Source organism: Macrobrachium rosenbergii, chromosome 56 (genome assembly GCF_040412425.1).
Source record: "Macrobrachium rosenbergii isolate ZJJX-2024 chromosome 56, ASM4041242v1, whole genome shotgun sequence".
Classification (NCBI taxonomy): Eukaryota; Metazoa; Arthropoda; class Malacostraca; order Decapoda; family Palaemonidae; genus Macrobrachium; species Macrobrachium rosenbergii.
The window spans coordinates 57,981,914-58,045,640 of record NC_089796.1 but is presented as its reverse complement, the minus strand read 5'-3'; the positions used below and the strand labels follow the sequence as shown (position 1 = coordinate 58,045,640).

Sequence of the window (63,727 nt, the reverse complement as noted above, 5' to 3'; positions counted from 1 at the left end):
ACATCTCTGCCAGATTTATGAGCCTCAAGTTCTGGAATTTCTGCCAGAAGTTTGTCTTTGAGTCTCGTGGAATTTACACTTGGTGACTCTACACCTATTGTTCCAGACGTTGTTGGTAGAGGTGGCAAATATCTGCCAGCCGAAATGTGACTGGATCATCTGAACAAAGTTGTTTTCAACAATGTATGTCATCAGTTCTGACAGAACTAGTGGATACATCTGATTCTGACTCAGTGCTACCTTGGTCTTTCTCAAGGCTCCTCAGGTAGGACCTTTTCTGTTGTAGAGGGCACAAAGACAGGCATGGTGATACTTAAACTCCTGTGCAATGACATCCCCACAGTCAACTTAGCAAGGAGCTTGCCATCACTAAGTATCTCTGCACATTCACGCAATTTCAAGTCAAGGCCCTTAGTACTAGCCTGTCTGAGATCAGATGCAGGTGCCACTTTCTCACAGAAATGCAAACTTCATTGTCATGACTGGTTCGGAGCAGTTTTGCACGACTAGTCTCAGTGTTGCTGGTCTGGTCATTGGATTGTCGCTTTCTTGCAGTCCAGTTTAGTGTTGTTAAACAAGCAGCGACAGTTCACATGGTATTTTGCTGCATTTTCTTGGTGGCCTCTATGCCATCACCTTCATCCAGCCTTGCTGGATCCATTATCAGTGGCATTTCATTAATTTCACTGAACATGGGAATGTTCCTTGCCAGCATTGTGTACCCATCATGGTCTAGGACATGATGACTTGGAGGTGATGTCAAGTGCTCACCTCTTTTGTCCTTCTGACAAAGACAACACAAACTCCAGTTTGTTTTTCTACTGCTCAATATTGGATTGGCATCACATTCTGCCATGATTTCACTTTTGATTAAGGCCGAGGTTATCCTTTACCACCTTAAACAAAGCACACATTCCTGTATGGGATTCAACTAGGTTTGGTCTCCCTACACCTTAGCCCGATCATTCATCCAGTGCCATTTAAGTCCCGTGTGATCTGTACACCATCCGGTAAGTACATGAACCATCATGTACAGCCCCATACCTTGGCTCGGCTCTCCCGCTGGCACATCCTGTCTATTCAGGTGCGGCTATCTCAACTATAGCTGGTCTGGGGCTGTTAGAAAGCATTTGGGACACTAAACTAAACTATACTACAACTACTAGTCTAAGACTACAGGATTGTAAAAAAGCTGGATTAGCTGGCACTGAACCCCCATGCTGAGTTACACAGCAGTGATGTCACCAGTGTGCCCTGGTTGTGTGCAGACATACACTCTTTTACATTTATTAATTTTCCTTCAAAATTGATGAGTTATTCGAAAGAGATGGCCTCATTAGGATCAAACCACAGAAACCAAGATCCATGCTTAAAACGATAATTGTTGAACGGGCATTATTTCTCATTATAATTATTGTTTCTACCTTTTCTTGGCAGCCATATAGCCCCCATATTTAAAGGTAAACTGTACTGGGAAGCTACAGAAACATAATATTCACAAGAAATAGTATGGAAGAGCTTTACCATATTGCTAGAAGCAAATACATGCCATTCTAGTGAAAAATTAGCCAAAATCTGTCGATACTGGCCGCCATCTTGGAATTTGGCCGCCATATTAATTTTTGCGTACAGCGCCCTTTTCTGATAGAGGAGCTTTAAAGAGCACTTGTGCAAAATTTCATGCTTGTTCACTATCTGAACGTTCTTATGAAATATGCAATTATCTGCTGCACTACATCTCCTAACCAGGAAGAGACCCAAGTTTTGTAAACAGTTGCAGACCAATTTCCCTAACAAGTTGCTTATACAGTACTGTACAGATTTTTATATAAAATGGTAAATGCATGACATGTATGGCACATAAAAAGATATAAGACACCTACCCAGTTTGGATCATAGAACAGTAAATGTAAATAGAATCACTATCCCATCAGGAATATCACATCTGCAGAGGATTTGAATGCAAACAACAGTAGTTATTTTATATGATATACAAAAATTCTATGATACCACATGGAGACACTCAGTATTGTTCATATGCGGAACAAACCTAGGTCTTAGCATTAGGGTAAATCTTCTAGTGCCAGCAGGAAACCGGTAAAAAACATATAAAATCATAGAACAAGGTATTGGTGGCAATGGGGTTTAGCACCTCGGATGGAGGAGGAAACAGCTTACCTACCTTCCCCCGAGAAAGCCATGGCGTCAGTTTTTACCTTACTGCTTTACTAGAAGGACGTGCTGCTGCCCTTCCTTCCAGAAGCCAGTATTTTCTTTCCCTTTTATTCTGCTTTGGTTTGCCTTTTTGTATTGAGAAACAGTGCTATTGTGTGTGCTTGTGCCTTGGTGCTATTTTTATGTGTTTTTGTGTTGCTTTTGACATGCAAACCCATAACTCATCCCAGCCTAAGCCTCAGAGAAAATGTCCTGTGGCTGATGGTTTCCCCTGCTCATGTTTTCTGGCTTCCATTGAGACTGACCCCCATTCTACTCGCAGTGGATGCAGAGCTAATGTGTGTAATGTTACTAATCTGTGTTCTGTCCTTTCGCGTTCCTGTGTCATCTGCCTCGACATTTGCCAGCCCTTCCAGGAACTTAAGTTCCTGTGTTGCCAAATCAGCCATTGGTGTACCCTGTCCAGTGGTTCGTAATGACAGGACTACGGCTGCTCCTACTCCTAGCTTGTCTGGCTTGACAGTTCCTGGTTTTGCGGCTCTCCTTGCTCCTCCATGTAGGCCTTCGGTTCCTGATCTGTTGGCAGTCTCCCCCCCCCCAAGAGTTTCGTCCCTCCCTTTGCAGTGGCAACTTCTACCCCTGCTCCGTTTTCAGATGCTCTTGTTCAGGCTGTTGTTGACAGAGTTGACATTGTTTTTCAAGAGAAGTACAGCTGTATTGTGAAGAGGAATTGTTGCAGATCTCCATCTTCATCTTCCTCCTCTTCTTCTTCGTCTTCATCGTCTTCTTCTTCTCCTGTCCGGTCCTCCCACGTTAGACGTTGGAGGATTAAAGACTTCATCTCTGCTCCTCGCTTCAGAAGACTAGAGCCATCTCTGTCTCTTCTTCTCCGTCCAACCACGGCCTTGGGTCTCGGTCTCCGTCCGTCCACGGCTGTGGGTCTCCTGCTTGTGGCCATGTCTCTGATGAGGGTGTGTCATGTCCAACTGTTTCCCCTGTTCATGTTCATGGGAAGGATAACAAGGCTCCAGTTAAGAGATCCTGTGTAGAGAAGTCTTCAATTGCACTGGACGAGACTGGTTCTCCACGTACAGTGACGAGTATTCAGTGTTAGCCAGTGTTGCTCGCTACTCTCCTCAATCGGGTTCCCTGTTAAGAGTTGTTGGTCCCATGGTAGCCTGCTCGTCCATGACATCAGACTACGTCACTCCAGAAGCCCTCTCCGTTCTCACTCTCCAAGGAGGACCTCTGATCATTGCTCTGATTTGCAGCCCTGCTTGTCAGCATCTTGTCGTCCCCCCTCATTTTCAATCTCCTAAGCATAATTGGGATCATCGTTTGAGTTTACCTGACCTCAGACATGCCGCCACGGATGAACTGATGTGTATTGATGCTTGTATCCCTTGGCTGTCAGTGTCTCGTTGTCCCTCTCGTTCTTGTTCTCCTAGTGTAAACCTGAATCTTCCTTCAAGTTCGTCCAGTTGCGGATGAACCACCACAGACATATGACTGGGTATCAAGGTACAGCCGCCACATGGAAGAGCAAATTCTGCCATTCGTTCTAGCGAAGGAGTCGACCCTCAGGCAAGATTACCTTTGTCATCAGGCTTCCAGGCTCCCAAAAGAGTTCTAGGACCTGGAAGGGCTTGCACTCCAGAGATTAATAATGATGTCCTGCATTCATCTGACCAGGTAGATACGTAGAGTAGATCCACGTGGCCATGAGTTAGATGTGGAAAACCAAGAATTTATTGCTATGCATGCTGAGGTTGTTGAACTCATTCATGAGTACAGGTAGTCCCCGGTTAACGGCGGGCTCGGTTAATGGCGATCTGGTTTCACGGCACTTGTCTAACAATGAAAATTGGCATTTTTCGGCGCCGAAAATCGCCAATTTCCGCTTATCAGCACCAATAATTGGGTATTGGCGCTGATACATACCTTACAGAGGCACCGATAACCAAAAATCAGCGCTTTTCGGCACCGATAAGCCCCGAAAACCGCAGAAAAAGTGCCGGAAATTGCCAATTTTCGGTTATCATCACACCCCCAGAACGGAACCCCCACTGATAATCGAGGACTGCCTGTACAATAATCTCTCTCATGAGCCAGTGACAACTTCTTTGGATTTTCCTACAGGTATAGAGGCTTTATTTGATCCTAAGAAGGATTTAAAAGTGTCTATAGAGTTGCCATGTTCGAACCATGCAGATTCTGTCTTAGGCCATGTGAATTCTCGCCTCTGGACATAATAATTCTCTTCATTCTGGTACTAGATCGTTTAAACTTATACCTCCTCCGCTTCCTCGTCATAGAAGATTTTTTGCAACTCTTAAAATTGGCTTTGCGCCCTAGACCAGTTAACCCAGATCTGGTTCGTTTGGGTCCTGGATTAACCCTAGATCAAGTTAGGTCAGAAGGTCCTTCCTTTACTCATCAGGAAGCCGCTGCCCTGGAGGTGACTGCCTCTTCTGTCTTTCAGACGGTGCCTTGGTTAGACTTCTGGTCCGCAGCAGCAGATAGTGCCCCTTACATTAGACTTTTACAGTCAGGTGGTAAGGGTATTTCTTACCTGACCCATTTGAATGCTAATATTTGGGTTAACATTTTGCTGAAAAGAAGGGATGCAGCCCTCTCCAAGGTGCCAAGATATAACAGCATGGATTCAATGTTAGCTTTGAGAAATGGGGATATCTGAACTCCCCTTCTCTCTTCCCCACTGATCAGCTGGATATAGCAATTGACAGACGACAAGCAGACAATAACAATGGCTAGTTCATCAAGCTGTGTCAAAGTCAGCAGGCCCTTTTTCTATTACATTGAGATCTAGGCCTCAGTCTTCTCCGAAGAAGTCCACAAACATAATCTCTATTAGCCCTTAAACGCCGAGCCTCTATTTACAAAAGTGTCTGCCGTATGCCGGTGGGGTTTGGGAGTTAGCGCCGAAGCAGAAAGAAAGTTTTTTTAAAAAAATCACAGCATGCTTAGTTTTTAAGATTAAAGAGTTCATTTTTGGTCTTTTTTTTCTCATTGCCTGAAGTTTAGTATGCAAGCATCAGAAATGAAAAAATATCATCATATATAAATATCGGAATATATGACAGCGCCAAAAAAAAAAATTTTCCATATAATTGTATACAAATCGCGCTGTGAGCAAAATGGTTAAACTAATGAGCTATTTTTTGTTCATTGTATTGTACACTAAATTGCGATGATTTTGGTATATAACAAATTGTAAAATGATCAAAAGCAACATAGAAAATATTATCCACAAATGATGCATGAATTCAGAATGCGTGCGGACGTAAAAAAGTTTATCAAAAATTCACCATAAATCGAAATATTGTGCTAGAGACTTCCGTTTGTTAAAAATGAAGGTAAGTGATTGAATATTACTAGAATGTAAGAGTTTTAGCTAAAAATGCATTTTCGACCATTTTGGTTAGTCAAAAGTTGACCGAAGGTTGAAATTTCAGCACTTATTGTGATTTATATGAAAATATGTCAAATTTATAAAAGCTACAACCATGAGTTATTTTTGTTGTATTCTACATGTAATTGCAAAACATTTTCATATATAAAACTTTATGTAACGGCTAATATAAAATGGTGCAAAAATGACGACAAAGTGACTAAAAGAAATTCTGAGATTTTCAGCAGAGTTAAGCGCGAATGTGATCGTAAGGAAAAAGTTTTTCAAAAAATTCACCATAAATCAAAATACTGTATTGTGCTAGAGACTTCTCATTTGTTGCAAAATGAAGGTAAATGATTGAATATTACTAGAATGTAAGAGTTTTAGCTTACAATTGCATTTTCAACCATTTCGGTCGAGTCAAAGTTGACTGAAGGTTGAAATTTTGGCACTTACCATGATTTATATGAAAATATTTCAAAACTGATGATAGTTACCACCATGAATTATTTTTTGTTGTATTCTACATGAAATTGTGCACATTTTCATATATAAAATGTTATGTAACAGCTGATATAAAACGGTGCAAAAATTACAACAAAGTGACTAAAGAATTTCTGAGATTTTCAGCAGAGTTAGCGCGCGTGGATGAAGGAAAAAGTTTTTTCAAAAATTCACCATAAATCGAAATATTGTGCTAGAGACTTCTCGTTTGTTGCATAATGAAGGTAAATGATTGAATATTACTAGAATGTAAGAGTTTTAGCTTACAATTGCATTTTTTTACCATTTCAGTCGAGTCAAAGTTGACCAAAGGTTGAAATTTTGGCACATATCGTGATTTATATGAAAATTGTCAAAATTGATAAAAGCTACAACCATGAGTTATTTTTTGTTGTATTTTACATGAAATTGCGCACATTTTCATTTATAAAACTTTATGTAACGGCTAATAGAAAACTGTGCAAAAATTATGACAGTGATAAAGAATTTCTGAGATTTTTAAGAGCCTGATTAGCCCTCTTCCAAACACGAGTGTGTTCATATGTTAAATGTCGTCCATCGGAGTGGCGACATTTGGCTTCTTCACAAACAGAAACATACACACAGTTTGATACAGAAGATTCATTGGAATATTATGAGTATACGATTAGAATGCTTGCATGGCAATGCAAGTAGTGGTGATTTGCACACATCAAGACAACAATGGTTGGGAGAAACAGACAGGAGTATTGTATGGTTGAAATCGCGTTCCTTTAGAAAGAAAAACGAGACGCTCTTGTCTGGTCCACTCCGATGGACGTTAAATCACTACAAAGAGGACGTGTTTGGAAGAGACGACGTCAGGCTCTTACAAGATTTTCAGCAGAGTTATCACGGACGCCGTGCAAAAGTTTTTTTTCAAAGATTCACCATAAATCGAAATATTGTGCCAGAGACTTCTTGTTTGTTGCAAAATTAAAGTAAATGATTGAATATTGCTAGAATGTAAGAGTTTTAGCTTACAATTGCATTTTTCTACCATTTTGGTCGAGCCAAATTTGACCAAAGGTTGAAATTGTGGCCTTTATCGTGATTTATATGAAAAATATGTCCAAAATTTATAAAAGCTACAACCATGAGTTATTTTTTGTTGTATTCTAATGAAATTCACACATTTTTATATATAAAACTTTATGTAATGGCTAGTATAAAACAGTGCAAAAGTTACGACAAAGTGACTAAAAAGAATTTCTGAGATTTTCAGCAGAGTTAGAGCGGACATCGGAAAAAGTTTCTTTCAAAAATTCACCATAAATTGAAATATTGTGCTAGAGACTTCGTTTGTTGCAAAATGAAGGTAAATGATTGAATATTACTCGGATGTAAGAGTTTAGCTTGCAATTGCATTTTCGACTATTTTTGAGTCAAAGTTGACCGAAGGTTGAAATTTTGCATTATCCTGGATTTATGTGAAAATATGTCAAAATTGATAAAAGCTACAACCATGAGTTAATTTTTGTTGTATTTTACATGAAATTGCGCACATTTTCATATATAAAACTTTATGTAAAAGGCTAATAGAAACGTCTTTTTAAAAATTACGAAAAAGTGACTAAAGAATTTCTGAGATTTTCAGCACAGTTAGCTGATGCTTTCTTTTGGGATAAGAAAGAAATTCACGCATGCGCAGCTGGGTCACGCTTGTAAACAAAACAACAGCGTGATCCGTGAACTCCCAGCATCCCTCAAGGCACGTGATTTAAAACTTGAGTCGTCATTGTCAGGTCCTGGGGACAGAGTTGTCCTTACATCAGGAGATAGCGGACAGGCTCTTCCAACTTTTTGGGGAGGCCAATGATAAACCTATTTGTGACAAGGTTCAACAGGAAGTTGGAAGTCTACTATTCAGTTGTCCCAGACTCCTTCGCCATTACAGAGGAGGCCCTTCAGCATCCGAAGGACAACCTGAAGGTATACACCTTTCCTCCCTTCTGCCTGATCCGCCAAGTCCTGAACAGAATAATGAACTCCTAAAACCTCAACATAACCCTTGCAGCTCCATGGTTCCCTCATGCAGAATGGTTCTCTGATCTGCCAAGTTCACGTCGAGAGGTTCCACCAGTTGGTAGGGTCCCTGTCTCTTCACGGCTGCAAGTGAGAGGCTTTTCTCGCAAACAGCCACAGAGATGTCAGGATATCTTAGAAGATCCTCCTCAGTTGTGTACCAGGGAAAATGGGCTATCTGCTGTGATTTGTGTACTTAAAAGATGTAGACCTTTCCTCCTCTTGGGAAATCTCAATGCTGTTAAGAAGTTTTAAGCAGTCTTGTTCTCTTAGGGAACTTAAACCTCCAAGTTGGGATGTGACTTTGGTTCTAAGCAGTCTCACTCGAGCCCCATATGAACCGTTACGATGATCATTTGGCAAAGACTTGACCCTTAAAACTGTCTTCTTGCTGTCTTAAGCCTCATCGAAGAGAGTGGGCGAACTCCATGGTCTCTCTTCAAATGTAAAACACTTGAGGGGTTGGAAGTCCGTAGTCGGCAAATTTGTCCCGGGATTCATAGCCAAGATTCAAAATTCATCGGTTCATGATGACAGATTTGATTCCTTTTCCATCCCTTCCTTGGGGGATATTGTAGATAATGACCCAGACAAATTGCTCTTATGTCCTGATAGGGCACTGCATGCTTATCTGAAAAGGGCTCCTCACCTCAGGCCAGGGTGTTGAAGACTTTTTGTAAGCACAGGCCAGAACAAGAAAGAAGTGACCAAGAATACCATCTCCTTCTGGCTACATGAGGTTATTAGTTGTACTTATAGCTGTTCTACAACCTCTAATTTTGACACAGTGCATGCAAGAGCACATGATGTTTGGGACATAGGCCCTTCTTTAGCTTTTGAGAAGAACTTATCTATTCATAGGATTTTGAAGGCTTGCACATGGCTCCATCAAACCACCTTCACATCCTTCTATCTAAGGGACATTGCCCACAGGACACTGTTTCATTTGGTTGGGTGGTGGCTGCTCAACAAGTTGTGTAGCATAAGTTGTGTATAGTAACTCATCCAGTGCCCCTAGTGAAAGTGAGAGTGAATGAGATGACTGGTCTTTTTCCTTTTACTTTTCCCTTTCTTCTCTACCAACGGGCAGTAGGAAGATTGATCCATCATGAGCTGGAACTGGTTAGATACAGGTGAGTGAGCGGTCGTTCTGTTTGAGAAAAATTTTATTATACTAATTTTCCCTTACAGAAGCTAGTCCTTCCTCTCTTAACAAGGGGAGAAGAGGAATGATAAACAAATGGATTTGTGGCTAGGAAGGTTTGTTGTCTTAACAAATACAGGCAGTCCTCGCTTATCGATGGCGTCAGTTAACGGCATTCCAGTTTTACTGTGCGTGGCTAAGGATATTGTTAACCAGATTTTCAGTACCGGTAAGAGATTTTTGGCATCGGTTAGCAGTTTATCGGCGTTGGTAAGCGGTTTATTGGCGCTTACAGCATTGTAAACGCCATTCATTTTACCACAATTATCAGCAATTTTCGGTTATTGGTGATTTTCGGTTAGTGGCGCTTTGCTGGGAATGGAACTTCCGCCGTTAACTGGGTACTGCCTTTATAGCTCTTTAACTTCCTATTATAGAGGGATGAATAAATTTGTTTTGTATCTAGCATTTCCCAACGTTTTGTGAGAGAGAGAGAGAGAGAGAGAGAGAGAGAGAGAGAGAGAGAGAGAGAGAGAGGAGAGAGTGGGTAATTGTGAGTATGACTTTTTTTGGAAGAGGGATGAGGTCGTTGGATTTGTTTACAGCGCTGTCTGTCTGTGGAATATGAAGGATTTTTCTGGTTTTAGTCTTGAGCTGAGTTCTGTGCAAGGCGGACATTGATGGTGGATTATTGTATGTTTCTGTGAGTCGTGTGTTTTTTTGGATGTCATTGTTGTCTGTGCAAAATATTTCTTTTGCTCGTTTTTTTTTGGTTGGAAGTCTGTTTTTCGGTTTTGTTTGTGTAATTTTGTGTACTGTGTTGGCGACCGTGGACACCTTCAACCATCTCCCAGCAACCGAGGATCAGAGTGAGTATTGTATGTGGTTATATGTTCTGTGTAACTGTGTTGTGTATTGTTTTTGTGTTTTTTAAATTCTTCCACATAATATTTGGCACTCCAACGTGGGGCAGCTGGTTGCAGCTGCAATTAAGATTGGTGGCTGGTAGTGTGACTGGAGGAAGGATAGAAGAGGAACTGGTGAGGTTGAGAGAGGAGTTGCGGCTGGCAAGAGAGAGAGAATGAGGCTGAGGGGTGAGAATGAGGAGTTGAGGAGTCAGTTGGAAGATGGGGGAATGCTAAGGTAGTGCAAAAAGAAAGAAATGAAAGGGAGATGAAAGAGTCAGAAGAGAGAATGGAAGAGAGGGTGGATAAAAAAGTTGGAGGAATGATGAAAAGTGTGAAGAAATGGTGAAAGGTATGTTCAAGGGTGTTTTTTGGAGAAGGGGCTGTTGAGGCAGGTCCCTCTGGAAAATGTGAAGGGGCAAGAGAAATAAAAGGAGGAAGAAGTGAATGGAAGCGTGGTGATGAAAGTGATGTGGGAATAGGAAGTAAGAAACGAGAGAATGAGAGCAGGAGGGTAAGGAAAGGGGAATGAAAACCAAGGGAAGGAACAGAGGAAAGTAAGGATAAGTCAGGGAAGAAAAAAGGAAGAAGGGAAAGGAAAGGAAACTGGTAAGAAGGGCAAGGAAGTGGAAAGGCAGGAAAGAAGGGAGAGGGTGAAGATACTAGTGATAGTGAGGTGGATGGAGGTGAATGGATAAAAGTGGATAAAAAGAGGAAGAAGAAGAGTGTAATGAGTAAGATGAATGTAAGTTCGGAAGTTGACTCTTTGTATTCGGAAGAGGGTATGAAATGACATAGTGAAAGTAGCGAAAGTGAGTGAAAGTGAGAAAGAAGGTGAAAAGGCTATGTATGTGAGGGAGGTACCGGTGTGATAGGTATGATGAGTATGGAAGGAGGGATGTGCATGATTTCTTTAAAAGGAGTATGAAAGGTTTTGTCAGGATAAGTATGGGGAGAGTAGAGAGTGTGGGCACGAGAATTAGGAGAATATTTGACTGGGTTTTGCTTGATATGTATAAGTTATTATGAGTGTGGGAGATGTTGAGTATGACAAGGTGAAAGCTAGGCTAGTTGATCAGCGGGCGTATGAAAGTGTTAGAGTCTTAAAATATAAGAGGGAAGAATGGATTTGATGAGGCAGAATGGCTGGGGAAACCTTGTCACTGTATGCTTGTAGGCTGAGACGTTGGCGAGGAAGAAATTTGGGGATGATGGGATAGATGAATGTAAGGAGTTAGTACGAAAGTTGTTAGAGACAGTGCCAGATGGAGTGAAGAATTTGTGAACTTGAAGCGGAAGGAAGAAAAAGATGGACGAGTGAAAGGTTGACTTGGGGAGAAATTTTGGAAGTTGTAGAAGGTTATGAGCTTGACAGGGTTTTCAAAGAGGCAGAAGTGTTAGTGTAAGGGCTGGGGTAGATGAGAGTGCCAGAGTTTGGAAGCTTTAGGATGCAGTGTTGAGGGGCCCAATGAGAATGGCTGATAGTGTAATAGATAGGAGTGTAAGAGCAAGTAATGGAGGGTGCCAGTGAGGATGAATGGTGGGTTTGTAAAGGGAACAACGGTTGGACAGGTTAGGGATAGTAGTTTACAAAGGGGAAGGTCGATGAGTGGAAATCCTAGCGAAGTGTTTTAGATGTGGAAAGGAAGGACATACAAAGAATGAGTGTAGGTGGGCTTTAGAGCGTGTTTCGGTGTGGGCAATCAGGACATTTGGTAAGTGAGTGTAATACGAAAGATAGGGGTTAAATGCTACGAGGTGTGACAGGTGGGTCATATTGCTAATGGTTGTAGGGGTACCCAAGTGAATGTAATAGTGGCAACTGTGGTAAGAATGGGCATTATGCGAGAATGTGTTCAGAGCGAGAGCGAAATGTGTCGAATGTGGAGATGGAAGGGCATGTATCAAGTATGTAGACGAAAGAGGGTGACTGTGACAGCGAATTCGGGAAACTGAGTGTGAAAGGGGTTCAAATGGGTGGATCCTCCAGGATGCAAGCGGTGCGTGTGATGCATGTCCCTCTGAGGGTTGTTGTAATGAGGATCAGCAATTTGTTTGATCTCATGGTCAGGAAATAAGAAAGCTTCTCAAACGTAAGTGAACGGAATGGTCGTAAGACTTTGTGATAGGGTTTGGAACAATAGTGGAAATGGTGATAAAGGCGTGTAATGGATGAATGGAATGGTATGAATAGGAACGTAGTTCTGCATATCACGGGTTTGATATAACGTGAGTTAACTGAACGTGCAATGTTCGAAAACGGTTGGAGGCGGCAAAATGTAAATAAAGAGCGTAAAAAATTTAGAGTGATTTTGAAAGCAATGAATCGTTGCAAGAATTAGAAAGGTCAGTATCAAGTGGTTAGTTGAAGAATTGAGGAGGTATTTGAGATGTTAGAGGGTGTCATGAGATTGTGGATACAGTGCCAGTGGTAATAGTGAAGAATTTAGCGTGAATCTGACCTAAGAGAATGGATATGTGAGAGAATTTGAATGTTGCTGGAAGAAAGTGATTCTCTTTCTTTTGCGTTCCTGGCGATCTAGAGGCCAGTGTAGTGAGCTTCCATGTTATGGAGGATCAGCAATGGTTTGAAAGGTGTTGGTTGGGAAATGCTAAAGGGAGTTTGTTTATAGAGGGATGAATAAATTTGGTATCATTCCTTTCCTTACAGGTTTTGTGTGAGATTGACAACCGTGTGAGTGTCGTTGTGAAAATGAGTTGTTGGAAGCGTGGATCAAGGTCGTTAGATGGGTTGCAATCTGTCTGTCTGGAAGATGTCTAGATTTTCAGTTTTGCACTCAGCAAGTCTTGAGCTGAGTTCTTCCTAAGGTAGTACCTATGGCTAGTGGATTATTGTATGTTTCCTAAAGTCGTGTGTTTTCTAGTTGAATCTTATCCTTGTCAGAGCATGTCTTCTCTTTCTTTGCTCGTTTTGGGCGATAGACAAATAATAAGTTTGTTAAATTAATTTTATTTTTGCAACTAAAACCTTCCAGTCTTTTAAATATATCCAAGCCCCTCAAGCACCCTCATTCTTTCTTGAAATGAGAGAAAGCTGAGATGATGTGTAGTAGGTAAAGCATGTCCTCTACATCCCTCCTTTTCTGTTTTATTTATCACCCAATTCACTTGTGTTTCCTACCCAGCAGACTCCAGCTAGTGCCAGAATTTATCCCTACATTGACCAAAGGTTTGCCCTTTCTCAGTTATATCTTTCTCCAGGAAGTGGGTCAGGTGTGTTAAACCACCAATGAATTCAAGGCTTTCTTTCCTCCACTTTATCTGATGCCTCAAGACTTTAGGTTTGCTCTTCTGCGTATGAACAAATGACAAATTTTATTACTTCATTAATTTTCGTAGTTACTCGTCAGTCTTATTCCGTGCCCACCTCTTGATGTTTCAAAAAAATTTTTTAGGCTGGAAGGAACTGGGATGCATCAGAGAAGCCTCCTCCAGGAGGAAGGTCTCTCTGTTTCTTCTCTCTCTCTCATCTTTCCAACGTTCCGCAATACCTTGTTCTATGATTGCTGTTTTTATTGGTTTCCATGCTGGCGCTAAAGGGTTATCCTAAGTTTGAAGACCGTAGGTTTTATAAACTATGAGAAATACAAATTATTGAAAAAATTTTTATTTTGGAGGATAAGGAGCAGTCCAAAGTTTTAAGTTGGTTTCAGCGCATTGTCTGTCCGATGACCTGGATTTCAACACCGATCTTCAGTTATTGGTAGCTGTCTTTCCCCAATTATTAATGCTGATTTGGTTATCATCGCCGATAACAGTTCAGCGCTGATTTTTCAGTTGCTATTTTCGATGTTTGGTTGCCATTTGCAAAGTGTATATGGTTCTATAAATGGGGACTGCCCATGCGAAAATAGCCTTGTTGTGCAAGTGTTTTTCTGTTTGGTTCGTTGGAATCCAAAAAACGCTGTTGGCGGAACATAATTTACTGTACAATCCATCAAATTCGGCTTTCGAGGATCAGCGCTGTGTAAGGCTTAATAGTTTGAGCCATATGTTCTATGTATGAGGCCTGTTTGTTGTGACTGTTGTTTTTGCCAATTTTCATTGAAAACATTCTGACAGAGTGTACCTTTTTGACTTCATTTATGGTATTAATTTTAAAGACTCCTGTGAAAATGTTTTAATGTTCCTATGTTTTTCAATGGCAGTAACTAAATGAGTCAACTGTATGTTCAAAATATAATAAATACATAGAAATGGTTTGTCATATACAACACTTATTCAAACATAAGACATGTTGAATCTAGCCTAAAATATTTTTATAAAAAATAGACCTATCATGGACCTCATTTTAGGTTTCCAACTCTCCATAGAAAAGACCACAATAGTTATATTAGGTCTTTCTCAAAATGGGGCTGGTTCTTCTTTGGACTTTAACTAATTAAAGCCCATTTCACTTAAATAAAACCAAATGCGTTGGGACTTTGACATTGCAAAATTCTCTGCAAATTGGGAACTGATGGAAACAATTTTGACATTGCTGTACTGTACAAAGGACTGCTATGGTTTTGGAGGGTGACAGGTTGTGGGTCAGTACAGCCAAAGATTTACATTGGAAAGTTTGGGTTGATTCATAAATAGGGAGGGACTCAATATGTACTATAGCTTTTAAATCACCCCCAACAACCACAGTGACAAGATCATATTATAATATTCTTAACAATTGCAAGCTTCTCTAAAACCCATTATAAAAATAAATGGCAGAACAATCGGTAGTAAATCAAAACCGTTAGAACAGTGGCAAATGGAACAATGGATCTCATGTCTTTTGCAATAATAAATTTTAAGTAGACCCCGTTAGTTACTCGGGGAATTTGAACCTTGGATGTATAATGAATAACTCATATGATCCAGTCCTTCTACGCATAGATTGTAGAACACTAACGGTTAAATAGTTTCTGTATGAATTCCAAAATATAATTGATAATGAAATATTAAGAAACAAATCAGTTGAAGAAATTATGTTAGAATTTCCATCATTATCTATTAGCCTAATTAAAGGGATTTTGACAAGGAAAAATCTTTCTGAGAAGGTCCGTGTCACCCGGTGAAATTCCATTACAGCACGAATTTCTGGGTATAATAATGCTAGATATACCAGAGAAAAGAGCTTTCAGGAAAGCTGGGGTTACTACCAGTCGAGCGTCTTCTAGGAAAGCGTCGGTATAAAGAAGGGTGAGTGAAATACCACTGCGAGTCATACTCGAAAGATCTCTCCTTATCAAAACCCCGGAACAGGCGGTGAGCCGTTACAGCCCTACACTCAACACCCGCCAGGGACGCAACCAGCGCCACCTACCTCATTCCATGCTACTGCTAACCCCAGACTTGGCATGTGCAAGGGGAAGTACTAAGTGAGCCAGGGAGGGTCACCGGGTGACACAGGACCTTCCTCAGAAATAGATTTTCCTGTCAAAATCCCTTTTCTGGGATTCAGTCCGTAATCAGCCGGTGAAATAGTGATAGAGAATCATGCCAGAGCTGCAACTACAAGGAAAAAAAAATGGGGGTAATCTGAAGAAAAAAGCAAAAGTTTACAAAATAATTTTAATCAAACAAATCTCTTTCATGTAGCAAGAATACTAAATACTAAATCAGGCATCAAAAACTTAATACTATGACAATGGGAGAGGTCCCCGGCTGACGGAGAAGAAATCCAAAAATCTTAAAAGTACTTAAAGCAAATTGAAACATAAGAATGTGCATTAATAACTACCAAATACAACCTTAATACTATACACACGTAAACTTAGGCTAAACACGTAAGAGACAAAATCAATGAAATTAACATATACAGAACATATACATATATCTTTAAGGTGCATGGGCAAATAAAAACTGTCCAGTACCCCCATAGAAAAACAATCATAACATGTCAGATTACACTTTTTCCATCAACAGATACAAGATACATCAATATGAGGAGCCAGGCAGTGAGGTATAATCAACCAGGAGGATAAGCAGAGAAGTAAATGAGGCAGGCGGGCGGGAAAGGAAGATAAGGATATGATTAATTAAGGTGGGGAGATGACACTTCCCACAGCTATGGTAGAAAATTTCAGTGGGCTTCGAGCGATTTTTTTAAATAGTGGCGTTTAAACACTAGAGGTGATTTCCAACCCGTAAATTTGGATAATTCTGAAAAGTCCATATTATGAAAGTAATTAATGGAAGTAGCAACTGCTCGAATATCATGAACCTTGGGAACTGAATCTGGGTTGGCCTGTTTAATGAAATACAGAATTTGTTGTCTTATAGCATTTTGAAAGAGTACCACCTTTCTCCTGATAAAAAGGACAGCTTACTCTGTAGTTCTTAAAAGGTAAGATTTAAGTGTATAAACTGGACATAAAGACTGGTCTTGAGGAAGGGGCACCACCTTCCAAGGGACCACCTGTCCTGTGGGTCTTCGTTCTTAGCTAAAAATCTAGGGTCAGGGGAAAGGAGGACCCTCTCCAGACGGGAGGAAGTTCATAATTATCACCTCTAGTGAGAGCCGACAGCTCTGAGATTCTAGCACCTGAAGCCAAGCTAATCAAAAATAAAGTCTTCCTTAACAGATCCTGATAAAGCAATGAAAGTTATCCAATCCTGATGCTAACTTAAGGACGTCATTGAGGAAACCACGTAACAGAATGTGGGCGTGATACTGGTCTCAGACGAGCGCATGCTCTGGGGATAGATGAAAAATAGGAATCTGAGTCGATTTTAAAGCCGTAAAGAAATACTTTCAATGCTGACTTGACTGTGGTAATAGTGGCCGGAGCAAGGCCTTTTTCAAACAATGATCTAAAGAAAAACTCCTAAATTAGTCGTCATGATTTTGGCTTCAGATGCTTTCAGGAAGGAGGCTAATTTTTGACTGCTGAGTCATACTGTCTAAGAGTAGAATCTCTTTTATCTGATTCTAAAACACAGTGTTGACAGGGTCAATGTTCGCTCCTTTTGGGCTGCAAATTTTATAAAGTCCATAAAACTAGGGCATTCTGAATTCTTGAGGAAGCTGACACAGTCTTGGTTTGTACTGTCTGGGTCAGTATGGGCTTGGAATCGAAGACTCTGTAATCCCAGTTCCTGAAGAAGAGGAACCAATTGCTCTTCGGCCAATGGGGCTACTAGGGCTGGTTGACCTTTGAATGTCCTGAGTTTGTGTAATACTTTCAGCAGTAAATTTATTGGGGAAAAGATAAATTTTCTCCCCAGTTGTTCCAATCTACTGTCATTGCGTCTTGTGGCGTCGCGCCTGAGGTCAGGTTCGGGGCCACAAAGGGGAGCTTGAAGTTGCTCTCCGTTGTGAACAGATCCGCCGGAGGCCGGAACCCGGCGGCAAATCCATTTGAAAGATTCCCGTCCAGGGACCCTCCGTCTCCAACGGGTAGCCCTGGACAGAATCCGCCACCATTCCGTACCCGCTAGGTGGGTGGCTGACAGGTGCCAGCCGTGCTTGTTCGCCAGGGAGAAGATAGCAACCATTACTTGGTTTTACTCGGCCTGATTTGGGCCGCCCCTGTTGATGCAATGAACTACCACTCGCTGTCAACACCAGCCTGATATGAATCCGGTTGGGGCGGATTTTCTTCAGAGTTAGAAAGACCGCCATAGCTTCCAGGGTATTTATATGGAACTGCTGAAACATTGTGGACCACGTTCCTTGTACTTTTGTTTTGGTGAATATCCCCCAGCCGCTTAGGGAAGCGTCTGTGTGAACAACTAGTGCCGGAGGGGGAAATTGAAGCGGAACTGTTTTGGACAGGCCTCTGACTGTGGTCCAGGCCGCAGTCTTGTCTTTAAGATTCGAGGAATAGAGGAGACCTTGTCTCTGAGCTTGACATTGGCTCGACTCCGCCACACTCTGTTTATGTCTTTTAATTTTCCCTTTTAAGAGCAGGTCCGTCACTGAGGCAAATTGAAGAGACCCAAGGACTCTTTCTTGGGATCGGCGGGATGCTGATTGATTTTTGAGAAATTTCCTGGTGAGAGATGCTATCTCTTTCCTCTTGGGAGGCAGGAGAGATAACGTGTGAGAGGACAGATCCCTGGAGACCCAACCACTGGGAAACCGGGACTCCGGAGTCAAGGGGACTTCTCTCTGTTCAGTTGAAAACCTAAAACTCCAGGAAATTGATGACCATGGGACGTAGCCTTCTGACCTCCGGAACTGTTGGTGCCCAAATTATCCAATCGGATGGCTGCTGGGGATATCCCTCGAGACCGAGTTGTTACTACCCGTGTCCGCCAGCTTGTGAATACCCTGCGCAATGTTTAGACCAGAAGGGCATGACCCTGAAGGAGTAGGCTTGATTCCGAGTCTGAAACCGAGGAACTGAGAGAAGTTCGCGCAATCAGGACGTGATAATAAAGCGTCTGAAGATCGATAGAGGTGATGGCGGCTCCTGCGAAGTAGAGTCCGTACCCTGAGCTACGTATGCATGCGGGAAATTTGTCGCATTTTATGTAGAGATTTAGACGCGACAGATCCAGGATCACTCTTTGCTGATGAGTCTTTTTGGGAACAGTGAATAACCTGCCTTGAAACTTTAGGTGCCTTACTTTCTTTATTGCTCGTTTGTTGAGCAATTTCTGTCACGTAATCCTTTAGGATTGATGTGGGTGGCTGGTAAATCTAGTTAGAGGAGGAGGGTTCTTGATCCAGCTCCATCCTAGTCCTTTGGACACAATGCTGTGTGCCCAAGGGCTGAAGGTCCATTGGTCCCTGAACCAATACAGGCGACCACCTACCTGAGTTCTCTCAGTGGGAGGAGCAGGTTTATTCCCTCTACCACGTCAGGCCTTCCCTTGGGGTGGTGTTGGAGCTTTCCTCTATGAGGGACTCTGCCTCTTCCCCCTTGTAACCCTATTAAGGCCGTGAAAGTATCCACGGCCCTCATATGTGGGGTTGTCGCTGGCGAAGCCACATACAGAGGGCAGCTAGTTGGACCAGCACATACTGTTGGGGGTGAGCCTTGGAGGTGGAAAGGCTACCACTGCCGAGACAGGGACGGCTTGAACTACCGCCTGATGGTGGGGCCTCTTATGCCTCCTGAAGCGCGTTTGCCTCCCTCGTCTGGGGCCGGCAGATTCTGGGGTCTTACGCCAGGCAGAAATGCCCCAGCGAGGCGCCCAGACTCTGGTTGGCCCTGGCTTCGGCCATAACATTTGTGACCTCCTCTTCTGGGAAGAGGTTAGGTCCCCCAGATCGAGCTCTTAACGAGCTTGTTAGGCTCGTGGCGGATAGTAGCATCGGCAAAGATGAATTTCCTGCATTCCAGTCTGGCCATGATAAACTCGAACAGGTCAGACTGAAAGCCAGCTAGCAGGGATTTAATAAAACCTGAAGAATGACAAATCCCGCGCAGGAGACGGCAGTAGCTTCCGAAGGCATACGGAGTTCAGGACCGGGCTAACTTGACCCGGGCATCAAACTCCGCCTTCAACAAATTCCGGCAGCAGGGAGCTGCTCACTGGAAGTGCGGAAGCACAAGGGGTCCAGCTTCCCGACGGTGAAAGTGGGCGGGGCGTCACCCAGAACTCATCACTTCCTGGGAATACCAGGAAGTGGGGTCTGTTCCCTCAGCTGTGGTAACGGAGTCCTTCAAGCACGCTCGGGCGTAGCCAGAGCGACTTTGTCAAGCAAGGGGTGGGCAGGTTGTCTCCCAGGGCGAACATAGTAAAGTTGCCCTTGAAAGGAGTCAACTGCCGTATTGTCTGCCTGCCACTCCGTCAGAGTTCGCAGGAGAGCCGACTGAGCTTGGTCCCTAGGGCGATGACAGTCTCCCTAGGAACCTTATCTGACCGAATCCATGCTTCCTCCGTAAGCCTCACGAAGCCTGGGTAAGGGCAGGAGATCGGGGAAGAACCCAGTTCCTCCAGCCGTCGTGCCAAGACCTTCAAGGTCAGCTTGCCATCATGTTGATGGCCGAAGATCGCAACGCCAAGGGTCCCCCGACATCGAACGGTGCGGAGTCCGGCTGTGTCGGGATAACATACTGTGGTTCGGCTGGGGTGGGTGAGCATTCCGCCAGTATGTTATCATGACCAGCCAACTTCTCAGAGATTTTATTAAATCTCGTATCTAGGTCCTCTGTAAAACCTTTAAGAGCTGGTTTTGGCCTCTGCGTCAAAGGCAGGTTCGGCGAGGAGGCTGGTTTTGCTGCCCTCTTACTCGCGCCTTTGCTGGAGAACCAGACTTGCTCCCAGGCTACAGGTCCTGAGACCTTAGCCTTCGAAGGGCGTGCCTTCTTGGAAGTCGAGGACTTGTGCCCTTCGCCTTCCATGAAGTCTTCAACTTCAACTTGGGGATGGCAGACGGAGCTCTATCACCCAGAGGAAGACACAAAACCTGCAAAGGAAGAAATGGATGAAGCAGGAGTCAAAAAGGGGCCCCCAACAACCTCACCTACCTCACCACTTACCACCTGGTCCTGCTCGGTATTCATCGTTCCAGGTTAAGTCAAAGCGGATACATCCTCCAGACCTCAGCGAGGATATCCACTTGGGGTGGCTGGGCATCCCGGATTTGCTGGATGATAGGGGTGGGCAAGATCTTCTGGCACTCACGGCGCGATGCGCGGGGTAGGGTAGAGTCCCTCAACCTGGCGTCGGACGTAGGGGCTTCCCAACGGAACATTCCTGCCAAACCCAGCCACCCAGGCCCGGAGGATTCCAAGGCAGATTCTTGGAAGATTGGCCCGCCTGTAAGAAAAACCAACAATTCAGCTAAGAACGAAAAAACAGTCCGGGACCCATAAACAATATACAATATGAGGAGCATAAAGGGAGAACATCACTTACCGACTCATCCTGGACAGTTGTGCAGAGAGCGAAGCAAACCTCACAACCATCAAGGTGCCAGACTACACCAGATCGTCCAGGCCGGACCACTGGCAGCGTGGGTCCGGCAACTCTGTGACCGTAAAGGTTGTTGGAGAGGCGGTACAATCGGCTCCTCACAGCGAACAGTCTGTAAGTAGAAAAAGTACATGAACCTCCCACCCTAAGCAATCTCAGCCGGCAAGGGCTGGAAACTCAACTAACTACAACCGGAATACTCCGGCGGAGAGAAACTCCTTATCATAAACTGGGCCAATAAGCTCTAAAAATACACAGAGTGGAAGGTAAAAGCTTTCAGACCCCAGAATACTCCGGGAATGAAGGAATGAGAAACCAGGAACTAACCACAAGGGCTGCCAGTAAAAATAAATGGCCCCAACAGGGACTGGACTCATGATATATATATATATAATATAATATATAAAGGAGAGTGCCTGTAGATAAATAGACTTATCTAAAAATCAAAAATAAAAATAATAACAATAAGTGATGGTAAAAACTCAAGAGAACGGAGGATCCGCTCTCCATATATAATGAAAACCTTCCGCTTACTTCCCGGGCTGGAGAAACAAGACGGGCAAAATGCTAGATGTTCATAACATAGGCTGAAGCAATATTTTACCTATCAACGAATCCGACGGGAGACAGAGGAATGGATAGTGACTCAACACGTTGAACAAACGAACCACCAACCCCAATACAGCGACATGCTAGGGGACTGGAGGAGGGAGCGAATCCCTCTACCAACAGGAGGAGTCCTGAACTCGGAGAAAACGCCATCTAGCGTCACCAGCGAGTAGAGCAAGGCTGGAGGGTGAGTAGGGGAGAGGGTAGGCTGGGGAAGGAACAGGAGACGGGGAGAAACATATCACCCGCTCAACTGCACCATACCTCCAGAATAATGAATCTTGGAGGGTGGCCTACTACTAAGGGAAGCAACGCAACCCTCGTGCCCGACTCCTGCCTAGGCAAAGCCTATATAGACCTAACCTAGTATAGGCTAGGAAAATGGAGGAGTGCGGAAGGGAGGAAGCAACAGGGAGAGAAATTTTGTGCCAAGAACCAACCGGGATCGAGAAGGGGGCAAGGAGCGACTAGCCTGAGGAAACACATCCAAAGAACTCTATTCCCCAAATGGAGGAAGAGAACTAAAGGGGCTCCTCTGCCCACCGAAAACGACCCCGGAGGAAACAGCAACCAAAACTCCTCAACCTGAATCTCACACCCAGGGCAAGGGATGGAAGCAAACAAGCCTACTCCACAAAATAACCATCACATATAAAAATGGAACCAAAAATGCTCAATAGAGAGTGTAGCCTACCGGGAAGCGGTTAGATCAGCTGCCGCCACCACAGGAGGTAAACAACAAAATAATAAAAATAAAAAAAAATAAAAAAAGAGCACCATCTTCAAGCAAAAAATAATTAGCCTAGCAAGACCAAAATAAACAGGAACCCAACCTTGGGGTTACCTGGACGGGCAGAACACCCTCAAAAGGCCGATAGGCCAATTGTAAAAAACAAAGGGGCCACCGCAAGGAACCACCAGGGAGGGGAACCAAGGGGGGCAAAATCATCTATAACGACAAGAGGAGACAGCTCCAACAGAAAAGAACATTAAGAGCGCCTCTTATTCCAGCATGGCTGGCGGGGGACGTGTGGCACATATATAAATAAGATCTCAATATTTAGTGAAAATACGAGACCACCAACAGCCAAAAATAGAACAAAACCCACAAGAAGATGGTACTTAACTTAGAGATGTGTTGCTGCGCCATCACAGATGATGAGAAAATCCAAAAAATGAAGACAGCACACAAAAAACAGATGCAGTCACGTGCTGAAAATGGAATAAGGTAGGTGGCACTGGTGTCGCTGGCCCCATGGGGTGTTGAGTGGGGCTGTGGCTCACCGCCTGTTCCGGGATTTTGATAGAGAGATCTTTCGAGTATGTTCCGTTGTATGGCATTTCACCTCACCCCCTCCTTATACCAACGTCTTCCTAGAAGGCGCCGACTGGGGGTAGTAACCCAGCTTTCCTGAAAGCTCTTTTCTCTGGTATATCTAGCATGATATACCCAGAAATTCGTGCTGTAATGGAATTTCACCGCTGACACAGGACTGAACTCAGAAATATATATATATATATATATATATATATTCAATAAACAAAATGAAACTTTATGCTATATATATATATAATCTTTTATACCAGTGCATATATAGGCCTAAATAAGTTAACAGAGTAGTATATAGTTAGCTAATTAACAATATATAATAATATATAATGTTTATCAAACATATAATAGTAGATATTATTTTAGAACAGTATATATATTATATTTGTATAAATGCAATATTATATATATATATAAATAATATAATGAAAATATAGCTTGTTATTTTCTAATATTGACACATATATTTATATATATATATATATATAGTTTCTTATCAAACACAATATATATATTTCAAATCTGAAATCCATCAATATTATATATATATCTATATGCATATAATATAGGGATTTTGACAAAGGAAAAATCTATTTCTGAGGAGGCCCTGTGTCCTGGTGAAATTCCTATTATACAATTTCTAGGTATAGATATTTGCTGAATGCCAGAAAAGCTATCAGGAAATGCTGGTTACTACCCCAGATCAGGTATCTATTATGAAATAGGCGTGGTATAGATGGGGTGGTAGTTGTTGTCACTGCACAGGACTGCCTCTCTGTAGATATCCCAATGGCAAAACCCCCAGACATGAGGCGATCCTTGCACTCCACCTGCCCTCCAACTGGCGACGCCATCTGTACTCATTCCAGGCTAGCACCCCACAAGCTTGAGCATGCCTACTCGGGGAGAAATCTAGACCCTGGGAGGTCACCGGACAGTAAGATCCAGAAGGACTCCAGATCAGGTAAGAATTTTCCTTTCATGTCAGAATCTCTTGGCTCACTTAGCTCGTCCCTGTGTCAGCCAGTGAAATGCACTACACAAATCTATTCTAAATGTAGAGATCGCTATCTTTAACAGTAGTGGAATTCATAAAAACACTATTACTGAAAATAGTTTACTAGTACCTACTTTTTGAAAACATGATTAAATACCAAGGTAAGCCTCCAGATAAATTGGACTGGGGACAATTAACGGCAAAGTTCAAGGACACTTGAGAAACAACTATGTACATAAATAACACTATAATGGGCCATGGTACTAAGACTAAATAATGGTGCCAAAAGATATAAAGCAGTAGGGAAGTTTCCAAAAACTAGTTTTACAGTAAAAAGAATTTTATATTTTTAAACTTAAAATAACAGCTTTTGTACATTCTTATTTTTTTCATGAGAGCCAGGTCAGGCATGTCTAGAAATCTTCCACTAATAATGGATACAGCTATGCTTCATGAGGACAAACACTTTTTGGAAGAAGTAAAGTTTAATGTAAGGTGGATGTTCCTGCCAACAAAAACCTTCCTGTTTTCAGATATATATCCATGGAGATTTCAAATGGCTTAAGCTCATCAAAATTCATAGTAAAATAATTAGATATATATATAGGACTGAATCCGGATTAGCTTGCTTAATGAAGTATAGAATATAGCGTTCCTCCTTTTTCCCTGATAAAAAAGGAAACTGACAAACATGAGAATATTTGAATTGGCTGAATACAAATCTTATGGAAGAGGAATTAAACCTTATCTGGTGGTTTTTTTTTGCTAAGAACCTTTTGATCTGGGGAAATAGAATGACGGGAGAAAATCCATGATTATTCCTTAGAGAGCAGACAGTTCTGATTTAACCAGAACAACGTCTTTTCAGATTCAAATAAGGGATTTTAGAACAGAGATATAAGAAAACCAGGAAACCGTGTAAAGCAGGACGTGGTTCAAACCTACTCTCTCAAACAAGAAAGGGATTTTGACAGAGGAAAAATCTATTTCTGAGAAGGTCCGTGTCACCCGGTGAAATTCCATTACAGCACGAATTTCTAGGTATAACAATGCTAGATATACCAGAGAAAAAGAGCTTTCAGGAAAGCTGGGGTTACTACCCCAGTCGATCGTCTTTTAGAAGACGCCGGTATAATGAAGGGTGAGTGAAATACCACTACCACGGAAATATACTCGAAAGATCTCTCCTTATCAAAACCCCAGTAAAAAGAGAGGTGAGCGTTACAGCTCCCACACTCAACACCCGCCAGGACGGCGACACCAGCGCCACCTACTTTCATTCCATGCTAGCACTAACCCCAGACTTGGCATGTGCAAGAAGGAGGGAGTACTAGACTCAGACAGGGAGGGGTCACCGGGTGACACGGGACCTTCCTCAGAAATAGATTTTTCCTCTGTCAAAATCCCTTTTCTGAGTTCAGTCCCGTGTCAGCCGGTGAAATAGTGATAGAGAATCATGCCAAGACTGCTACTACTGGAAAACAAGGGGGTAATCTGAAGAAAAGGCAAAATTGTAACGAAAATAATTTTAATTAACAATTTCTCCCAGTCGCTATATTTATTTAGATTTTTGCCTTGGCTCCCTTCCTGGTGGTTTCCCGTCTTGGTAACTCTCTTTCCACTTTGTTTTGTTTTGCACGGTATGATGAAAAACCTCCAAATTGGGTTAAAATTACTTAAAGGTAGTGAAACATGAAATGTACACAGAACAAGCAAATACAACCTTAAATGTTTTTAGTTTTCAAAAGTGATGGACAAGACTAATGAAAGCTCCACAAACATCTGGGTGTGAGATCAGGTTGAAGGGGTTTGTTGCTGTTCACTCAGGGAATCCGTTTACTGGGTCAGAGTGAGCCCCTTAGTCCCCCAATTTGAGATCGAGTTCTTTGGGCCAGTGTTCACTCTGGGCTAGGAGAATAACCTATCTTGTCCCTGTGTTGAGGAAAAGAGGAAGGAATTTTCTCCCCTGTTGGTTACTCCTCTCCTTTTTGTACCCCTCTCTCCTCTAAGGCTTCGATTTTAGTGATTTTAAATAGTGGCGTTTAAACACTAGAGGTGATTTCCAACCCGTATATTTTGATAACTCTGAAAAGTCCATATTATGAAAATAATTAATAGAAGTAGCCACTGCTCGAATATCATGAACTTTAGGAACTGAGTCTGGGTTGGCTTGTTTAATGAAATACAGAATTTGTTGCCTTATACCATTCAGAAAGAGTACCACCTTTCTCCTGATAAAAAGAGGACCCGACTTACTCTGTGGAGTTCTTGAGAGGTAAGATTTAAGTGTATGGACTGGACATAAAGATTGATCTTGAGGAAGGGCACCACCTTCCAGGGAGACCACCTGTCCTGTGGGTCTTCGTTCTTAGCTAAAAATCTAGGGTCAGGGGAGAGGAGGACTTCTCCGGATGGGAGGAAGTTAACAAAATTATCACCTCTAGTGAGAGCTGACAGCTCTGAAATTCTAGCACCTGAAGCCAAACTAATAAAAATAAGGTTCTTCCTTAACAGATCTTGATAAGAGCAATGGAAGTTATCCAACTCTGATGCTAACTTAGGACGTCGTCATTGAGAAACCAAGTAACCGAATGTGGACGTGATACTGGTCTCAGACGAGCGCATGCTCTGGGGATGGATGAAAAATAAGAATCTGTAAGGTCGATTTTAAAGCCAGAAGAAATACTTTCTTCAATGCCGACTTGACTGTGGTAATAGTGGCCGGAGCCAGGCCTTTCTCAAACAGTGACCTAAAGAAGGAAACTCCTAAATTAGTCGTCATAATTTTGGCTTCAGATGCTTTCAGGAAGGAGGCTAACTTTTTGACTGCTGAGTCATATTGTCTAATAGTAGAATCTCTTTTATCTGATTCTAAAAACAGAGTGTTGACAGGGTCAATGTTTGCTCCTTTTGAGCTGTCGAACTTTATAAAGTCCATAAGCTAGGGCATCTTGAATCCTTGAGGAAGCTGACACAGTCTTGGTTTGTACTGTCTGGGTCAGAATGGGCTTGCTCCTTCAACGGCCTCGGGCGCGTTCTGAAGGAGGAACCAGTTGTCTGCCGGTCCGGCTAGAGCGACCTGGTTGTTTGGACCCGATGGCTGTGAGGTTTGTAGCTCTTTCCTCAGCCATAAGGTTAGTGGAGGGCGCAATCTGCACCCTCCGGTCCTTCCTCAACGTTCGTTGATTGCTATCTTCCGTTTGGATCTTTGTATTCCGGACTAACCTGGTTTCCTTGCGAACGGATGAAAATTCCAGGGCCGGAACCCGGGCAAATCCATTTGGTTCGGAGTCAGGACCACTCCGTCTCCAGCGTCGGGTAGCCCTGGACAGAATCCTCGCACAGGTTCGGATCTGCTGCCCTAGATGGGTGGCTGACAGCAGTGCCAACACGTGCTTACCACCGCCAGGGACCAGATAGCTACCATTAGCTTGGTTTTACTGGACCCTGATTTGGAGAGGATGTTGATGCACAATGAACTACCATAACATTTGGACTTTAAGCCTGAATGCAGGCAGGACCGGGTGGTTTCTTCAGAGTCAGAAAGTGAGCCATGGTTCTAGGCGTGTTTATATGGAACTCCCCGATTCATCTTGGACCACAAGGTTTTGTACTTTCTGTTTTGGTGATATCCCCCCGTCTGCCATCCCAGGTTGAGGCTAACTTCATTGGAGGAAATTGAAGCAGAACTGTTTTGGACAGGCCCTTGACCCTTCCCCGTCGAAGGCTAGGTCCCAGGACTGAGGCCTCCCGGAACCATGTCTCCTCCAGCAGGGCGTTTATGCAAACCAGCCTATGTTTATGCCTCTTTTTTGGCGCTTTGGGCCCTGGCCGGGGAACTGTACAGGACCAGTTCCACGCGGAATCGGCTCGAGGTTTTGAGAAGATCTCCGAAAAGTTTGCCACTTATGACAGTGTACTGGAAAGATTTGGGAGGACAGGTCCCACTGAAGACCCAGCCACTGAAACCGAGACTCGGAGTCAGGCGGGACTTCTCCTGTTCAGCTGAAAACCCAATGACTCTAGGAAATTGGTGACTATGGACGTGGCTTCTTGACACCGAACAGTTGGAGCCCAGATTATCCAATCGTCCAGGCACGCTGCTAGAAATTCCCTGGGACCGAGCTGCTGTACTACCGTATCCGCCAGCTTGGTGAATACCCTGGGTGCAATGTTCAGACCGAAGGGCATGACCCTGAAGGAGTAGGCTTGATTCCCGGCCAGTCTGAAACCGAGGAACTGAGAGAAGTTCGGCGCAATCGGGACGTGATAATAAGCGTCTGAAAGATCGATAGAGGTGGTGACGGCTCCACGCTGGAAGTAGAGTCCGACCTGAGCTACCGTAAGCATGCGAAACTTGTCGCATTTTATGTAGAGATTTAGACGTGACAGATCCAGGATCACTCTTTGCTGATCGGAGTCTTTTTGGGGAACAGTGAATAGCCTGCCTTGAAACTTTAGGGTGCCTTGCTTTCTTTATTGCTCGTTTGTTGAGCAATTCTTTACATAATCCTGTAGGATTGATGTGGGTGGCTGGTAAAATCTGGTTAGGGGGAGGATTCTTGATCCAGCTCCACCCCAGTCCCTTGGACACAATGCTGTGTGCCCAAGGGCTGAAGGTCCATTGGTCCCTGAACCAATACAGGCGACCGCCTACCTGCGTTCTCTCAGTGGGAGGAGCGGGTTTGTTCCCTCTACCACGTCCAGGTCTTCCTCTTGGGGTGGTGCTAGACCTTCCTCTCCAGGGGCCTTGCCCTTCCTCCCTTGCAACCCTATTGAGGCCGTGAAAAAATCCACGGCCTTCATATGTGGGGTTGTATGCTGGTGAGGACACATAGAGGGCGCGCTGGTTGGACCAAAAACATACTGTTGGGGTTGGGCCTTAGAGGTAGATGGCTGGGCCACTGCCGAGACCGGGACGGCTTGAACTACCCCTGATGAGGCCTCTTATGCCTCCTGAACCTTTTTCCTCCTCCTCGCCTGGGGCCGGTCGATTCTGGGGTCTTGCGCTTATAAGTGGGAATTCCCCACGAGAGCGCAAGACTCTGATTGGCCCGTGTAGCCTCAGACATGACGGGTGTAACCTCTTCTTCAGGAAGAGGTTAGGTCCCCAGATTGAGCTCTTTAATGAGCTTGTTAGGCTCGTGGGCGGATTGAAGCGCCAGCAAAATAAATTTTCTGCATTCCAGTCTAGCCATGATAAACTCATGCAAGTCTAACTGGAAGCTCGCCAGGAAAGACTTAGCTAGGACCTGGAAAAAGGGTTCGTCTGAGCCGGAGACGGCAGTAGCCTCTGTAAGACAGCCGGAGCTCAGGACCGGGCAACTTAGTCCGGGCCTCAAACTCCGCCTTCAACAAAGATTCCGGCAGTTTAGGAGTTGTCTGAGGCTAAACTGCGTGGAAGCGCAAAGAGGGTCCAGCTTGCCTACAGTGAAAGTGGACGAAGCGTCCACCCAGAACTCATTACTTCCTGGGAATACCAGGAAAGTAGGATCTGTTTCCCTTAATTGACTTGAGGATTACCTTCAAAGCATGCTCGGTCGTAGCCAGAGCAATTTTGTCCATGCAAGGAGGGAAGGTCTTCTCCCAGGGTGAACATCGAAAATTGCCCTTGAAAGGGGTCAATTTTGTGTTCACTGCCTGCCACTCCGTCAGAGTGCGCAGGAGAGCCGACTGAGCCTGGTCTCTAGGGATGATGACAGTCTCCTAGGTACCTTGTCTGACCGAATCCAGGCTTCTTCAGTAAGCCTTACGCAAAAAGCCAGGATAAGGGGGCAAGAGATCGGGGAAGAACTCCAACTCCTCCAACCGCCTCGTGCCCAGACCTTCTATGGTAAGTTTGCCATCATGTTGGATGGCCCGGAGTCGAACCGCCAAGGGTTTCCGACATCAAACGGCGGAGGTCCGCAGTGTCGGGGATAGAATACTGTGGTTCTGCCGGAGGTTGGCGGAGCCAAACCTGCCAGTATATTGTCATAAGTTGGCAAACTTATCTGAGATTTTTCAAACCTAGAATCTAGGTCCTCCGTGAACTTTTGTAAAGTTCAGTGGCAAGGGCTTGTGCATCAAAGAAGGCTGGCGAGGAGGGCTTGGTTTTGCAGCCCTCTTACTCGCGCCTTTGCGGAGGAACTAGATTTACTCCCGGAGGCTACCGGTCCTGGGACCTTAGCCTTCGACGGGGAAGGGCATGCCTTCTTGGAAGTCGAGACTTGTAGCCCTTCGCCTTCCATGCAGTCTTCAACTTGGGGATAGCAGACGGAGCTCTATCACCCAAAGAGGAAGACTTCACAAAACCTGAAAAGAAGATACAGATGAAGCAGGGGAGTCAAAACAAAGGGGGCCCGCCCCAACATCCTCACTTACCTCACCACTTACCACCTGGTCCTGCTCTGTATTCAGAGGTTCCAAGTCAGATTTAGGGCGCAACATCCTCCGAGAGACCGGGCGCCAACAATGTCCACTTGAGGTGGTTGTCGCATCACGGATTTGTTGATGATTGGGGTGGCAAGTTCTTCAGGCACTGCAGCCGCCACCGAACGGCGCCGGGTAAAGCAAGTCCCTCAACCTGGCGTCGAGGGCGTAGGGGCTTCCTGGACGGAACATTCTGCCGAACCCAGCCACCCAGGCCTGGAGGGATTCCAAGGCAGACTTCTTGGAAGCTTCATCCGCCTGCAAGGAAACCTGCAGTTAGTCAGGAATGAAAAAGTCAGACGGAGAATATAAACAACACAAATATGAGGAGCATGGACCGGAGGAAAGAAGACTTTCACTTACCGACTCATCTTGGATGGTTGAGGAGAGAGCAAAGCAAACCTCACAGCCATCGGGGTGCCAAACAACCAGGTCGCTCCAGCCGACCCACAACCAGCGTGGGTCGGCACACTACATGTCCGTGAGGGTTGTTGAAGGAGGCGGTACACCCCAGCTCCTCACAGCGAACAGTCTGTAAAAGTAAAGTACATGAACCTCACACCTAAGCAAAATAAAGCCGGCAAGGCCGGAAACTCAACTACAACCGGAATTCCGGCGATAGAAGAACTACCAATTATAAACTGGGCCAATAAGCTTCCAAATGCACAGAGTGGAAGGTAAGGGATTCAGACCCTGGAGGACTCCGGGAATGAAGGAACGAGAAACCAGGAACCAACCATAAGGGCTGCCAGAAAAATAAGGGCCAGGCGGAGCCCAGGTGTGGGACCGAATCATGTATATAAACAGATTTAACAAAATAATAATAATAATAATAACATAAAAATAAAAATAACAAGTGATGGTAACACTCCGGAGACCGGAGGAGTCCGCGCTAAGCGTGATATAGAATCCTCTCACACCTCACCTCCCGCCGGAGAAACAAAAATGGGTAAAGGATCTATGTTGATAACATACGGCGGGCCACACATTAAACCCTAACTTCGTGAGTCTCGATGGGGAGAGAGGTTGCTCTTGTTAGATCCGTTAGAAAACTTTTTACCACCATAGTTTGGCTTCCAGCGGTAGGATTTCAGGCTGTCGGCTCTGCTAAGTGGAGGTTCCTCCCGTCGGAAAGTCCTCTCCCCACTGCACTTAGGCTGAGGGTAGTAAAACAGACCCACAAGGACAGGTGGTCTCCTGGAAGGTGGCATGACCCCTTCCTCAAGATCAATCTTTCCTCCAAATGAACTTGGAAGGGTAGCCTACTCAGAACTCCACAGAATAAAGCCCAACTCCTCTTTTTGGCATCAGCCTAGAAAAGGTGGTACCTTTAGTAAAGGTTAGGAACAACAGTAAGTGTATTTCATTAAGGAACCAGCGGGAGACTCCAGTTCTAGGTGCATGATAGCCAGCAGTGGCTACTTCTACTAATTATTTTCATAATATGGACTTTTCTGTTGTCCACATCCAAAGAACTCAATTCCCCAAATGTTTTAAGAGAACTAAGGGCTCACTCTAACCCTGAAATATTCTGACTGGGAGAAGCAACCTTAAAACTCCCTCATTAAATAATTATAGGGCTTTCCCTGAGCTCACCAAAATACCATGCATCATTTGCTTTCAAAATTGTTTTGGTAGTTCATTGCCTGCTAGCTACTCATGTGTTGATATGTTTGTGTTTTAGAGTGCCCAAAGCTGTAACCTGACAACCAAAAAACAATAAACAAAAGGAGTACTAAAAGTTTTAAAAATAATTACACGGACATCATTAGTCAGAGTATAAAGTTTTAAGTTGTATTTCTTGAGCACATTTCTAAATTTTAAGATTTTGGCAGTCAAGGAGACCTGGTAATTAAGTTTATTGGTGTGCCTTAAAGTTAACTTAAGTATTCTTGATGGAAGAGATTCTTTAATTAAATTATTTTCATTCGTGCTAGAAAATGGAATCACTATTTCTAGGCTGACATGGGACTGGACTCAGTGGATTTTGTGAGAGGAAAAATCTGTATTTCTGAGGAAAGTCCATTACCACAATATTCAATGTTAGTGTGGGAGCTGTAACGGCTCACCGCTCTTTCTGGTTTGATAGGGAGAGATCTTTCAGTATATTTCCGTGTTGATAATGCTGCTCCTTCATTGCCCGTAATCTTCTAAAGGCAGTTGACTGGGGTATGCTTTAACATAATCTTTTCTCAGTATATCTAGCATTGTTATACAGAAATTCGTGCTGTAATGAATTTCACGACATACGAGACTGGACTCAGAAAATATGAATCTGTTAAATCAATCTTAAAGCCATACAAAAACACCTTTTTCAAAGCTGATTTATTGTGGTAATGGTGGCCGAGCCAGACTTTTCAAACAGTGATCTAAAATGATATTGCCAAATTGGTGGTCATGACTTGAGGCTTCAGATTCCTTCAAAAAGATGCTAACTTTTTGCTGCTGAATCGTACTGTCTGAGGGTAGAATCTTTTATCTGATTCCAGAAACAGAGTATTTACGGGATCAATATCGCACCTCTCTGAGCGGCGAATTTCATAAAATCCATAAAGCCAGGCATTCAGAATTCTTGAGAAAGCTTGACACGGTCAAATGTTTACTACTTGAGTCAGCTGTGGCTTGGGTATTTGATGGCACCGTGAGTTTGAGCTCCAGAAGAAGAGGGAACCAATTGCTCTTCGGCCAGTTGGGAGAACCAGGCCACTTGACCTTGAATGACCTGAGCTTAAAAACACCTTCATCAGCAGGTTTATTGATGGAATAGATAGATTTTTCTGCCATTTGTTTCCAGTCCACTGACATTGCGTCCGTGGCGTGAGTCAGGATCCAGGTGGGAGCAACATAACAAGGAGTTTGTGGTTGCTTCGTGGCAAACAAGTCCACCTGAAGGCCTTGAACCTGGACGGCATATCCATCTGAAAGAATGGCCCAGGACCATTCTGACTCCAAGCGGGTTGCCCTGAACCGGAGCTGCAGTGACATTCCGGACTCGCAGATGGGTAGCTGATAAGGTGCCAGCCGTAACTTCTCCTTGCCAGGAGAAAATGGCTATATCACTTGGTTTATCCAACTCGACGGAACCCTCTGTTTATACAATGTACCACTCACTGCGCTGTCCAGCAACAGCCTCGATATGAATCTGGTTGGGGGCAAAAGTTTTTCAGAGTTAGAAACACTGCCATTGCCTCAAAATGTTTATGTGGAATTGACGGAACAAGTGGACCATGCCCTGTACCTTTTCTTTTGGTGAGTACCTCCCCAGCCACTTAACAAAGCGTCTGTGTGATTATTAGAGCTGGGGAAGGGAATTGAAGGAACTGACTTGAAAGACCCTTGACTGTGGACCACGGCCGAGTCATTCCCCAGCACCGGAGGAATTAAAGATACCTTGTCCCTGAGCTTGACATTGCCTGCCTCGCCACACCTGTTTATGTCTTTCAGTTTTGCTTTTAGGAGCCGGTCTGTTACGGATGCGTAACTGAAGAGAACCCAGGATTCTTTCTTGCGTTCTAAGTAGGAGGCTTCCTGCATTTGAGAATTACCTGGTGGCTTTGGCTATTTTCTCCGTTTGGCTGGCGGGAATAGACAGCTTGTGTGAGACCAGATCCCATTGATACCCAGCCATACGGGAAATCAAGCCTCCGGGAGTTAGGGCGGGACTTCGCCTGTTGCATCTGAAAGCCTAGGGATTCAAACTCAATCACCATGGTCGTGCTCTCGGCTCCCGGACGTTGGATGCCCAAATGATCCACCGCCCAGGTATGCCAGCGATTATCCCCGGGACCAATAACTGCTGCACTGCTTTCCGCCAGCTGCGGAAAATTCTGATTTTATGTTGGCCAATGGCATGACCCTGAACGGCAGGTAAACTTGTTTCCCCAGTCTGAAACCTAGGAAGGGAGAAGTTCTTTAAATGCAAGTGTGATAATATGCGCCTGAAAGATCTATAGAGGTGACGGCTCCACGAGGAAGTAGAGTTTACACTGCGCTGATTGCAAGCATCGAAATTTGTCGCATTGTATGCCAAAGATTGAGACGCTGATAGGATCCAAGATTGCCCTTTGTTTACTGGAGTCTTTCTTGAGAACACTGAACAGCCTGCCTTGAAATTTCAGGTGTCTCACTTCTTTATGGCCTCTTTGAGTAATTCCATTGCAGTCCCACATGAGCTTTGGAAGACGGCTGATGAAATCTGATCAGAAGGAGGGCCTTGATCCAACTCCACCTAAACCTTTGGAGACTATACTGGGGCCCATGGACTGAAGGTCCACAGTCCCGTGTACAGGTGAAGTCTGTCACTTCACCTGACTGGTCTCACTGGGAAGGTGCAGGTTCCTCACCTCGGCCTCCTTCCTGCAGGAGAGGGATCGACGCAGCCTTGCCTCTGAAGGAGGCCCTGTCTCACTCCCCCTGCACCCTGTAGCCTCAAACGACCCTGGCCTCAGGAGGGTTGTATACAGAGACGTCACCGGAAGGAAGGCGGCAAAGGGAGTGCTGAGCTGGCTGCACCAGCACCAACTGTTGAGGTTGGGCCTTAGAGGTAGAAGGCTAACAAACTGGCGAGACAGGTACAGCTTGGACAACAACCTGTTGGTGGTGTCTCTTGCCTCCTGTATCTCTACCAGGTCTATTTTGAGGGCCGGCGGACTCGGGTTTTCCTTTGCGGGGGATACTAAAAGGAGCGCAGACTTGATTTGCCCTGGTTGCCTCAGCCAGGAGACATTATTGACTTCTTCCGGGAAGATACTAGCTCCCTAGAAGGAGCTTTTCATGAGCTTGTTAAGCCTTATGTATGGTGGTAGCGGCGAAGATGTGCATTTGCGGCAGTTCATCCGCTACTATGAGAATCAAACAAGTCCGCCTGAAATCCCGCTAACAGAGACTTCGTCAGGACTTGGAAAGAGTGGCTCCTTCAGAAACATCATCATAGGTTGATTCTGCCAGGCACAGGAGTTCAGTGATCGGCTCAGCCGACACTAGCCTCAAACTCTGCTTTTTCAGGAGGGCTTCCGGCAGTTTGGGAAGCTGCTAGCTGAATAAGGTGGATGCACACTCCGTCCAGCTTACCTGATGTAAAAGTGGCCGAGGCATCCTTCCAGAATTCATCGTCTCCGGGAAGATCAGAGAGGTGGATCCAGTCTCCCAGAGCTGAGGCAACGGGCATACCTTCCGAGCATGCCTGGTCGAGAGCCACCTTAGTCTTGCAGGGGGTGGGATCCTATCCCCCCCAACAAAGAACATCGCCAGTTGCCTTGAAGGTCAACCGTGTTCTCCGCCTCTGCCACTCGTAAAGTGCGCATCAATGTAGACTGGCGCCCTGGTCCCTTGGGAAGATCACTGTCTCCTTCGGGACTTTATCGTCCTTACCCAAGCCCTCCATCAGCCTGGCGAAGCCTGGTGGGGCAGCAGATCAGGAGGAAAAATTCAACTCCTTGAGCCCTGCGCATGCCCTAGACCCTCGATCGTTGGGTATCTTCATGCCAGGGAGCATGAAGGCCAAGCCATGGAATTTCCCTTGTCAAATGGAGGAGGCGAGGCATCCGGAATGGGGTAATGAACTGCTGACCCACGGGAGCGCATGAACCCGGAGAGCATACTCTCCTGCTCTGCAGCCTCTCCGTGAAAGCTTGTTAGCTTTAGTATCAACCTCGAAAAAACCTCTGCAAGACATTCCGGCAAACTCCTCCGGTCCAAGGCAGGATGGCGAGAGGAGGGCTGGCCTTAGCTGCCCTCAAACCCGCTCCCTTAGCAGAGTGGCCTTGCCTGCGAAGCCACCGGACTAGCATCCCGTGGCTTCACGGAGGAGAAGGGGTTGCTTGGGAGGTTGCGGACTTATAGCCCTTCGCCTTCAAGCCTTCTTCAACTTGGGACAGCCGATTGCACCCTGTCCCCAGAGAGAAGACTTTGAAAACCCTGAAACGCGAAGCGGTGGATGAAGGGGAATAAAGAGCCACCCTCACTGCCTCACTTACCTCCCCACCTACCTCCTGGTCCTGTTCTGTGTTCATACAGTTTCCAGGTCGAGATCTATGGCCGCTACTTCCTCCCCGACACCTCCGCGTACAAAGCTCGTCCTGGAGAGGCTGGGTTTCTACCGGATCTGCTTGATAGAGGAGCAGCGACTTGAGATAGTTGCAGCCCGCAGAGATCCGGCGCCGGGTAGAGCAGGTTCCGGATGTTCTCATCAAGAAACATACAGCTTCCCCGACGGACATTTCTCAACCCAGCCACCCAGGCTCGAAGGGAACCCCAGAGGCATCATTCGGGAAGAAGCTTAGTCGGCCTGGAAGAGAGGAGGGACTTAACGACTGAGCGTTTGGTGAGAGATAATATAAGCAATATATTAGGCACATAACATAATTGAAACAAGTGGAGGCTACTAGTAAACTAAAGGCAGTAACTATGCGCTTACCGACCTGCGTCCTGACATGCCTGCGGTAAAAGTTTGCGCAAACCTCCACAACGATCCAGGTGCCACCACGATGAGAATCGTCAATCCTGACTGCACAGCCTGAATGGGAACGACAGACGACACGTGCCCATAGGGCTGGTGTACTGCAGTGCACCGGGCTCCTCACAACGCACAGTCTGTAAGTGTAAGACGGTATATGAACCTACTAGTTTAAGGGACTCAAACTATAGCAGGTACTGGGCATGCTAAAAATTTTTACGGACCTGCCAGAATGCTCCGGCGGGACGAGCAATCAGAGCAAAACATGTGTACACTAAATCAAGGCTTCAGAATAGTTCGAAGGTGGGCGGGACCTTAATCTAGGATAATGCAACTCTTAATTGTAAAATTCGCCAAAGAATAATTACTGCGGGACCCGGCAGGCGTGGTTTATATTGGTTCGCCGGAGCATTCGGGGGTGATAAACCAAGACAAACATGACATATACTAAATTAAAAGACGCGGAACAGTTCAACGGGTAGGATCTTAATCTAGGATCGCCAATGTCTTAAGGATAATTACTGCGAGGCGCTGGGTAAATAATTTAATATAGGATAAGATGCACTGCTGGTGGCAGCGTTCGCCGAAGACCCCTCGAGATCGTACCACTCCGTCACGGTTAAGCAGTGGGGGGGGTAAATTACCACCAGTCATTGCACAGCTGAAGAGCTAGGTAACTAGGCCAACCTGCATTGAAGACCAAACCACGGGGTGGTAACAGGTACGAAGGCAACGGGGGGGGGGACGCGGAGCCGAATCAGCGAAAGCAAGTGTTTGAACCCTGAAAGTGATCGAAGTTCAGCTCGATCAGAGGAGAGCTAACCAACAAACACTCAGCCAAGTAGCGTTGACACCAGAACGGGGCCAGGAAGGTAGGTGACTCTCAATCTGGGAACGGACTAGTCCCCCTGGGGGTGACAATCGGAGAAACCAATGTCCCACACGCGTGAGATGATTACATACCACTGGCAAGTCAGGAGGGGGGAAAATTTGAAAAGTAGAATCTAGTTTTTATTTTTTTAAGTGGATGAGACACCCCTATACACCAAACTGTAATCCCACGTGTCAAACAGATGTCGACTTCCTACCCAGGAGACTCACACACTTTCCGCAAAAGTACTAGAGAAGGATAGGTAACAGCACTATTCTGGGCACCCAAACTCTCACCCTCCCTCTGAGCGGCGCAGCCCAGACAGTAAAGGAGGAGAAAGAAAAAGAGGGAGAGGGTTGGAAGGAGAAATTCCTGTAACACAGTCAACCAAACAACCGACCCATAGGGCAGAAGTGGCAATGCATGAAAGAAGATCCCCCCATTTTGTTTTTTCTTCTCTCTCCTCATTAGAGGAGGAAAGGGTTTCAGATGCCCTATGGGCAAAACCAAAATGAGCGGTAAGGTGGATGGAACAACAAACAGGAACTCCCTTTGACCAGCCCCTCTCCTCCTCGCTCAGCGACATAGTCAGGGGCTAGGACATTGGGAGCGAGGGCTAGGCCTGGGATCCCAATTTCTGATGTGTCGTTAAAGTTAACCAACAACCATATAAGTACACATATAGTGATTATACAAAATATAAGAACTTGTGCTAAGCGTACAGCCTAATCATCGCGAGGGCAAACAGGATGACAGCGGCTGGCTGCACTTGGCCACGGATGAGCCGGACCATAATAAATCAAATTATCCATGTCATCAATACACTATAAATCAGAAAAACCAGTAAAAGCACCACCTTGGAGAGGGAATCTCACTCGAACGGAGCCTGGTATATGCTATGAATTAACTGCCAGAACCAAAATAAGGAGGAAGCCCGTAACTTCTTGGGTGAGCTAATCAAGGCACCAGGAACAAACATAATAAACGCCTCCAAACAGGAACTAATACATGAAGGGGAATTGATAAACACTCCCGAGAGAACCCCCTGCAGAAACCAGCTGCTGGTTCAAGTACTCACTTTTAATAAACCGATATATGACCCTGTAAACATTAATTTACGGGCCAATAAGAGTTTCACTAACAGTAAAACCCCACAAGAAAATTCTTTGCAGTGAAATTGTGAAAAGTATTTGAATTCAATCAAATTGACCAAAAAAGGTACAAGAAAAAGACTTCAGCAAAACACATACTGGGTGTAATGAGTAAGATGGCATTAGTGAGGTTGGCGGGCAGGTGTGCATTAGATCGGCTCCTCACGTTCCGGGGTTTGTCCATTGGGATATCTACAGAGTGCAGTCCTGTGGCAGTGACAGCAATCACTCACCCTTATCTATACCGACGTCTATTTCATAATAGATGTTCGATCCACCAAGTGTTAGCCCCAGCATTTCCTGATAAGCTTTTTTTCTCTGGTATATTTGCAATATCTATACCTAGAAATTCATTAATAATAATTTCACCTGATACAGGGACGAGCTCAGAAAATCATAATTTGAAGCTAAGTTTGTGAATAAGCTGAAAGGGAGTGGTACTGGAAGACGTTGAACTGGAACCAAGAGAGGTTTTAAATTACCATCTCTAGGGAAATTTTGAAATGCAAAACTGCAATATCACACTCTTAGTGAAGCCAAATAAAAAGGATAAAATCATGTTTAATACTATAAAACTGCATTAACTTTTATTAAAAAGGCAATTAAAATTTCAAGCATGGAGAACAGAACTTAGGAGTGTGAACAAGGAAAAAGAATACCACTTCCTGGGCAGACATTTATAAAAGTAGAGAGTAGATCTAATCATCTATACTTACATCAACAGAAGACAACTACAAAAGAGAAGAGATATCCTACTATCCTAGTACAGTACCTTTAAGTTCTATTTTCTTTATGCAGTATACAGTATAGGTATTTAGTCTGGTTACGTTTAAGCTTAGTTATGTTATGGGAATAGAGAAATTGTTACCTGGGAATAATCTTACATGCAACATATGGGATCAGGAAAATCAAAATTGGAAAGAGAGTACGCTAGTAAAACCTCTATAGGTTGTGTAATTTAAATTGGCAAAATGTGACAACTGAAGAGAAAATGTCCTGAATGTAGTTATCTAATCAGCATTAGTTACGAGAAAAGATAACATGAAGTTAGACTACAGGAAATGACAGCTCAGGCACACTTACTCAGTATTGAACAGAGAGTCAAAATGTCAAAACCATATGAGCATCTCATAAAAATTATCCTGATTGGTGATGCTGGAACAGACAAAACCAAAATTCTTCTCAAGTTTGCTGGTGTTGGACAGCAACAGGGTCCATTTATATCCACAGTAGGTAATGTTCATTGTTGTTTTAATGTGGTATTTTTAATCTTGTAAGGGGTATACTATGAAAAAAGTATCAATATGGAAAATTTCTAGATATAATTGTATTTTTCTTAGCTTCTTTTCATAATCCCATTCCAATCACCTCACTTTATCCCTGTAGCTGAAGGAAAAAAGTGGCTATGATAGAAGGAGAGTGAGTGAGGGCTTTTCCCCACTCACCCCACCATAGCCACCAGGTAACAACCTTGTTACAGGTAGTATCCTACTTACGATGGGGTTAGGTTCCATAAAACTCAAAGTTTGTTGGAAAAAATATATCTCTAATATAGCCTAGCCTACACTAGGATATTTAGTACCATCTATACATATATGGTAGTCTAGCCTACATTTTAAAGTATACAGTACTCTATACATATACGGTATAGTAATTATTAACATCAGCCAATTCTGGAGATTCATGCTAATTGACTTATGATAATTCAATACAAAGAGAAATTGAATAACAAATAAGAATTAGCTTAGCCTACGCTATGGTATATTGTATACAGTACATATACGGTTGCCTAGCCTACATTATACTGTATTCTATATTCACATATTAATATCGTGCTATACAAACATCAACATCACGAATATGCATCTTTTAGATGGATCTTTTAAAAAGTTATGCTTTACTTCACTGTATCTAGCAATATTATATGTATAATATCATATTGCTTTTGTATTATAAACTGCAATCATTGTTTTGGTTTGGAAATTGATTACACAGTAAGTTTATTTCACTGTATTTAACTAAGTTCAGAGCACTTTTCTTGCTTCTAGTTAGCATAAATGAATCTCTAGATACTTTATTTATATGGGACAAGGGTATTTTTCATTATACGAAGTGATTTTAAGTTGAAATATAACTTAAGTACGTCTCATTTGAAATTAATTTAGCTATTTTATTCACTGATAGATGATGTTGGTGGCATGTTTGTTTTGGGTAAAAAATCAAGATTCCATCTGCTATTTTCGCTTGATTTCATCATTATACGAGCTTTACGTATTTATCTTTTATCAGCGTGAAAACAGCAGTAATATTTGTTCTTTCACTTTCATGCCCAGTGGTTTTGATAAAAATACTTTTCTCTCCAATTTTATTTGCAGTCAAGTTTCATCCATGTTGCTGATGCACAATAATTTATAGTTATTAGCAGCTTGAACATTGTTTTCTCAGCTTGGATCTACAACTTGGAGCTTAAATTTAGCTGCATATTTCCGTAGTGAATAAGGGTATAATGTAAAAATATATCAATCCTGTTCAACTTAACCCTTTGCCAGAAGCCTATTTTCAAAAACGTCTCCATTATGCGGCGGCCTCCGAGGAAGGTAAGCGCGAAGCAGAAAAAAGTTTTTCAAAAAATCACAAGCGCGCTAGTTTTCAAGATTAAGAGTTCATTTTTGGATCCTTTTTTTCTCATTGCCTGAAGTTTAGTATGCAACCATCAGAAATAAAAAAAATATCATCATATATAAATATTGGAATATATGACAGCAAAAAAAAAAAACTTATATAATTTGTATACAAATCGAGCTGTAAGGAAAACAGTTGAAGCTAATGAGTTAATTTTTTTAGTTGTATTGTACTAAATTGCGATGATTTTGGTATATAACAGATTGTAAAACGATTAAAAACACAGAGAAAAATATTATCACAAAATGATGCATGAATTAAGTAGCGTGCGGACATAAAAGTTTTTTCAAAAAATTCACCAAAAATCAAAATATTGTGCTAGAGACTTTCCAATTGTGCCAAATGAAGGAAAATTGATTGAATATTACTAGGCTGTAAGTTTTTTAGCTTACAATTGCATTTTGAACCATTTCGATCGAGTTAAAGTTGACCGAAGGTTGATTTTTCTATTTATCGTTATTTCGATGTAAATATAAAAAAACTGTGAAGAGCTAAAGAATGATATATTTTTGTTGTATTCTGCATGAAATTGCGCACATTTTGATGTATAACACTTTATGTAACGAATAATATAAAACGAAAAAATTGGCAAGCTGATGCAAGAAATGACAGGATTTTCAGCGTCGTCCTTGTACGATGCGAGGAAATTTTTTCAAAAATTCACCAAAATCTACATATTGTACTAGAGACTTTCCGTTTGTTGCAAAATGAAGGTAAATGATTGATTGTTACTCGAATGTAATAATAATTAAAACTACGGATGCGTTTTCGATCATTTTGGTCAGTCAAAGTTGACCGAATGTTAAAATTTTGTCAGTTATCGTGATTTCGGCGAAAATATTAAAAAACTGTGAAGAGCTAAAGGAATGACATATTTTTTGTTGTATACTACATGAAATTGCGCACATTTTGATGTACAACACTTTATGTAAATGAATAATATGAAACGGCGAAAAAATTACGACAAGCTGCGTAAGAAATGACAGGATTTTCAGTGGAGTCCATGCTGAGCAAAGAAAGGAAAATTTTTTCAAGTACCAAAATCTAAATAATGTGCTAGAGACTTTCCGTTTGTTGCAAAATGAAGGTAAATGATTGATTGTTACTTGAATGTAATAATTATGGCTTACGGATGCGTTTTTCGATCACTTTGAGTGTGAATCAAAGTTGACAGAATGTTAAAAATTTGTCAGTTATCGTGATTTCAAGAAAATATTAAAAAACTGAAGAGCTAAAGGAATGACATATTTTGTTGTATTCTCATAAGGAAATTGTACACATTTTGATGTATAACACTTTATGTAACGAATAATATGAAACGGCGAAAAAAATTACGGCAAGCTGACGTAAGAAATGACAGGATTTTCATGCGAATGCGCGCTGTGAGCGAAGGAAAATTTTTTTTCAAAAATTCACCAAAAATCTAAATAATGTGCTAGAGACTTTCCGTTTGTTTGCAAAATGAAGGTAAATGATTGATTGTTACTCGAATGTATGAATTATGGCTACGGATCGTTTTCGATCATTCGGTCGAATCAAGTTGACCGAATGTTAAAATTTTGTCAGTTATCGTGATTTCGATGTAAATATTAAAAACTGTGAAGAGCTAAAGGAATGATATATTTTTGTTGTATTCTACATGAAATTGCGCACATTTTGATGTATAACTTACTTTATGTAACGAATAATATGAAACGACGAAAAATTACGGCAAGCTGACGCAAGAAATGACAGGATTTTCAGCGGAGTTCGCCACGAGCGGAGCGGAGGAAAATTTTTTTCAAAAATTCACTAAAATTCTAAATATTGTGCAGAGACTTTCCGTTTGTTGCAAAATTAGGTAAATGATTGATTGTTACTCGAATATAATAATTATGGCTTTACGGATCGTTTTTTCCATCATTCGGTCGAGTCAAGTTGACCAAATGTTAAATTTTGTCAGTTATCGTGATTTCGATGTAAATATTAAAACACTGTGAAGAGCTAAAGGAATTATATATTTTTTTGTTGTATTCTACATAAAATTGCGCACATTTTGATGTATAACACTTTATGTAACGAATAATATGAAACGGCGAAAAAATTACGGCAGGCTGACGCAAATGACAGGATTTTCAGTGGAGTTGATGCGAGCCGGAGGAGAATTTTTTTTTTTCAAAATTCACAAAAATCTAAATAATGTGCTAGAGACTTTCCGTTTGATGCAAAATGAAGGTAAATGATTGATTGTTACTCGAATGTAATAATTATGGCTACGGATGCGTTTTCGATCATTTCGGTTGAGTCAAAGATTGACCGAATGTTAAAATTCACTTTGGTTGCTGGGTCCTTACTCGGCATCCCAGTCTAAAAACTCGCCTTACACGCTCACTTCTGACGGGCGGTATGCGCCTTTCACGGTCCTGACGCCTTTGTGACATATCTACAAACGTCCTGTTGCAGCACGAATCACGCAAACACTCGCCAAAGTTCTGCAAAACACCGTCTGCGTCAAAATATCGCTCCCGCAAGGTGCGGCCGCTGGATGCTATCTAGGCGGCGTGGAGTAGGAGGGGGAATTCGCGCATGCCGTCTGGGTGATGCTCAAAAACAACACAACACCTGGATCCGTGAACTCCAGCATCTGCCAAGGCGTGATTTAGAAATCTTCATAAACCAGCTTATAATTATTTTTCCACGAATATTTAAAAAAGCATTTTCATTCGACATTTGCGTCCACTCGGCATTCGACAGACAATTTTTGACGACGTTTAAAACGTCCAACAGGCGTTTAAGGGTTAACGTCATTTGTAACATAATTACGGTAATTGTTTACTACCGTACGATGGTTGAAATACAAGCAAAACAGCTGTTGTTAACTGATTTGGTTATTAGGAAAACACCTGTTTCTCGTTCGGTTGTTTATGGCTGTACGCATTTACACGAGTATAACGTCACTAACAATACTTTTATTCTCTTTTACATTTTAACTAGAAAATGGGATAAAGACATGGAGGAAAAGAAGTTGGGCTATTGTAATTTGGTCTCTCTCGCTGCCTGATTGTATGCTGCTGCCTGCGGCCACACGAAATTTTAAAATATTTTCTAAATGTTGTCGTGACGGTATTAACCTTAAACGCCTATTGGACGTATCATGTGACTAAAATTGTCTATTGCGTCGAGTGGACGTGCACAACGTCGACTAAAAATTTCAACCTTCGGTCAATTTTTGACTCGACCGAAATGGTCGAAAAACGCAATTGTAGCTAAAACTCTTACATTCTAGTAATATTCAATCATGTACCTTCATTTTGCAACAAATTGGAAGTCTCTAGCACAATATTTCGATTTATGGTGAATTTTGAAAAAACTTTTTCTTACGACGTGGCAGTAACTCAGCCGAAAATTTCATAAATTCTTTCGTCATTTTTGTCGTAATTTTGCACTGTTCTATATTAAATAATACATTAAAGTTTTATATATGAAAATGTGCGCAATTTCATGTACAATGCAGCAAATACAACCCATGGGTTGTAGCTTTTATCAGTTTGGAAATATTTTCATATAAACCACAATAATGCCAAAATTTCAACCTTCGGTCAACTTTGATTTCGACCGAAATGGTCAAAAAACACAATTTTAAGCTAAACCTCTTACGATCTAGTAATATTCAATCATTTACCTTCATTTTGCAACCAATTGGAAGTCTCTAGCACAATATTTCGATTTATGGTGAATTTCTGAAAAAAAAATTTTTTCCTTACGTCTGCGCCTCGTAACTCGGCGAACATCTCAGAAATTCTTTTCGTCATATGTTGTCATAATGTTGCACCATTTACATTAGTCGTTACATAAACTTTATATATGAAAAATGCAATTTCATGAGGCTAACAGAAAATAGCTTATGGTTGTAGCTTTATCACTTTGAAATATTTTCACATAAATCACGATAACTGCCAAAATTTCAACCTTCTGTCAACTTTAACTCGACGAAATGGTAAAAAACGCAATTGTATAGCTAAAACTCTTACTTTCTAGTAATATTCAATCGTTTATCTTCATTTTGCAATAAATTGGAAGCCTCTAGTACAATATTTCGATTTATGGTGAATTTTTAAAAAACATTTTCCTTATGTCTCATGGTAACTCGGCGAACATCTCAGAAATTCTTTCGTCTCTGTTGTCGTAATATTTGCACCGCTTTAAATTAGTCGTTACATAAAGTTTTATATATGAAAATGTGCGCAATTTCATGTACAATACAACAAATAACTCATTATTTGTAGCTTTTATCAGTTTTGAAATATTTCCATATAAATCACGATAAATAGAAAAAATTCGACTTTTGGTCAACTTTAACTCGACCGAAATGGTTGAAAACTGCGAGTTAATAGCTAAAACACTTACAGTCTATTAATATTCAATCAATTAGCTTCATTTTTCAACAAACGGGAAGTCTCTGCTAATATTTCGATTATGGTGAATTTTTGAAAAAATAATTTTTTAATCCAGCGTTCACAATTCATAATCATTTTGTGATAATGTTTTCTCTGTGTTGCTTTGATCGTTTTAAAATTTGTTATATACCAAAATCATCGCAATTTAGTGTACAATACAACTAAAAAATTAACTCATTAGCTTTAACCGTTTTGCTTACAGTGTGATTTGTATACAATTATATCTGAGTTTTTTTTGCTGTCATATATTCAATATTTATATATGATAATGATATTTTTTCATTTCTGATGGTTGCATACTAAACTTCAGGCAATGACAAAAAAATGAGCTAAAAATGAACTCTTAATCTTAAAAAAACTAAGCGTGCTGTGATTTTTGAAAAAACTTTTTTCCGCTTCAAGCGCTTAACTCTCACCGGCACGCCGACATACGGAGAGACGTTTTTGTAAATAGGGCTTCGGCGTTAAAGGGTTAATTGCTAACCCCGTCACTAAATCGAATTATCGTTACTCAAGCAGTACCTGTATTTACTTGAATAGCCTTCTAGCTTGCGAAGAGGATATGCCCATATAAAAGGCCCTGGTTTTTATACCTAGGAAAAATACAAATTATTTTTGAATTTCTTATTTTCATGCTATGAATAATTTAAAATCCTATTGGCTGCCATATGGTAAACTCCACCAAAACTTTTGAATAGATATTTAGTATTACTTCATCTAAGGGAGGCATTTAAGAGATTTGCATGTATTTTTCGAATTTTGTTTTTGAGAACACAGTTCTTTGGTGTTTTTGCTTATGAAATACTCCCAGTGCCCAAAAGTTATCTCTTTACATCTCTTACATTATGAAAAGCCTCCTTGAAGTAAGACAAGATATTTTTTGTTTAATAAGGTTTATTATAACCAAGTCTTGGTAGTAAGGCAATAAAATTGTACAAATATTTCATATGACGTTACTCATTGCAAATTATGGAAAACATAAAAGTGCTGCGTAACAGAATTAAAGAACTCGCAACAAGTGACAAAAGTTCTGATCTTAATATGAGAGACATCTTCCAAATCCAGGCTAGTTACAACAGGTTAAGCAGTGGTCAAGACAACTGTTCCAGGATTAGTCTTAAAAGAATAAGCAATAAACACTGATTAAGGTAAGTTATTACACTGAAAGTTTCGAAGTTATTAGGCTCCTTCAGGGTAACTTATTCAAATTAATGCTGCATGATTGATGGATATGTAATGTGGCATCACAGTGTCTTTGGTCATCACTGTTGGATATAGAATATAAGTGACTTATAAAGAAAACTACTCTTATAGTCATTATTTTGCTGTCAATGGTTAGCTCATGTAAGAGGTTTAGTTTAGATAAGAGGATCTTCACAGTTATAGTTTTTGAATTTACAGTTTACAGAAACCTAATACAGTAGTCAAGCTTTCAACAATGAAAATACTGTACTGTACTATATTTGTGATTCTGTCGAATGATAGACTGTGCGTTTCTTCTCCATAAGGATGCGATTTTAAGATACGTGACCTGGAAGCCCATGGCCAGAGGGTACGACTCCAGATATGGGACACAGCTGGTAATGAGAAGTTTTTCAAAATAACGTCTTCCTACTACAGAGGAACAAAAGGAATTTTCCTTGTTTATGATGTAGCCAATGAAACAAGTTTTCACAATGTCAGAGCATGGTAATTGCTGTTTCTTCTTCCAGAAATGAAAATGCTTACCACTAGATTTTGATTCTATAATATTTCAATATTCAGTCTCTTTTGTAAACAATAAAAGTATTTTCCTTTGGAATCATATCATGTCTGCCTTTTTTGTTTTGTCTTAATTATGCAATTACAGGATGGAGAATATATCTGAGGCAACAGGAAAAGATGCTGTGGTCACTCTGTTGGGGAACAATTGTCATCTCAAGAGTGATGAAAGGCAGGTAAGGGAGAGAGTGGATTTGTCAAACAGCAGTGAAAACATTTGTGTAAATAAAATTAAGATACGTTGAGTAGCAAAATCCTATTATGCATTGCTATACGTGGAACATGCAGACATTGCTATATTTCATATTTTGTCCCTAATTTAAGATTGTAGCCCATATTGAGAACAAAACAGCTACAGGTATTGTCAGTGAAGACTTACCTATGAATTCCACAAATAATTCTGCTAAAGAAATTTACATGGAATGTCAAGACTGAAGCAGTAGTTATTTCAGTATTCATGTCCATACTCCAAACAATTTCCCAACTGAAGTGACTTTTTCAAGCCTATGATACATGCTCCTGACCCATTGTATAAAAAAACTATCCTTATGCAATCCTGCTTCACCCATCCATTTTCATATTTTGTGCAGAATTTCCCCATCAAATTTTGTTACACTGAATTATACAGATAGGTCTGAAGAATAATTATATTCCAGAATTACTTAGTAGATCATGAAACAACAGAAATTTCATTTTATTTATTTATTTATTTATTTTACTTTTTACAGGTTTCATGGGAAAGAGGCCAAGCACTAGCACAGGAAATGGATGTTAAATTTTTTGAAGTCTCAGCAGACATGGGAACTAATGTAGAAGAAGCTCTGAAAAGTCTTGTGCAAGATGTTTTAGCAAAGGTTTGAGAGAAACCTTTGAAATCTGGGAATATTATGCAGCACTGTAATTTATATGGCTTATTCATATAATAAAGGAGGTCATAAAGACTTTATCAAGACTAACAGAATTAATTAATTCTCATGTTCTGGTAGAGGAAGCAAAATACTGATTCGGATTTATATTGTAAGAGTAATGCAGATGTCTTGACAAAAACAAAAGTGAATATGGTAATAATTTAAAAATGTACTGTTTAAAGGGGGAAACCCTTGTTGGGTTAATCAGAATGCCTGTTTAGTTGATCATTTTAAGCATACAGTATACTAGACCACTGCAACTCCTAACCCAAGGTATGCTAAATAGAAACAAACAATTTTTCTTAAATCTTAAAAAGTTATGAATGCATAACAAGAATCATACAAAACACATATACTAAGTAACATCATACTTATTTTTAAGTTAGGGTTTTGTCTACAGCCACAACAGTCACAGCTGAAGGTATGTTGTGTATTGTAATACAGAATCATACCAAATACCTCAAGAAAAGTATAAAACACAGAAACATTTGGAACATCTTAATGTAGAGCAACCCAAAGGGTGGGGGCACAGGAAAGAACTTTACAGATCACTTGAGTAGACAATGGCTGGTCTTATTGAAGTTGAAGGGGAGAGAGCTAGATTAGTAGGAGCGAAGAATCAGGAGTTTTATGCTAATGATAAAAACTTAATCTTGGACTAAGAAAACAAGTGAAACTGAATTAAGTTCATGAAGGTGGGCATTGAAGGTGGTGTACTCCTTGCAACTTTTTTAATCCAAGTAGCTGACTTTTTACTGTAACTTTAAGTTAGCTAATGTTCTCTGACCTCTTAGTGGGATCTTCATCCTCAGAGCTTTCAGATGCAACCCTCACATCATTAAGGAAAGCAGTGGTATCAAAATATAGTAACATGTACGATGCCATGATCTATAGTCTGCAGAAGTCTAGTGTTAAATAGCAGAAGGATGGAGTGTATATGGCCACCTAATGTAAAATGTGTTAATACCAAACACCATAATAATGCTCAGCAACAGTATCAGACGAAATATGGGAGCTCAGGCAGACAGTGCAGGGGACAGAGAATAGTGAGCCCATTAGAGGAAAAGTTAATTTAAAAATGCATGTGATTATGATGAATATCAGACAGAATGTAAGAAGTAACTGCAGAGTCTGTGAATGACCAAAGCAGATACTGTATACTCTTTATACAAGCCAACAACCACAAACAGTATTATGAAACAAGAACAAGTACCAACAATCTTGAGGACTGCACTTACTCCATCAGGTAATGAAAAACAAATACCCACTGCAGCAGTCACCAGCTGCAATCTAGACAAATAACATCCACGCCATTATGATGCAAGCCTTGCTCACTCACCAGTCAGAACAAAACTTACATCAGCATCAGAAGCTCCATTCTATTAAAAAGTGCACACAGACAACGATTAATGATTGTTACCACACATGTATTGGTATAAAAAATAGTTCTGATAGAGTAGCTCAAAGGAGTTACTCTTATGGTTCCTCCAGTGTTCCATAAGACAACCAAATACCAAAGAATTCTCTCATGGTTAGTTTTGGCCAGATAGTGCCTTTTCATAGACACAGTGATAGAGTTTAAAGGTAATCAAGGCAAGAGGGCTCTTTCCCTTGCCTACAGCAATTACCTGGTTTCCATCAGTCATCTCATACAGATCTGACAACAGTGCATAAATTGGCTTGGGTCTCATTACTCTACTGGCCTGCATTTAAAGCAGATTGTTGTTACCTAGGTCTCTCCAAAAGAATTTCTATTTTGTGTTGCCTATTTTGGGGAAATTTGTGGATATTGTTGCAGGAAAGCTGAGTGCCTAGTCTTTTTCCATGTAAAAAGTTTTTGTTCCTTAATATTGTTGCAGTTAGTCATAATTTGTTAAATCCCATAGTACAGCACATCCTACAAAGTGGTGATTTGGGAGTAGGCTATGTTATGTGTTCAGATTTTGCTGTGAACTAAGAGTGTTTTCAGATTTCATTAGTTTGGAGGTCTATTACTGAAAATTTTTTAGCACTGAATAAATTTGTAGGTCCCAATGCTTGGCCTTTGTCCTAAATTCTACACTGTATTGTATGCTCTGTTACTCAAAATCATTATTTTTTCATCATATGTAGTTAATTTTAATTTTTGAAGTGGGAAGGAAAATTGTATTTTTAGCCAAACTTCTTGAATTATGAGATGACAACTGTGACTTGCAGTTTGCCCAGTGTGTTTTAACTAGTGGTTCAGGATTAAACTAAGCATTCCTGTTTTTTTTGTTAGTAATTCAGAAATATTTTAAATGAATTATGTACTGTAGAAATTTCCCAAGTTACCTTTAATATGGGGTTTTTTGTGTTATATGGGATTGTAAATGTGTATAGGCAGGTCCACTATTACAGTACTGTAGTATGTGTTACTCCACTGGATAGTGATGTCACAACTTTAAGTAAGACCCAAAATTCAGCTCCTCAGTGGGATGTAGCATATACTTTCCTGTACTGTTATTGATATTAAACTAATAGTTTTCACTGCTATATTAGTTACCAGTGCTACAAGTAGTCCCCGGGTTACGGCTGTCTCAACCTACAGCATTCTGTATATACAGCGGTTTTTCAAATACATGCATAAAAAGATTGGCTCCGTAACCACCGTAACTCGCTGGCGCTATAACAAGGTGAGAAAACCGGTTTAGGGAGCTGTAGCCACCAGGAGGGTTCATTATAAGGGGTCCCTCTTATGGGAGGGTTCACTATAAGGAGGGGAGAAAACTGGTGTATTACCAGCACAAAGCTTACAGTGAATGTTCTGGGTTACAGCAATTTCCGACTTATGGCAGGCCACTGGAATGGACCCCCACCGTAACCAGGGGACTGCCTTAATAGGAGCCATAACTCTCTTATTATTACAGTAGTTGATGATAATTTGAAGTACCATCCATTTCCATTATCATATTGTTGGTACTGTACTGTAATACTGATATGTTAAGTAAATTCCAGTTACAGACACATCTCTGAATGTTAACTGGATAGCCAATAATAAAATACAGTACCAATGAATAAAGCTTATTGATGTAGTATTTTACTGTAGTTTTGTTAGGCTGCCATTCGTTATAAAAATACACTAGTTTACAAATGTCAGAAGTACACCCGAAACCTCAATGGAGTATTCAAGCATGGACCCCCCTCGATTTGGGACCACCTTGATGTGGTGAGGGGGCTCTTGAACCCCGGGAATCTGTTCCTGGGTTTGAGTCCAAGAGTCCCACATACCATTATATTTTTCTTCGAATTAATTTTTGTGGAATTTTCCACTTTTCTAAAATTATTGGACCAGATAAACAAGAAAAGATATCATAACTGGGATTGGGTTTCTATCCGAAGCTAAATAATTAGGAAATGGTAGGACCATTGGCTGGCCGATAATGTTCGGACTAAAGGAGATATCAGGCGGAACTATTCTTTGAGCTGGACATGATTCAGAGGTCTGGTTCTGTGAATAGGACTCTTGGCACTCTATCTGGTTTGCCCATAACACAATTAGAGTGGGGATGATAGTACTCTCATAATACCTTCGGTCCTAGCAAGTGGGTTTGGCTTACACTTGGGCCACTATAATAATGTTGTGCCATCCTCTGTGGGGTAGGGTAGGGACACAGACATTTGGAGTCAGTTCTCTCATGTGCCATTGGTGGAAGAATAAACCCCATGAAAGGCTGATGCCTCCGTCATGGGGGCGGCTTTGGGCCATCTTGCCAAGTGGTTGACCATTGTGAGTAGGTAACGATGTCCTTCAGAGCGCGGGAGGGGTCCTACAATGTCAATGTGGACATGGGCGAAACAGCATTGTGGTTGATGAAAGGAGCCCACACCTGAATTTGTGTGATGCTGGAATTTGGAGAGCTGGCAGGAAGAACATTCACGGGCCCACAACTTTGCATCTTTCAATATGCTGTGCCAAAGGAAGCGCCTCTTCAGGAGGGTGGCTGTGGATCGTTCTGAAGGGTGTACCAGACCGTGGATGATGTCAAAGATGTGACATCTAAGTGCCTGTGGGATCCATGGGCGTGGGCGGCCAGTGCTGATATCACAGAGGATAGAGGTAGGGCTGTTGTCGTTGAGAGGGACGTCGTGCCATTGCAGAGACCTTGAGGTCTTGCAGGCATTGAGCTCTGGGTCCTGCTGTTGCTTGGCCGCCAGCTGCTTGTCATCGAGGCCGAGGTGTACTGCATCTATGAAGATTCTGGAGAGGGCATCAGCGACAGGGTTGTGTTTCCCAAGAACATGGCGAAGGGTGCAGTTGAATTCAGCGATGGCTGACAAGTGGTGGCGCTGACAGGGTGACCAGGCATCGGACTGTCGGTTTACAGAATGCATTAGTGGTAGATGGTCAGTTTGAAGGGTGCAAGATGTGGCCTCCAAAAAATGTCAGAAGTGTTTGATGGCGAAGTAAGCCGCCAGGAGCTTGCAGTCAAACATAGAGTAATTTTTCTCTGTCTTGTTAAGTTTCCTGCTTAAAAAAGGCGAGGGGTCGAGGACAACCATGGATGATCTGCTCCAAAACGGCTCCTATGGCTATGTTGCTGGCGTCCGTGGGCAGCAAGAGAGAACAATCTGGTGCAGAGAAAGAGAGGGCGGTGGCCTTGGAGAGGACATTTTTGGAAGAGGTGAGGGCGGCTTCCTGTGGGGATTCCCAGGCGAGGGCTTTGGGCTTGCCCTTGAGGACTTCGTAGAGTGGGGCCAAGGTCGAGACGATGTCAGGCAAAAAGTGATGATAATAGTTCACCATTCCAAGGAATACATGTAGACCCTTGATGGTGGTTAGGGTAGGGAACTTTCCGATGGCAGCGACCTTCTCTGAGAGGGGCTGGACGCCCTCAGGTGTTATGAGGTGCCCCAAGAATTCTACCCTCTTGGTGGCGAAGGAGCATTTGTCGTATCGGACGACGAGGCCGTTTCCTTGTAGGAGTTGGAGGACATTGTGCAGGTGTTGGAGGTGCTCTTCCTTTGATGCAGAGAAAATTAAAATGTCGTCGACTTAACAGATGAAGAAGGGAAGGTCTCCCAGGATGCCGTCCATCAATAGCTGAAAAGTGGCGCCCGCTGCAGAGGCCAAAGCAGGAGTATTTGAAGGTGAAGGTGCCAAAGGACGTTGTGATGGCAGTCTTCAGGATGTCTTCAGGATTCAAGGGGACCTGGAAGTAACATTTGATAAGGTCCAGCTTTGAGAAGATTTTTGCACCTTGTAGGAAGATGGTCACATCTGTGATGTCAGGAGGGGGCAGTGCAGTGGTCAGCCTCTGTGATCACGTTTCAGCCTTCTGTAGTCCCTGCATGGCTGTAGGATGCCATCCTTTTTTCTTGCTATGTGGAGGGGAAGTGCCCAAGGACTGGATGCCTTTTGACAAAAACCCATCTCCATTTCTGCGAAGGTTTTCTTTGCAGTGGTGAATTTTTTGGGTGGAAGATGTTGGAAATGGGAGTGTACAGGAGAGCCCGAGGTTTTAATGTGGTGGAAAATACAGTGTACCATGCTTGGCAGGGATTTGATGAGATTGTTGTAGTTCAGGTTTGAAAACACTGGGTATGGGGCGAGCAGGTATGCAAAATCATCTGTGGAATCGATGACTTGGAGGGTGAGTTCTGTGGGGCTGCAGTGATGGGTGTTGTGGACAGATCAGTGGCATTGATGAGGCTGTTGGCAACGTCCACAAGCAGTTGGTGGTGTCCCAAGAAGTCCGCCCCGAGGAAAGGTACTGAGACGTCCACAACGATAAGCCACCAGTGGTACTTTCTGTCGCTGAGGTTAAGGGCGAGATGCTTCTGACCGAAGGTGAGGATGGGAGAGCCATTGGCAGCTGAGAGTCGGACAATGGATGGCTGTGGGCGTTTGGTTGGTTGACTTGAAAGGAATGGCAAGCCCATGTCAACCAAAAAGTGGGTACCTGTGGCAGAATTGAGGATAAAAAAGACAGAGGTGCTGATAGAGCACGCAGGATTGGATTGAGGGATACGCACCTGCTACATCTACTGCAAGTGGTGGTAACCATGGGCATCCTGGGAGGCAGTTCTTGGCAGCAGGGCCGAATTTTCTGTGGTATCGTCAAAGCTGAAATGGCGGCGATTGCTGCTGCATGTGGTCAGCACCCTTGGGTTTCTAAAGGCAGAATAGATAGCGAGTTTGTCCTGGAAGTTTGCAAAGGTTTGACGGCCATGGTGGCCTCTGGTGCGTTAAAAAGCTTATCTGTTGCTGAAGGGTTGGATGTTCCTTGAAGGGTGACGAAGACAGGGGCGTGTCGGCGGTTTGCAGCAGCGTGGGCATCCATCAGATTGTCTGCTAGGGTGGTGAGGGAATCGTTGGGTGTGTCTTCGATGTTGGTAAGTGCTGCCCTTATTGACGCTGTCAGGCTCTGCGGCCAGAGTCCCTTGAGGATGTCATTGGATCTGGGAGAACTGTCTGCTGCAGGAGGAAGATGGGCAGGGGCTCTCATTTCAAGAAGGGCAGCGGATTGGCATTGATCACCCAAGGGTTGCTGTGCTGCGTCGAAGATCTGTTGTACATGAACGGCTGGGGATGGTGAGAATCTGTCCAGTAGGACCTCCTTCAGGTCTTCATACTGCGTGACATTGGTGTCCTTAGCATCCAGCCACTCCATCAGCTGGGTAAAGAGGTGGTCCAGCGGGGTGGCAAGGACGTAATCTACCTTGGACGACGAGGACCGTACGCCCTTGATTCAAAGTGTGACTTCGGCCCAACAGAACCAAGTGTAGGCGCTAGTCAGTGTGAAAGTTGGAAGCTTGACCTGGGCAATGGTGTTGGAAGGAGTGGCAGAAGGGGAGGGCAGTGTGTCTTTGTTGGACGTCTTATGCATCTTTGCTGAGTGTTGGTGTGGAAGGGTCCCCACTTTAGCAGGATAATTAAGACGAGAAGTATGATCTTAAAGTGATTCTTTATTAACAAACTACAGTGGTATTTATATGAATTGCTGACCAATCAGCAGCCAGGAAATTTACATAGTTACTAACAAACCAATAATGAACATGCATTCGATTTTAGACTATATTTTCTGAATACAGGAAGTGAGAGTTCCGTTCTGATGGCGAAGTGCTGAAAGTCGCAGATTTTTGGTTATCGGTGCCTCTGTTAGTTATGTAGCAGAGCCAATACCCTATTATCAGTGCCGACAATGGAAATCAGCGATTTTCTACGCCGAAAATTACAGATTTTCATCGCTAGACAAGCCCAGTAAAACTGGATTGCCGATAACTGGGGACTGCCTGTACTGTACAGTATATGAAATCGGCGCCTGTCCTGCTGGCTTGATGCGTTGCCAAGGAGAATGGCATGAGAACCATGGTCCGAAAACCAGGTGCGATCCAGGTGCCCGTGAAGTAGGTGCTGGTCTGTCGGCTCAAGGAGTGCAGTGTGAGAACCTACTCACGTGGCACGAGATCAAGAGTCTTACACTGGGATAGCTGCCCCAGTATTGGGCATGAAGTGGACCTTGCCACTGAATTTTTCCCTCCTGAATCTGGAAGACCTAGGGGGACCAACTATGTTTTTGCATGAGAGGGATCCCTCAAAAGAATATCTAGGCTCCCGCCATGCAATAACATGATGTTGAGAATGACCCTGCTAGGGGTCCCCCGCTATCCTTGGCATACAGTTTTACCCATGCAGTAACCTGCTGTTAAGGAGGATCCTGATAGGGCCAACGTCCTCTCCATGAAGTACTTTTTTACCCATGCAATAACCTGCTGCTGAAGAGGAATCCCAACAGGGCCCAACCTTCTTACCCATGAAATTCCTGTCCATTCGAGGGACTATGGTCCTTCATTAGACTCCCATGACTTTGCCTGGCAGCAACAGTGCATTTACCCAGGCCTGATTTGCCCAGGGCAGTTGTCTCTATCAAGCAAATTCTGTCTGAGGCTTGTTAAGAGGCTCTGAACAAGATAATGCAAAGTATTAGGGATGTCCTCAGTACTGACCACCAATATATCGGAGCCACCGTTGAAGATTCCTGATGAGAATTCAAAACAGCTCTAAGAGAGTTGGGGGTTATCTCTAAGACTTTAAAGTCATCCAAAGAGAGACTATAAGTCCTCAAAAGCCACCAGTGTAAGGATTAACCCACAAAAAAGAATAAATAAAAATGAAAAATTAATGAATGGATAAAAAAATGCCATGTAGATCCCTTTAGAATTATAAGACACTCAGAGGTACAGTTCCTGTTTTCTTAGTTTCAACATTCTAATATTAGACTATAACCCTTGAAGCTGGGATGTGTCAGTAGCACCAATAATTGCCCTGATACCAGTACACATATTGATAATCCATGGCATGATGCCTTAATGTGTATCTTTTCACTAGATGGTAAATACCTCGCCAACAAAAGGAAACAATTGAGGTGGAATTTGCAGGACACTTCTGCTTTTTCTTTAGCAGGCTTTTAGAAACTGCCAAAGGAAACAGTCATCCTTCCTGCTAGTAGGGCAACAAAAGCCATTGATGCACCCCTTCATTTATTTTAATGGATATTATGGTACCTCCACAATCCTGGAGCAGCAATAACCCTTCGGATGGCACCAGCCTTCTGCCCTTCACTTCCATAACAATCAGTCATATGGAGGCAGAATTTAAGATCTTTGCAGTATCTGAGAAGCATAAGAAAATAGTAGAAATAAAGGTATTTATTTCGATGGTCCCAGTATTTGCAACTTCACAGAGAAATTAATAACACTTGCCCATCCTTTTTAATGGTAAAATTTCCCAATCATGTGGCCACCCAGGAGTTTGGTGCCTTTATGGGCCAAATCTCAGATGTAACAGCCACTTTTGAGTTCCATGAAAGGTCCCACCTCTTTTCTGTCCTAACTTCGTCCACTCTTCTGGAAGTAACTTTAAAGTAGCTCTTAGAGTTTTTGAGGACTGTTTGATTACAGGAGCAAAGCTTTTTCTTTTTTGTAAATCCTATGGGGGCATTCGAGGATTTCATGGAGTAGCACCCTAGGGTCAGAAGAGGGTTATTTGCTGCAATTTCCAGATGACTACTGTTGTCCAAGTACTTCACTCATTCCATGTGGGACTTTGACTTCTTCTATCGATCTGAAAGAGACATAACAAACACATTCTTATTACATTCCCTTCCATCCCTTCCTAGGGTTTTTGGATAGGGAGGACAGGTGTCAGATTCAAGGTCAGGCCCTTTGCATTAGATATCGCACTGAGAATCTTCACAAAATTAGCAGCAATTGTTGTTCAGAAACTCAGAAAAAGACATTCATTTGCTAGCCTACCTGGCAATTGGCTAATAGAAGAGCTATTGAAGAAGAGTGAAGTGTGTCTATGAAACCTGAGAGTGGTAGTCAGCAGACTCCAATCAAAGGGTTTCCTGATAAACCAGAATAAGTCCCACCTCACACCCAGTAGGCATTTGTGTGGTTGGGTCTTTGTTTGGGATATCTTTGCAGTTGGTTGTCTTTCTAGCTAGACTCAGCCCAGAATAATTAAGGATCTGCAAAGGTTCCTTACCTAATCTGAGGTTTTCAAGTGAAGTGGGCAATTACGAAGATATTCCACCTGTGGACTGGGAAGGGAACTGATTCCTTCATCCATGTGGTATTTAATATGCTCAGATGCTTCCTTCATAAGTTGGGGAGGCCACTGGGAGGATAGTCAAGTAGTGTGAAGATGGTCACCTGTTTGGGGAGGTGCCACTTCAGTTTTCCTAGAGCTGATGGCTGTCTTCCTGCCTCTCAGAAAATTGGACCCACATTTTGTTGGCCTAGATAATATGATGGCAATGACTCATATCAAGAGGTCAGGTTCCTGCTCAGCCCCTCTGTGCATTCATGCTGTCTATCCTACGGATAGACAGCATGGGGTTGCTCAGTGCCATAACAGATTCCCTGTGAAGGTGGATGGCAGCCTCAATTGAGTGGATACTGAACAAACCATCCTTTCAAATCATTGCTAAACATGCTTCCGCATCTGGAGGTGGACCTCTTTGCCACATGCGAAAACTGTCAACTTTAATTGTGTGTCTCCGAGCCTGGACAGTCAGGCAATAGCAAGGGATGCATTTCTACAAGACTGGAACAAGTGGAGAAAATTTGACCTTTTTTGTCTGTTGTTCCAGGTTTTAAACAAACTGCTAACTTTCAATGGAACCACCTACCCAGTGGCCCCAAACTGACCAAAGAATCATTGATCCTACTGCTTCAATAATTGCAAGAAAATCAGTTCTAATACTGTCCACTGTTCTGTCCCAGATATGAGGAAAAGTCAATATGAGGGCCTCAGAACCAGAAGGTTGTAAACGCCACTTTTTAAAAAATGAGTAAATTGCCCTCAAAGTCTAGCATTCATTACTCTGCTTCTAAGAAAGATATTGATTTAAACTAAGTTTCTGTATGAAAGCCCTACTCTTTTAGAATTTTTGTGAAAATTTGAAAAAAATTGTAGGGTGCACTTTGCTAGCATTCAAAATCCGCCTAACCCTCACATTTGTTTATATTCTGGTCATAACCAGCACTTAAACCATAGTTAAATGTGTAAAATGATAATAAGGTGTTATTATATTCGTGATGTAACAACAATGGATGTAATATACCAATAATAATAATAATAATAACATTGATGAGTAATCAATATAGTGTGATGGAAAATAATAATAATAAAATAATAATAATAATTAATAATAATAATAATAATAATAATAATACAGTAATAATGACGATGATAACCTTCCATCATCATAATGTTTAACCATTAAAGCGGCTGGCCTACATTACGTGCAGAGCGCGAGTTTGTCTACACCCAGAAACATATTCTTGCACTGCATCGTGCAGTAACTAACACCATTTCTTTTCATGACGTTCATTCCTTGTCCTTTTTCTTCCTCTGGGCGTTGCACGACATCATAGTGATCACTTTCACTAACAGAGGAAGACATAATGGCAGCTAAATAAGGGATAATAATAATAAAAAACAAATCACAACACTACGGACATTCAATTTTAGCATGAAAATCACTAGACTGGGAATGTAAACAATAGCGGGGGAATGTAAACTACTTGCGGTGATTGGCTGACACTTACAGCCCCTTATGCTGGAAAATGCTGATTGGCTCAGAACTGAATACCGTTTAGTGATGCGCGCTCTCATTAGCTCCCTCTGAGCTGCTGCACAGCAACCTTCTGGTTGTAACTGAGCTCTTATGAGGCTGTAAGCTCCTGTAGCGACATCACGTTCGTTCATTTAGCTAAAATTGATCATTTCTACTGTTCCAGTAGGGATTTCGACCTTACTGAAATGGCTGACTAGCATAGAAATGCACAAATAGACAGAGAAACGTTGCCCATCTACTGGTATGCCTAACTCCAAATCGGTGGGGGTGGCATTTACAACCTTCTGGTTCTGAGGCCCTCATATATGCATCCTCTTTTCTGAGTCATGGCCTTCATGTGTGGATTTTTTTTAACCTAGTCTCGCATGAAGATTATTCACCTAACATTGCTAGGTACAAGGTGCAAAAACTACAGACTTCATTCATCCAGTCTGTATGGAGAGAGTGGTTGGATTACCTCCACTCTGAGAGCTAGTTTAACCTATCTATTTGAGGACAAGCACCATGTGGCTATTACATATATGTCATACAAGGCTATGTTATTGAAGCCCTTGCTTTAAGGGTACAGCATTAATTCAAATATAGAAGTTTTTAATTCACTTCCTGGTCCTTTGCATTGCAAAGACTGGCTTCTGCAAGGCTTCCCATTACTGAGTCCCTGAATAAGTTTCTTCGACCCTTGTCATCAGTAGTCCTAATGCAACTACACCTTAATGCTCCAATAGGCAGTCCTTTTGACCGTCTTGGCTCCACGGCTCTTTTAGATGGGGACAACGATCATGACCCGCTTAGCTGTCGTTGTTTTGCTGGCTTGTCATTTCTGGCCAAAAATGAGGACCCTTTGAAGAAGAAATCCCCTATTCTTCTAAGGGATCACAGTTACAGGTAAGACAAGTCCACCCAGTTCAAGCCTTCCAGGTTTACCTGGATGCCATGGAAAACATCCCAGATAGTCCTTTTATCTTACAACCTATCACAAACAAGCCACTTTCTCTAGGTAAGAATTGTATCGGTATCTAACTAGGAAGGTGGAACGTACTCCTTCCTGGTTTGCATAGCATCGGGGGTGTAGATTTGCTCCCCAGTTTTGTTAGATCATTCGCCACCGAAAAGCGTCACCAGAGGCAGTGTGTTGGTAAGTGACATGTTAAGTCCCGGTCCCATAGATACCTTTGTAGAAAACAAAGGGCCTTCTCGTTGCCATGGTAATTCTAAGATATTGCTGGGGAGGGGAGCAATAATGCTATATCCCAACATGACATAATTTGTTTTTTCCTATCTTTCATTGAACCCTAAAGGGTATCCTGAATAAAAGAAGGCAGGTAAAAACTTATGTGACTTTATCATGGGCCATTTTTTCTTCGGGGTTGTTGGGATTTTATAATCAAGAGCTAGGACATTGACCCTGTCAATTTCATATGTATGCTCCTTTGAGGACAAAGTGGCCACTATAAAAAAAACTGGATTTTTATAGAAAAAAAATACTATTTTTGGCAGCCTCTGTGAGTCCTCACACACACCCACATTCCACGACGAAAAGGCATTGAAATGTGTGGTGAGTAATTTTTCTTTCACAGACCTTTCTACTAGTGTGGATCTTAGCCAGTTTGTGCAGTTGTCACATCTATATGAAAAGGAAGAAGGAAAACTTGGTAATCATTGTAGGCAAGGGAAAGAGCCCTCTTGCCTTGAGGCTTTTTATACTCGGTCACTGCTGTCCAACAAAGGTGTTCTTCTGGCCAAGACCAATTATGTCTTATGGAGCCCTAGAGGAACAAATAACAAATTTAAAAGTAATTTGTGTTTTTTCTAACTATACAAACCTGAAGTCTTGATAGTTTAATGCTACCCCCAAGCTGACACAAGTTTACCTGGGCTGAAAGTAAAGTGACACACTGCTGACTGGGTGGGTGGGACACACCCACCCAGTCATTTGGTAGTTAACTACCATACAACCTTGTTAAAAGTTTAATGGCAAGTTCCAGCAATGATGATGGTAATTCCTATAATTAAGGCCTAAAGTTTATAGTTGGGAAAAATACAAATCACTTTTAAATTTGTTATTATCCACTCACAAGAGTTCTGGACCTGTCAGAGATTTTGTGTCAGTAAATTAGAATATCTTGAACTTGTCTCTTACTCACGCCTCGTTATACTGGTGATCCCAAAGGTGACCAACACCGCCACGGCAAGCACCAGCCCACCCAGCGACAATGCTGCAGCAGCAAACATCCACCTACTGCCCTTCACAACCCACAACCTAGAGGCCTGGTTCTTCAGAGCAGACCATCTTAAGGCCAAAGAAAATCTCTTCATCTCACAAAGCCAATACCGTCCTCAAGTTCCTACCAGACGACATCTTCGAGCAGATCGCAGAATGGCTTGCTGACCAAAGGACAACCATCAACTATGAATGTAGAAGGCCCGACTAAGGTCATCCGTCAGCATACCGCCCGGCCTCAGAACTAGGAAATTCCTAGACCATGTAGGGGCAGTAATAGCAGACCAGCAGCCGTTGCACATCTACAAGCAACTATGGTGGCTAATTATAATCCCTGCCACAGACGGCCGCCCAGAAACTACGTTGGACCTTGTGAGAGAGGTCCTACTTACAAAATTACCGCGCCAAACAGTCACAACCATCCCCAATGCAACAACCATGGACCTTGATGATTTTACTTTAGACAATCGACACCATCCACCTGGCCTACAAGTTGATGGGGCCCAACCAACCATAGCAACAGCTACCCCACAGCCACAGCAGCTGACCAACACAGAGACGGACAGCGGTCCAGAGGGCCCCGCCACCCCCATACACCACTACCAGAGCTCCAGGTGGAAAAACTAACGAAAACACCAGCCCAACCCAGAAGAACGTCTTAAGGGCATTTGTTTCTACCACTGGAGGTTCAGGAATGAAGCCCAAAAATGTGAAAATAATTGCCACGTCAAAAAACATGCAAAAATAAACATCAGCGGCGGGCAGACTGGTTACCTCGCAAGAGACACTGCACCTGTTTTCTGCTGTCTTTATTCCAGGTACAGGGAAAAAGACTCGACGTGTTTTTTCATTGTAGATGAAACATCAAATACGAAGTTCCTGGTCAACACTGGCGCATTCAAATCATTCGTGTCAGCCAACCCACACACACACACACACACCTCAATCCAGCTCCCAGCACCATACAGGCGTCCATTGCCAGTGGAACCCCGCTGAAAATTTACGGGAAAAGGACCATGAAGGTATCATCTCGCACTTTTATGAGCATACATGCTGGTACACGTAGTGAAACAGTGGCTGATCACACTACCCACCCCCATAGCCCCACCCCCACCGACTCCAGCACCAGCGATAGTTCGCCTCCTACAGGAATTCCTGGAGGTATTTAAGGACAACCTGCAGCAAACCCCCAAAGCACCACGACCAGCACCACACAGCCACTGAAGGTCCCCCAGTGCATGCCTGTTTTAGACATTTGGCCCTAGAAAGACTCGCCCATGCCAAACAAGCCTTCCAGGACATGGAATGGGCAAGAATATGCCAAAAAGCCTCCAGCCCCTGGCATCTCCCCTACACATGGTACTAAATCCTGACGGCATATGGCAATCCTGCAGCAACTACTGGAGACTCAACATCAAAGACAGTATCTGACAGGTATCCACTGCCAAACATCGCTGACCTAACCAACCAGATGGAAGGCACCAAAATATTTACGAAGAGTGACCTGTTGAAGGGATGCTTTAAATCCCAGTCGCAAAGGAGGACACAGAAAAAATGTTCATTATCACCCCTTTTGGCACATACACCTTCAACTACAGCTGGTTCAACCTTCAGAACTCAGGTGCGACCTTCCAACATCTGATGGGCGAAATCCAGGGCAACCTACCCTTCTGTGTCGTTTACGTCGATGATATGCTGATATTTAGCCCCAACATCAAACAACACTTGAGAGA

The 63,727-nt window shown here is 42.7% G+C and overlaps 1 protein-coding gene across 1 annotated transcript; it reads left to right on the top strand.

Annotated features, from left to right (window-relative positions):
• Window positions 1–39,950: 39,950 nt before the first annotated feature.
• LOC136836406 (ras-related protein Rab-8B-like) lies at window positions 39,951–48,718 on the top strand. Its single transcript, XM_067100613.1, has 4 exons — window positions 39,951–40,111; window positions 47,505–47,685; window positions 47,846–47,933; window positions 48,486–48,718. The coding sequence occupies exons 1-4, from the start codon at window positions 39,985–39,987 to the stop codon at window positions 48,615–48,617; spliced, it is 528 nt and encodes a 175-aa protein (XP_066956714.1). The 5' UTR covers window positions 39,951–39,984; the 3' UTR covers window positions 48,618–48,718.
• The last annotated feature ends 15,009 nt before the right edge of the window (window positions 48,719–63,727 follow it).

Bases quoted from the DNA above. Each gene is read 5' to 3' on its own strand.
- LOC136836406 (XM_067100613.1), top strand. From the start codon at position 39,985: ATGTCAAAACCATATGAGCATCTCATAAAAATTATCCTGATTGGTGAT. The intron at 40,112-47,504 runs GTAATGTTCATT...CTTCTCCATAAG, and splicing joins TCCATTTATATCCACAGTAG to GATGCGATTTTAAGATACGT. The intron at 47,686-47,845 runs GTAATTGCTGTT...ATGCAATTACAG, and splicing joins TTTCACAATGTCAGAGCATG to GATGGAGAATATATCTGAGG.